The sequence below is a fragment of the Coregonus lavaretus genome (genome assembly GCF_964263955.1).
Source record: "Coregonus lavaretus genome assembly, chromosome: 2".
NCBI lineage: Eukaryota > Metazoa > Chordata > Actinopteri > Salmoniformes > Salmonidae > Coregonus > Coregonus lavaretus.
Genome location: NC_139989.1, coordinates 47,532,182 through 47,593,129, shown reverse-complemented (window position 1 = coordinate 47,593,129; position 60,948 = coordinate 47,532,182). Strand labels below are relative to the sequence as shown.

Sequence of the window (60,948 nt, the reverse complement as noted above, 5' to 3'; positions counted from 1 at the left end):
CATACTCTTGGCATTCTCTCAACCAGCTTCACCTGGAATGCTTTACCAACAGTCTTGAAGGAGTTCCCATATATGCTGAGCACTTGTTGGCTGCTTTTCCTTCAGTCTGCTGTCCGACTCATCCCAAACCATCTCAATTGGGTTGAGGTCGGGGGATTGTGGAGGCCAAGTCATCTGATGCAGCACTCCATTTTATTTTATTTTTATTTTATTTTATTTTATTTAACCTTTATTTAACCAGGTAAGCCAGTTGAGACAAGTTCTCATTTACAACTGCGACCTGGCCAAGATAAAGCAAAGCAGTGCAGAAAAAACAACAACAATACAGAGTTACATATGGAATAAACAAAACGTACAGTCAATAACACAATAGAAAATCTATATACAGTGTGTGCAAATGTAGTAAGTTATGGAGGTAAGGCAATAAATAGGCCATAGTTTCAGCCAGAGGTTCTGGTTAAAAATGTATGAAGAAATAATAGAATCCATTCCACATTGGGTGAGGCGGGTTGCAGGAAAGTATATTTAGTTAAAGGATGGAAAGTGAGATTGAGAAATATATATGAAAAAGACAAACTAAAAACTAAAAACAGGCTATTTACATGAGGACACTACAGAAAACACGACCACACTGCTATGCCATCTTGGATTACTCTCCTTCTTGGAGGTGTGTTGGGTCATTGTCCTGTTGAAAAACAAATAATAGTCCCACTATGCCCAAACCAGATGGGATGGCATATCGCTGCAGAATGCTGTGGTAGCCATGCTGGTTAAGTGTGCCTTGAATTCTAAATAAATCACAGACAGTGTCACCAGCAAAGCACGCCCACACCATAACACCTCCTCCTCCATGCTTTACAGTGGGAACTACACATGCGGATATCACCCGTTCACTCACACTGCGTCTCACAAAGACACAGCGGTTTGAACCAAAAATCTCAAATTTGGACTCCAGACCAAAGGACAGATTTCCACCAGTCTAATGTCCATTGCTCATGTTTCTTGGCCCAAGCAGGTCTCTTCTTCTTATTGGTGTCCTTTAGTAGTGGTCTCTTTGCAGCAATTCGACCATGAAGGCCTGATTCACACAGTCCCCTCTGAACAGTTGATGTTGAGATGTGTTTGTTACTTGAACTCTGTGAAGCATTTATTTGGGCTGCAATTTCTGAGGCTGGTAACTCTAATGAACTTATCCTCTGCAGCAGAGGCAACTCTGGGTCTTCCATTCCTGTGGCAGTCCTCATGAGAGCCAGTTTCATCATAGTGCTTGATGGTTTTTGCGACTGCACTTGAAGAAACTTTAAAAGTTCTTGAAATGTTCCGTATTAACTGACCTTCATGTCTTAAAGTAATGATGGACTGTCGTTTCTCTTTGCTTATTTGAGCTGTTCTTGCCATAATATGGACTTGGTCTTTTACCAAATAGGATATCTTCTGTATACCTTGTCAAAACACAATTGATTGGCTCAAACGCATTAAGAAGGAAAGAAATTCCACAAATTAACTTTTAAGAAGGCACACCTGTTAATTGAAATGCATTCCAGGTGACTACCTCATGAAGCTGGTTGAGAGAATGCCAAGAGTGTGCAAAGCTGTCATCAAGGCAAAGGGTGGCTATTTGAAGAATCTCAAATATAAAATATATTTTGATTTGTTTAACACTTTTTTGGTTACTACATGATTCCATGTGTGTTATTTCATAGTTTTGATATTTTCACTATTGTTCTACAATGTGGAAAATAGTACAAATAAAGAAAAACCCTTGAATGAGTAGGTGTGTCCAAACTTTTGACTGATTCTGTATGTGTAAGCTATCCCTTCCCGAAACCCTCCAACGTAGTCCTCTGTATCCTGCTCTTCAACGTCTCCTAAGTGGGTAAAAATGCCCAAAATTCTGATAATTTCATTCACAAAACTCCCAATAGACTTAAATTAGGTTTCTGTTTCTTGTCCTTGTGCTTTGCTGCCTTTGGTGTGGCTTCTTCCTGTTTATCCATATCTTTACAATACTTTGCTGATGTTTGAGAATAATGGAATTAATTTCAAGGCCAATGTACCACTTTTCTGCAGAGATTTCCCATCCGGATCCTGTGCGGAGGACAGAACACAAGCGCACAGAGGTGACACCATCTTGGAGCCAAGGCACATCAACACAACAACTTGGTGCAGCCGGTAAACGTCCCTCATACATTCCAACACTTACTGAAACCCTTCATGCATATGTTGTGGAAATTACCACCAGGGACACCTGAAGTCAATATTAAATGAATCATTCTTTATTATCAGCAAGCTGGAGAGGTTCCAACAAACTTAGTACACATCGGTCGTACACATCGGTACACTTAGTACACATTGGTCGGGAGCTCCGCTGGGGCAGTCACGTTAGTTCTCTTATATACAGCTTACACAGACAAGTTATATTTGCATGATTTACATTATTCATTATTTATCATTAATTCATAATTAACGTTTGGTTCATGCATGTGACTGACCAATACCTCACGAGGATTCCTCTCTCCAAGCTGAGACCTTGAATCTGAGATAACCCCTTTCGGTCTCAAAGCAATGTTCTGGGCATACTGCTGTCATGTCTACTCCCACTCCCCATCTCCGGCGCTCGAGGTCGCCAGTTGACTGTTCATTACGCACACCTGCCACCATCGTTACGCGCACCTGTGCGGTACTATGAGACTCACCTGGACTCAATCACCTTCCTGATTACCTCCCCTATATATGTCACTCTCTTTGGTTCCTTCCCGAGGCGTTATTGATTCTGTTCCTGTGTTTCATGTCTGTACGCTACTCGTGTTTCTTGTTTTGTTCCATGTTTCATTTATTATTAAATTCACTCCCTGTACTTGCTTCCCGACTCCCAGCGTACACGTTACAGAATAACACCTCACCAAAGGTTTGTTTTTGTTGGTGACGTCGGGTCCGGGTGCCGCTGCCGAAGCAACCGGAGATACCTCAGCTGGCCTCAGCTAGCTCGTCAGGCTCCCATGACTCAGCTGGCTCCAGAGGTTTCACAAGCCTCGGTTGGCTCGGCGGGCTCCCATGCCTCAGCCGGCTCGTCGGGCTCCCATGCCTCAGCCGGCTCGTCAGGCTCCCATGCCTCAGCCACTTCGTCAGACTCCCATGCCTCAGCCGGCTCGTCAGGGGGATCCAGCTGATCTCAGCTCCGGTCCCAGAGCCCTCTCCTTTCGCTGACGTGGTGGTCCGGCAGTCTATTGTCCTGAGATCTCCGCCCGTCGCTGCTGTGGAGTTCCAGCCGACCCCAACTCCTGTCCCTGGGGCCTCTCCTGTCGCCGATGGGGCGGCCTCGTCATCTGCAGTCCGGAGACCCTCATCGAGCTCTGCTGCTGTGGACCTGTGGTCTCTAGTCCCGAGAGCATCGTCGAGACCTGCGGCCGAACCTCCGCCACCTGCCGTGCTGAGACCATCATCGAGCTCTGCTGCTGCGGCCCAACATCCTGATCCGGGGCCCTCAGCTGGTCGCTCTGCCTGGGTCCACCTGTCCAGTGGCCACCACCCGCTGCTGCTTCATGGCTCCAGCTGCCTACGTATCCAGTCCCAGGGTCCTCATCGAGCTCTGCTGCTGCAGCCCTGCGGTCTCCAGTCCTGAGACCCTCATCGAGCTCTGCCGCTGTGGACATGTGGTCTTCCGTCCTGATGTCCTTAGCTGACACCATGCCTGGGGTCAATATTACTCCAGCTCCTCCCCTTGGGGTCTTAAAAGCCCTCACCGTTGAGCTACTCCTTTTGCCTGTACCTGGGCAGAGGAGGCAGCCGTCACCGGATCCACCACCGCATCTTGTTGGCTCCCCTCTTCCAGAACTGCTTCACAGCCTGCACTGGCCCCTACAGTCAGAGGACCCCCACTTTTGATAGTGTTTTATTGGTCAAGGTCACGCCAAATACTTATCACCACATCTCCTTCAGCCTATCAGTGGCCTTGAGTCCCGGGACTTCAGTTTCACTTAGTCTATGACACCAGCACGCTGTGCGGTCAGAAACGTGCTTTCCCCATCCTGATGAGCACTTCCACAGTTTTCCCTCCTGCTGAACTTGTCCTCCTGTGGACTGAATCCCTGTATGTCTGATGTTTAATTGTGTGTGTATCGAAACAACCACATAGTTAATGTCAGTTCTCACTGGACATGATTCTCAGTTAACTGAACCATGAGTGGTCAGATGTGTGTGTGAATGTGGACATCTTCTTCCATTAAACTCTCCTTAACCTGGACATCCTCCTCATCCTTGTTTTTACGGACATTATGTAGTGGTTGCTACCGGCCTTAATCCAGCACCTAAGGTTTCTTACTACATTAATGCCCCTTCGATTCTCTACAACCCTACCCCTATTTTTCACTGTCCCTTTCTCTGTGATTGTCATTCTAATGGAATCCAGAAAGAACAAAACCCTGTCCTCAAACATTTACATCAAAAGGTGCAACGTTATGGGCAAAGACGTAAAACATCCACATCAAATTAAATATTTTTCCTGATCAAATAACATGGAAAAAATACACTTTTTGTGTAGTATTAATTTACCATTCTTACAAATCACTTAATGTAAATGTACATTACTGTATTGTACATAGGCTGGTCATCTAGGTGTGGTACCTGTAGACTGTCCATCACCATGAAGAAAAACAACGCACAATACAGTAATTGAGTACATTGAGACATCAAGTGGTTTGTAATGATGTGGTGTAAAGTACTTAAGTAAAAATACTTTAAAGTACTACGTTTTTTGGGGTACTTTACTATTTATATTTTTGGCAACTTTTACTTCACTACATTCCTAAAGAAAATAATGTCATTTTTACTCCATACATTTTTCCCTGACACCCAAAAGTCCTCGTTACATTTTGACAGGGAAATGGTCCAATTCACACACTTATCAAGAGAACATCCCTGGTCATCCCTACTGCCTCTGATCTGGCGGACTCACTAAACACAAATGCTTCCTTTGTAAATTATGTCTGAGTGTTGGAGTGTGCCCTTGGCTATCCGTCAATAAAAAATAAAAAATGTAATTGTGCCATCTGGTTTGCTTAATATAAGGAAGTTGAAATGATTTATACGTTTACTTTTGATACTTAAGTACATTTTGAGCAATTCCATTTACTTTTGATACTGAAGTTTATTTCAAACCAAATACTTTTAGACTTTTACTCAAGTAGTATTTTACTGGTTGACTTTTACTTTAGTCATTTTCTATTAAGGTATCTTTACTTTTACTCAAGTATCACAATTGAGTACTTTTTCCACCACTAGTGATGTGATGATGGGGCTCAGTTGGTAGAGAATGGTGCTTGCAATGCTAGGATTGTGGGTTTGATTCCCATGGGGGACCAGTACGAAAAAGTATGAAAATGTATGCACTCACTACTGTAAGTTTCTCTGGATAAGAGGGTCTAGAGCAGGGTTCTTCAATTCCGGTCCTGGAGGGCCGAAACACTTCTGTTTTTTATTTCTACCTGGTAGTTAATTGCACTCACCTGGTGTCCCAGGTCTGAATTAGCCCCTGATTAGAAGGAGAGGATGAAAAACAGAGGTGTTTCGGCCCTCCAGGACCGGAATTGAAGAACCCTGGTCTAGAGGGTCATTTTTCACATATAAATAAGTTGCATTTGCAAAGTATTTAAAGAAACTGGAAAACATATATCAAGCATTTTTATATTCCACAAGTATTATCAGATTAACTGTTTTGTACAGATAACGCTCAGACTCAAGTTACAAACACTCCCAATACAAGTATTACACTTGGCCTTTACTAGTCCTGTATTAGCTGACAATATATATGTCTTCAGTGCTGACAAAAAAAATATTCTGCCGGTTAGGATAATTAACGTAGCAGGTTAGGATAATTAGGTTTAGGTTAGGAAAAGGGTTAGGGTTAACTAAAATGTAAATTTTACTAAAGCTTGATTCCTTCTAGCCATAATCGCGAAACAGACCAAGATCGGGTCATGGCTAGAAGAGAGACAGCTTTTGTCAAGTTAACGTCAAAAGCCGAACTTTTTAGCATTTTAGCTAACCCCAACCCTTTTCCTAACCTTAACCTAATTCTCCTAACCTGCGTCGTACATTTTCCTAACCTGCTGCGTAAATTCTCCTAAACTAATACGAAAAGTCAAATCGGACGTTAATTTGACAAAAGCTGGATACCCTTTAGCCATGACCCCAAGATTGGTTGAAGGCGAGTTGACGTAAGACAATGACCGTGTTCGAGAGGATCAAAACCGCAATGTACCATTGTGATTGACAGACCTACAAACTATAATGAGTCCTTATTTATGATGCAAGGTGATTTGTAGATCCGGGAGTCGCCTGCTGTCGTTTTGATGCTCTTGAATACGGCCAATGATACTTTGCCATATTTGGCGGGGAGTGGAAAGGTCATGGCTAGAACAGAAGAGATATAGCGAAGACAGTATCCTGTGGCAATTTTTTTATAATTAACGTCAAAAGTGCATATTAGCTTACCCCTAACCTTAACCTAAGTATCCTAACCTGCTATGTTAATTCTCCTAACCTACGAAAAGTCAACTATGACAAAAGCTGTATCCATCTAGTCCAGGGGTGTCAAACTCATTTTAGCTCAGGGGCCACATGGAGGAAAATCTATTCCCAAGTGGGCCGGACCGGAAAAATCATGGTATATATAACTTAAAAACAACAACTTCAGATTGTTTTCTTTGTTTTAATACGATCAACATACAACATAAAGCTGGAGCCTGAGGACAGTGTGTCCAAAATAGTACAAGCACAACATCACTATTAATCATAAAACACATCAAGTTTATTTGAAAATTCTAAAGAAAAAGAACACAAACACACAATGCCTCAGTGATTAACAGAACTGTTTCACAGATCACAGAACTATATCAGGGGGTCATTTCTCAGGCAGAAATGTAGATAAAAAGAATGAAATCCTGTGCCCCAAACAAGTGCAAGAACCACAGAGTCAAGAATAGGTTAAATATACAAATAAAATAAAATAAATTAAAAACAATAGCACATCAACATAAAAACATATAAACATAAAACTGGAGCCTGAGGACAGTGTGTCCAAAAGCACAACATCACTATTAATCATAAAACACCTCAAGTTATTTGAAAGTTCTGAGGACAAAGAACACACAAACACACAATGCCTCAGTGATTCACAGAAGTATATCACAGATCACAGAACTATATCAGGGTGTCTCATGTAGCACTTTAAGTGGGGTTGCATAGTTTATTTGACTCCTGATACCTGGCATCTTTTAGCTTTCACCAGCGCATCAATATCAGGCGTCACATCCTGAGTGGCAGCCAACTTCAGGATGTGATTCAAGTGCTTGTGCGTGAGCCTTGAGCGCAGCTTTGTTTTATTCATGCTCATTACAGAGAAAACTTGCTCACAAAGATATGTGGTTCCAAACATGCACAACAGTTTTGCAGCGAGGGCTGTCAAGTTGGGGTAACCTGGCAAGAGATTCTGATTAAATGTGTCCAAGCCAGCTGCAGCAAATTTGCCCTTCAAATCCGAGTCACACTGCAAGTCTATTATTTCAAGTTGGATGCTGACGGGCAGATCAGAGGGATTCACGGTGATTGGCGAGCAAAAAACGTTGAAGTCTTTCTCCAGTTCACCAAAAATCTGAAAGCGTTGCTCAAACTCCCATAACAGTCCCGTTATTTTATCTTTGAACCGCTTCATGTCTGCCACATGTTGGGTCGCACACACATTTTTCAGACAGGGGAAGTGAGCTGCATCACCACCGGCAAGTTGCGTCTCCCACAATGACAGCTTCAACTTGAAAGAACGTATGCTGTCATAATACTGCGTGACAACTTTGTTGCGCCCTTGCAGCTGTTTGTTCAAGTTATTCAGGTAATCTGTAACATCCACCATAAATGCAAGGTTCTGCGGAATGCATCCATTCTGCGGAATGGAATTCTAACACTGGTTTGCCCTTTTCTTCCATGAACTGTTCAATTTCTTCTCGTAAATCAAAGAAACGCCTCAGCACCTCGGCTTAACCATCTTACCTCAGTGTGGTATGGCAGGCCATAGATGTGGTCTTTCTCTCTGAGAAGGCTGTCAAACTGACGGTGATTCAGGCTTCTGGATCGGATGAAATGAACAGTTTGGATGACCACCTTCATGACGTTATCCATCTTTAATGACTTGCAACACAAAGCCTCCTGGTGCAAAATACAGTGAAAAGTCAAAACATCACGTCCTCCATTTGCAGATTGCACTTTCTCTCTGAACTTTGTCACAACGCCTGCTTTTTTCCCGATCATTGAGGGCGCACCATCTGTAGCCAGGCTGACAGCGCGGGACCAGTCCACTCCGACCCTGTCCAGCGCGCCGACGAGTGCGGTAAAAATATCAGCTGCTGTCGTTGTATCTGTCATCGGCACCAACTCCACGAACTCCTCGGTGACGGTCAATGTGTCATCAACTCCGCGGATGAAAATGGCCAGTTGTGCAACATCTGTAATGTCCGTGCTTTCATCAATTGCAACCGAAAACGCAATAAATGACTTTCCTTTTTGCTTCAACTGGCTGTCCAAATCCACTGAAAGATCGGAAATCCTGTCTGCAACTGTGTTTCTTGTCAGGCTGATATTTACAAAAGCCTGACGCTTTTCAGGGCACACAATCTCCGCTGCCTTCATCATGCATGTTTTTACAAATTCACCCTCACTAAATGGTTTTGAAGCCACTGCGATTTCATTAGCAATGAGGTAGCTAGCTTTCACTGCAGCGTCACTGATGTCTCGGCTGTGAGTAAACACAGACTTGACCTACTTGCTCTGCCCCGGTATAAACAGTTTGCTTGCTTAACACAATTGCTATTGCGCCATCCAGTGGACGCAATTGGAACAGCAGTTTATTTTATTGAAAAATTGCAGCGCATTTTTATACTTTACAAAATCATCTCGCGGGCCGGATTAAACCCGTTTGCGGGCCTGAACCGGCCCGCGGGCCGGACGTTTGACACCCCTGATCTAGTCAAAACCGAGTGGAAATTTCAACCGGATGCTTCCGATTTATACATCCGGTGAAACATATGCCTCCTTGTTCTATCTGGGGTCATGTTGCACCAACGGGGTTACCGGGAAGTGCTCTCAAAAACATGGTTTATACGGTTTCAAACAACACTGAGGTCGAATTCGCAGCAGGTTTGCGTCCGGCTTCTCCCCAGCCCTCGCTGTTTCTTCGACGAACCGGTGCACGTGAAGGTAGATGGACTTTCTCCGCACCAGAAAGTAGAGTTGAGGTCTAAACTCAGGGATGATAAAGGAGTCATCTTCAGCGCTTCCGCTCTGGTCGCTGCAGATCCTAGTGGACAGGTGGACCTGTGCCGCTCTCCCTCTCTGGGCGGCAGCTACACGGGAGTTGAATCCATGGGCTTGTTTTGGGCCATGGCGGCCGAGACTCCACACAGCAAACTGTTTTTAAAAAATGTGTTGGGTTCAATGATGGTTGACATAGAAGTGTTGCATGGGGACACAGGTGAGCTCTTGGCCACAGAGACCAACGAGAGGCGGTTCATGACGGAAGGGGTAAGGAGAAAACTGTTGGGATTGAAAGAAGGGAGAATTCGGGGAGTCCTCTTTCTACCATCGGTTAGAAGGTGATTCAAAATGCTCTGAAGTGGGAAATTATATTTTTGGGTCCACAGGACCAGGATTAAGAAACACTGTTCTAAGGAAATGGACATCCATTGATTGTATGTACTGTAGGCCTACACATACCTTTTTAATCAAAGGGCCTATATTGATGATTGAAAAGTGTCTGAATATGTTGTTGTGAACTCTCCTAAGAAAAACACAAATTACAGTGTAGAAGGCCTATAGGCTTATGCCTTGATCACACGGACAGCATCATTGTGCAAAATGGTAAGCAGCATCATCTGGATATGTGAGCAACAAAAGTTCAACATTCACTTTCTGCTACCATTTCTGTCAAGCCGTCTACACATACAGTTTGACGCATACGTTCGATAAATACAACGTATGCACCACACAGAACGAACTGCCTCTGCAACGTAATGCTGCAAGGCAAACGCAGCGTTCCATTGGAAATGAATGAACTTCTGGTGTACCAAAATGCAATGACGCTGTCGGTGTGATCGAGGCATTAGGCCTTTGCATTAGATAACAAAGCCTACTTTGCATTGCGTGGGTTTTATATAGGTAGGCCAGAAACCATCTCCACCTGCAGTGAGTGACAAAACAGTAACAGTCCTACATTTCTCTTGTTATTCTCTCTCTCCTATTCCTCTTTCATTCCCCCATCCTCACAGGGCAGGGTCCATTCCCCGGTGTACTGGATGTGTATACTCTGGTTGGAGGTATAACAGAGGTCCGGGCCAGTCTGCTGGCTAACAAAGGCTTTGTGGTTCTGGCTCTGGCCTACTATGGCTTCCAGGACCTGCCCAGAACCATGCCTAAATACTTTGACCTGGAGTACTTTGAAGAGGCCATCACTTTCCTGAGGCGACAGCCACAGGTTAGTGGAGGAAAAAGATAAGTGCCTGTATTCATAAAACATCTCGGAGTAGGAGTGCTGATCTAGGAACAGGTTCCTCATGTCCATATAATGTCCAGCACTCTTAACTCTGAGACACATTGTGAATGTGGGCCATTTGCTCCATGAGAAGAAAATGTCACCTTGAGGTTCCTCTCACTATGCTTCAATATTTTGTTAGCTGTGTAAATGCTACCATCTAGTGGCTGCTGTTTGCTCTACACCAGGGGTTCTCAAACCTTTTTGGGGCCGGGACCCCATTTGTGTTAGCAAATTCATCAGGGACCACCTAACAGAGATGAGACCAAGTGACAATTTTGCAAGTCTTAACCTTCGAGTCTCGAGTCAAGTCCCAAGTAATAATGGACACATCTAAAGTAAAGTCCCAAGTTCCACAGCTCAGGTCAAGTCACAAGTCCCTAATTTTGGGTTTCGAGTCCTCAAGTCAATGGTTAAGTGTTTTATGCCAATTTCATTGCAATTGCAATACATCAGTGATTTTGGACTCACATGTTTTACAAACTGCATCCATTTTTTTCCCCCACTACCTCTACGATTGCAACGATTTTTGGGACCGATGATGCCCTGATGCAGATCTGGCACCACAGGTTCCAGAGTGGTGGGGCAAATTGTTTCCCTTGGGGACTGGAGCTTTTCCTAATCTGGTAACCTAACCAGGTATAAATCAGGACCCTTTAGGGCAGCGTTTTTCAAACTCGGTCCTCGGGACCCCAAAGGGTGTAAAGCTGATTCAAAAGGGCTTTATTACAGACGGATATAGTCCTCAGTTTCATCAGCTGTCCGAGTGGCTGGTCTCAGACGATCCCGCAGGTGAAGAAGCCGGATGTGGAGGTCCTGGGCTGGCGTGGTTACATGTGGTCTGCGGTTGTGAGACCGGTCGGACGTATATATATCATGAAAACAATTTCTTTATTTTTGGTGTGGTTAAGGTTAGGTTTAAAATCACATTTTAAAAAGATAAATTGTAGAAATAGGCGGAGTTTATGACTGTGGTTGTGGTAACTAGTGACAAACCCTTTGCATAGAAGGTGTAGAGCCCTTTAGGCGCAGCTGCGCAACACCGAGCTCTTAAACGGGCAATGACAAAACAAATCTAACATTTCCAGTAGTATTAATAACAATCAGGATGTTATTTCCAATGGGGTAAATGCAGATGGACAAACCCCATGCTTCAGCCCATGTACGTTTTATAGCCACTATGCTGCGTCAGTTAGGTTACAGGTGATTATTCTTATTGCTATTAGCACATCTGATAATATAGACCATGCATAGGCTATATGCATGCCATGGTCCAATATGTACAAATAATTTTAACATTGTTATTTGGCTCATTTCTGGAGGTGGAAATTAGATTTTAGATGGTGTCAGCATCATTGTATTTTCATTAATTTCTGAGTAGAATATACTTTTAAAAAGTCACCAGAACTGAGCTTCTCAGTCCTTCTACATTTAAATTCTCCCGAGGAGGATCCCAGACCCTAAGCAAGGGGACTGGAATTGGTCAAAACCGCAGTTTAATAAATTAACAAAATGATCCTCTTTCCTAAAAGCATGATGGTCATGACTTCCTACATTAAAGGGGAGGTTAACTTGGCCCCAGACAATCGATCTGAGATAGACTTAAGTTTCAGTCATGGTATTTTTTTTGCTTTAACCCCTGTTGACAATAAAAATGTTTTTATTATTAAAAAAAATAAAAAACACTCTCTTCCTCTAGGTCCAGGAATAGGAATCCTGTCTATCTCTAAGAGAGGGGACCTGGCTCTGTCCATGGCCTCTTTTCTCTCTGGCATCTCAGCCATAGCCTGGATCAACGGCAGCAATGCTAATATGGTGGCGCCAATGCACTACAAAGACCTCGTCATCCCTTCGGTCACGCCTATCGTAGAGAACGTCACCGTCCGGCCTCCTCGACATCCGAGACGCCTTACCGGACCCAGAGACTGAGGGGAACAGCGGTTCTGTGATCCCAATAGAACGTTCCAGTTCTAGGTTCCTCTTCGCCGCCTCGGAGGACGACAGGAATTGGAACAGCTGTCTCTTCGCCCAACAGGCCGCCACCCGGCTGAGGCATCATGGGAAAGAGAACTTTGAGGTAAGGAAATAAACCTGAACATGAACATTTTCTTAGCAAAAAGTAGATAAACACATGATGTTTCAGCCTCAAAACTGCCTGTACTCAATAGCAGGGGTTGGAACTGAAATTATTTCCCCAATAGTTTCGTTCTGAACAGAACCACTATTTATTTTGTTCTGTTCCATTGTTCCGACCAGCATAATAAAGTTCTGAACCGGTTCGAACCAGAAAAAATAACTGGTTTATAGAATTCCTTTCGGTTCCTTTTAATTTGTGAAATCGACATTTTTACATTTAGCTTATTAAATTACTCCACCAATCAGTGCAGAATCTGCAGATAGAGCAGCTTTCTATGGACCAAGCAAGCTAGTTGTTTACATGCTTGATGACAGACAAGTGTTGGGCGCGAGATGCGACTGAAATTTTGCAGTGTAGGGAGATGGCGAGAGAGAGCGGTGGACATGGAGGAGGCTTGGCTTGAAGTGCTGGGCATCTTGATATGACTTGCATTTTAATGTGTCTAGGATATTTGTAGTAGGCTTATAATTACTTCACTGAATTACAGTTGAAGTCGGAAGTTTGCATACACCTTAGCCAAATACATTTAAATTCAGTTTTTCACAATTCCTGACATTTAATCCTAGTAAAAATTCACTGTGTTAGGACAGTTAGGATCACCACTTTATTTTAAGAAAGTGAAATGTCAGAATAATAGTAGAGAGAATTATTTATTTCAGCTTTTATTTCTTTCATCACATTCCCAGTGGGTCAGAAGTTTACATACACTCAATTAGTATTTGGTAGCATTGCCTTTAAATTGTTTAACTTGGGTCAAACGTTTCGAGTAGCCTTCCACAAGCTTCCCACAATAAGTTGGGTGAATTTTGGCCCATTCCTCCTGACAGAGCTGGTGTAACTGAGTCAGGTTTGTAGGCCTCCTTGCTCGCATATGCTTTTTCAGTTCTGCCCACAAATGTTCTATAGGATTGAGGTCAGGGCTTTGTGATGGCCACTCCAATACCTTGACTTTGTTGTCCTTAAGCCATTTTGCCACAACTTTGGAAGTATACTTGGGGTCATTGTCCATTTGGAAGATCCATTTGCGACCAAGCTTTAACTTCCTGACTGATGTCTTGAGATGTTGCTTCAATATATCCACATAATTTTCCTTCCTCATGATGCCATCTATTTTGTGAAGTGCACCAGTCCCTCCTGCAGCAAAGCACCCCCACAGCACGATGCTGCTACCACCGTGCTTCACGGTTGGGATGGTGTTCTCCGGCTTGCAAGCTGCCCCCTTTTTCCTCCAAACATAACTATGGTCATTATGGCCTAACAGTTCTATTTTTGTTTAATCAGACCAGAGGACATTTCTCCAAAAAGTACGATCTTTGTCCCCATGTGCAGTTGCAAACCGTAGTCTGGCTTTTTTATGGCGGTTTTGGAGCAGTGGCTTCTTCCTTGCTGAGCGGCCTTTCAGGTAATGTCGATATAGGACTTGTTTTACTGTGGATATAGATACTTTTGTACCTGTTTCCTTCAGCATCTTCACAAGGTCCTTTGCTGTTGTTCTGGGATTGATTTGCACTTTTCGCACCAAAGTACGTTCATCTCTAGGAGACAGAACGCGTCTCCTTCCTGAGCGGTATGACGGCTGCGTGGTCCCATGGTGTTTATACCTGCGTACTATTGTTTGTACAGATGAGCGTGGTACCTTCAGGCGTTTGGAAATTGGATGAACCAGACTTGTGGAGGTCAAAAAAAAAAATCTGAGGTCTTGGCTGATTTCTTTTGATTTTCCCATGATGTCAAGCAAAGAGGCAGTGAGTTTGAAGGTAGGCCTTGAAATACATCCACAGGTACACCTCCAATTCACTCAAATGATGTCAATTAGCCTATCAGAAGCTTCTAAAGCCATGACATCATTTTCTGGAATTTTCCAAGCTGTTTAAAGGCACAGTCAACTTAGTGTATGTAAACTTCTGACCCACTGGAATTGTGATACAGTGAATTATAAGTGAATTAATCTGTCTGTAAACAATTGTTGGAAAAATTACTTGTGTCATGCACAAAGTAGATGTCCTGACCGACTTGCCAAAACTATAGTTTGTTAACAAGAAATTTGTGGAGTGGTTGAAAAACAAGTTTTAATGACTCCAACCTAAGTGTGTGTAAACTTCCGACTTCAACTGTATCTACTAGCTAGATGCCTACGGAGGAGCAGCTAAAATGGAGGAACTTTGAATGTCAGAGTTTGCTCAATGCCGAGGCTAGCTCAACGCCCTGGAACAGAGCTAGCTAACAAGCTTGTGTGTGCAGCCGCACCAGAATTCAAAACACGTCTTACCTTTTTGTAGTTAATAAATCCAATGTGTAACGTGATAACTATAGGATTCTTAACTAGCCTAGAAAACTAGCTGGCAGGCAGACACTGAAAGGAGAAGTTTCTGAGTGACAGAGTGCTTTGCATAGGGGTAAATCCATTTTTAATCACTTTTTGACAGTACCCATTTAGATTTGAACGAAACCTTCTATACATACAATGCCTTCAGAAAGTATTTATATCCCTTGACTTATTCTACATTTTGTTGTGTTAAAGCCTGAGAAAAAAGAAGAAATCCGCACACTGCTCTTGCTAGTATCACTGCTCTTTGTCAAGCTTTACGTATCGGCCTCAAGGCCTTTGTCCCAGCTCTTCCATGGCCTAGACACTAGACATGTTACCCATTGAGCATGTTTAGAATTCTCTGGATTGATGCTCTGGATACACACGATTTTAGAAACTTTAACAAATTTATTGAAAATGAAATACAGATATCTCATTTACATAATTATTCTCACCCCTGAGTCAATTCATGTTAGAACAGTGGTCACCAACCTTTTTTGAGCCTAGATCACTTTCTTAGTCAAAATGCAGGCTGAGATCTACCGCTCACATGACTTAAACATAAGGCTATGCAACATTAACCTATTAAAAACAGTTATTTGTGCTGTAGGCTATAGGCCCAATACATTATCACTGCATATTGGCTATGCTTAAATTTCCCTGCCAATGTTGTTCTTCTCAGAACATTTAAAAATTATATTTCAAAACGAGGGTATATGATCACACTGGTAATAGATCATCATTTGTTGTTTTACTTATAAGGCACAGCTAAGTGAGCATACGTTGAAATAATTTGCTTTCTTTATTTTACTGGACTGAAGGTGCCTCAGTGGAGGGAGAGCATCAGAGGGTCCGCATCTCACAGTCGGACCGTCCCTCAGCAGTGTGACTTGAGTTTTTCCATCAACTCAAAGACTGTGTCCCCTTTTTGGTCAGTCGTAGCAGAGGGGGGAGAGCTGAGGGACGGTCCGACCAGTGTGATCCCCCCAGAAGTGGCGCTGGAGAAGATGGCTGCTGTTTTACAGCCCTCTAACCAATTGTACTATTATGTGTTTTCGCGTTTGTAATTTATTCTGTACATAATGTTTCTGCTACCGTCTCTTATGACCAAAAAGAGACAGTCGTGAAGAGGGCATGACAAAGCCTATTCCCCCTCAGGAGACTGAAAATATTTGGCATGGTCCTCAGATCCTCAAAAAGTTCTACAGCTGCACCATCGAGAGCATCCTGACTGATTGCATCACCGCCTGGTATGGCAACTGCTCGGCCTCCGACCGCAAGGCACTACAGAGGGTAGTGCGTACGGCCCAGTACATCACTGGGGCCAAGCTTCCTGCCATCCAGGACCTCTATACCAGGCAGTGTCAGAGGAAGGTCCTAAAAATTATCAAAGACTCCAGCCACCCTAGTCATAGACTGTTCTCTCTGCTACCGCACGACAAGCGGTACCGGAGCGCCAAGTCTAGGTCCAAAAGGCTTCTTAACAGCTTCTACCCCCAAGCCATAAGACTCCTGAACAGCTAATCATGGCTACCCAGACTATTTGCATTGCCCCCCCACCCCACCCCATCCCCTTCTTTTACGCTACTGCTACTCTGTTTATTATTTATGCATAGTCACTTTAACTCTACCCACATGTACATATTACCTAAATTACCTCGACTAACCAGTGCCCCCGCACATTGACTCTGTACCGGTACCCCCTGTATATAACCTCCTTACTGTTATCTTATTTTACTGCTGCTCTTTAATTATTATTATTTGTTGCTTTTTTTGCTTTTCTTAAAAACGGCATTGTTGGTTAAGGGCTTGTAAGTAAGCATTTCACTGTAATGTCTACACCTGTTGTATTCGGCGCATGTGGCAAATAAAATTTGATTCGATTATTTCTGTCTCATTCACAAATTCATGTTACTCCTATGAATAGAGAAGGTGAAAACAACACACAGTCGCTAATAATAACGCAAGCCTATTGATACACTTTGCTAATCATTCATTTTGCTAATAAAATAAAAAAAAGAAGGTATTCACTAACTGTAAGTCGCTCTGGATAAGAGCGTCTGCTAAATGACTTAAATGTAAATGTTTTAAATACTTAAGTATCAAAAGTAAATGTAATTACTAAAATATACTTAAGTATCAAAAGTATAAGTAATTTCAAATTCCTTATATTAAGCAAACCAGACGGCACCATTTTATTTAATTTGTTTATTTACGGATAGCCAGGGGCACAATCCAACACTCAGTTTTAATTTATAAATGAAGCGTGTGTTTAGTGAGTCCGCCAGATCCGAGGCAGTAGGGATGACCAGGGATGTTCTCTTGAAAAGGGTGTGAATTTGACAATTTTCCTGTCCTGCTAAGCATTCAAAATGTAACTAATACTTTTGGGTGTATGGGAAAATGTATGGAGTAAAAAGTACATTTTCTTTAGGAATGTAGTGAAGTAAAAGTTGTAAAAAATATAAATAGTAAAGTACAGAGTTAAGTAGTACTTTAAAGTATTTTTACTTAAGTACTTTACACCACTGTGGAAACACTTCATCTACCCGGTGCGCAGGGCAGCTGAATCAAGTGCACCTACTGCCAACAGCGCAAGACAGAAAAAAGCAGGAATGCAAGGCTTTATCTTTGGGTTTATTATAGAAAATGTTTTGTGATCGACTAGGAATGCCTTGGCGATCAACTGTTTTGGTGACCACTGTGTTAGAAACACATTTGGCAGCAATTAACAGCTGTGAGTTTTCCTGGATAAGTCTCTAAGGCCCCGATGCCGACCAGAATTAAGTGCCCGTAAATGGAACATAATTCAATTTTATGCGTTTTTCTCTCTATGCATATTCTGACCTTGAATGCTATTCACCCACTATTAGTTTGAGGTGGAGCTCGAATAAATGGTGTGGAGGAGGTGTCTACTAATGCACCGTATTTTGACCTTGAATAATTCCCTCATAGTTTCACCACCTTTATGCGCGATGAAACCATGAATACGGTCGAGCAAACCTGCCGGTTCTAGGTGGAAAAAGCATCTACTTAATTTTTACTGATAGAAATAACAGCATTTGCCATGCACTATAATTTATCAATTGATAACAGCTAGATTAGTAAATTAGTAATCTGTTAGATTTTTTTGTTTGTAATTTTACCCCCTTTTTCTCCACAATTTCATGATATCCAATTGGTATTTACGATCTTGTCTCATCACTGTCCTCCGAAACATGACCCGCCAAGCCGCGCTGCTTCTTAACACCTGCTCGCTTAACCCGGATGACATGACCCGCCTTAGACCGTTGTGCCACTCGGGAGGCCCCGGGATTGTAAATACACATAGCAATTGTTTTAGATGATTTTTCCTTATGATCCCTGGAGACGAATGCGAAACCAGCCGTATGGAAGCAAACTGAAGATCATATTAACATGATATGTATTGTGGCCCCTTTTCCACAGTGAAATAGGATATACAGTGAGCTCCAAAAGTATTGGGACAGTGACAAATTTTTTGTTGTTTTGGCTCTGTACAGCACTTTGGATTTGAAATGATACAATGACTATGAGGTTAAAGTGCAGACTGGTAGCTTTAATTTGAGGGTATTTTCATCCATATCAGGTGAACCGTTTAGAAATGACAGCACTTTTTGCACATAGTCCCCCCATTCACTTGTGTGTTAAAGTAGTGAAAAGTTAAGTATTTGGTCCCACATTCATTGCACCCAATGACTACATCAAGCTTGTGACTCTACAAATTTGTTGGATATATTTGCTGTTTGTTTTGGTTGTGTTTCAGATTATTTTGTGCCCAATATAAATGAATAGTAAATTATGTATTGTGTCATTTTGGAGTCACTTCTATTATAAATAAGAATATAATATGTTTCTAAACACTTCTATACTAAACAAAAATATAAACACAACATGTAAAGTGTTGGTCCCATGTTTAATGAGCTGAAATAAAAGATCCCAGAAATGTTCCATATGCAAAAAAAGCTTATTTCTATCAAATTTTGTGCACAAATTTGTTCACATCTTAGTGAGCATTTCTCCTTTGCCAAGATAATCCTTCCACCTGACAGGTGTGGCATATCAAGAAGCTGATTAAACAGCATGATCATTACACAGGTGCACCTTGTGCTGGGGACAAAAGGCCACTCTAATGTGCAGTTTTGTCACACAACACAATGCCACATGTCTCAAGTTTTGAGGGAGCATGCAATTGGCATGCTGACTGCAGCAATGTCCACCAGAGCTGTTGCCAGAGAATGTAATGTTAATTTCTCTACTATAAGCCGCCTCCAATGTAATTTTTGAGAATTTGGCAGTATGTTCAACCGGGCTGACAACCGCAGACCACTTGTAACCACGCCAGCCCAGGACCTCCACATCCGGCTTCTTCACCTGCGGGATCATCTGAGACCAGCCACCCGGACAGCTGATGAAACTGTAGGTTTGCACAACCGGAGAATTTCTACACAAACTGTCCGAAACCGTCTCAGGGAAGTTCATCTGCGTGCTTGTTGTCCTCACCAGGGTCTTTACCTGACTGCAGTTTGGCGTCGTAACTGACTTCAGTGGGCAAATGCACACCTTCGATGGCCACTGGCACGCTGGAGACGTGTGCTCGTCACGGATGAATCCTGGTTTCAACTGTACCGGGCAGATGGCAGACAGTGTATGGCGTCATTTAGGTGAGCGGTTTGCTGATGTCAACGTTGTGAACAGAGTGCCCCATGGTGGCGGTGGGGTTATGGTATGGGCCATCACCTCATGTTTCAGCTTGATAATGCAAGGTCCATGTCGCAAGGATCTGTACACAATTTCTGAAAGCTGATAATGTCCCAGCTCTTCCATGGCCTGCATACTCACCAGACATGTCACCCATTGAGCATGTTTAGGATGCTCTTGATTGACGTGCACAACAGCGTGTTCCAGTTCCCGCCAATATCCAGGAACTTCGCACAGCCGTTGAAGAGGAGTGGGACAACATTCCACAGGCCACAATCAACAGCCTGATCAACTCTCTGCAAAGGCGATGTGTCGCACTGCATGAGGCAAATGGTGGTCACACCAGATACTGACTGGTTTTCTGTTCCACGCCCCTACCTTTTATTTTTTTAACGTATCTGTGACCAACAGATGCATATCTTTATTCCCAGTCATGTGAAATCCATAGATTAGGGCCTAATGCATTTATTTCAATTGACTGATTTCCTTATGAACTGTAACTCAGTAAAATTATTGAAATAATCATACAATAACTTCCCCTGTTATTGTAATGGTGAGAGGTTAGCATGTCTTGGGGGTATAATGTTTGTGCATCTAACTTTCTCACTCATCATTATTCAAGATTCATTCATCATTATCCGTAATCATGGTAGCATCCACATTAATGTAAAAGTGTTTTTTAAACATATACTATTCTTATTTATAATACAAGTGACTCCAAAATGATTCTACATAATTTACCATTTGTTTCTATCGGGCACAAAATCATCTGGAACACAACCAAAACAAACAGCAAATGCATGCAATGAATATTAATCATTATGGAACTCAGACCATGTAGCAGGTTAAACCTGGAGCCTGGAGCACGGTTCACGACGACTGGACCGGTGTCGTACAGTTCCATGATTAGTGAGAATTAGGGTAGGATTATTGTTCAACCCCTATTGTACACTTCTTTTTTTTTCACCTTCCAATATTTAATAGATTGAACTTGAATATGACAACTTTCAGGATGAATCAAACCACTTTTTTATTGATCAATATATTTAGTACATAAAGACTCTCCAAACCAGTTTTGATTTTTATTCATACAAACTTTCCTAACCCTAAAATGTGCCTTAATAATCTACAAGATCAGAGTATTTTTTAAATCTACCAGTTGGTGCTGAAACGGCCACAAATATACATACAGTGCATTCGGAAAATATTCGCACCCCTTGACTTTTTCCACATGTTATGTTACAGCCTTATTCTAAAATTGATTAAATTGTTTTTTTCTCATCAATCTACAGACAATACCCCATAATGACAAAGCAAAAACAGGTTTTTAGAAATTTTTGCAAATTTATTAAAAATAAAAAACGGAATTATTACATTTACATACGTTTTCAGACCCTTTACTCAGTACTTTGTTGAAGCACCTTTGGCAGCGATTACAGCCTTGAGTCTTCTTGGGTATGACGCTACAAGCTTGGCACACCTGTATTTGGGGAGTTTCTCAGATTCTTCTGTGCAGATCCTCTCAAGCTCTGTCAGGTTGGATGGGGATCGTTGCTGCACAGGTATTTTCAGGTCTCTCCAGAGATGTTCGATCGGGTTAAGTCTGGGCTCTGGCTGGGCCTCTCAAGGACATTGAGACTTGTCCCGAAGCCACTCTTGCGTTGTCTTGGCTGTGTGCTTAGGGTCGTTGTCTTCATCAAGGATCTCTCTGTACTTTGCTCCGTTCATCTTTCCCTCGACCCTGACTAGTCTCCCAGTCCCTGCCGCTGAAAAACATCCCCACAGCATGATGCTGCCACCACCATGCTTCACCGTAGGGATGGTGCCACGTTTCCTCCAGACGTGACACTTGGCATTGAGGGGAAAGCGTTCAATGTTGGTTTCATCATACCTGAGAATCTTGTTTCTCATGGTCTGAGAGTCCTTTAGGTGCCTTTTGGCAAACTCCAAGTGGGCTGTATGTGTCTCTTACTGAGGAGTGGATTGGATATGAGCCACAGGTTCTCCCATCTCCACAGAGGAACTCTGGAGCTCTGTCAGAGTAACCATCAGGTTCTTGGTGACCTCCCTGACCAAGGCCCTTCTCCCCCGATTGCTCAGTTTGGCCGTGCGGCCAGCTCTAGGAAGAGCCTTGGTGGTTCCAAACTTCTTCCATTTAAGAATGATGGAGGCCGCTGTGTTCTTGGGGACCTGTTTTGGTACCCTTCCCCGGATCTGTGCCTGACACAATCCTGTCTCGGAGCTCTACGGACAATTCCTTTGACCTCAAGGCTTGGTTTTTGCTCTGACATGCATTGTCAACTGTGGGACATTTTTACATTTTAGTCATTTAGCAGACGCTCTTATCCAGAGAGACTTAGTGCATACATTTTCACACTGGCCCCCGTGAGAATCGAACCCACAACCCTGGCGTTGCAAACGCCATGCTCTACCAACTGAGCTACACGGAACCTTATGTAGACAAGTGTGTGCCTTTCCAAATCATGTCCAATCAATTGAATTTACCACAGGTGGAAACATCTCAAGGATGATCAATGGAAACAGGATGCACCTGAGCTCAATTTCGAGTCTCATAGCAAAGGGTCTGAATACTCATGTAAATAAGGTATTTTTGTTTTGCAAATGTATAAAAAAACATGAATCTGTTTTCGCTTTGTCATTGTGAGGTATTGTGTGTAGATTGATGAAAAAACAAACATTTAATCCATTTTAGAAGTAACAAAGTGGAAAAGGGGAAGGGGTCTGAATACTTTCCGACTGCACTGTACTTCCAGCTTATAGATACTATATACATTTGACGGACACAGTATAATTTACAGTAGTTATCTTTTGTTTGTTTTTAGACCCATCCTTCAGCTACCCTCAAACCCTCCCATCGATCTCTGAAGACCTTTCAGTTTTTATTTCTATTTGCCATATATGTTTAAACTGTGTTGTCTGTCATTCTTAATGTTTCTATGTTTTCTGACTGCACCTTAACTTGGCGTTGGTTGATGTTCTGTCCTCTTTTCCTTTCACCTCCAGGTGGTGATGTACGCCAGGGCGGGGCATTTCCTGGAGGTACCCTACATGCCCCACTGCCCGTCTGGCATTTGGGGGAGAGGCTAAAGCCCACCATCAGGCTCAGCTGGACCTGTGGAGGAGGGTTCAGGAGTTCTTCAGGAAACACCCGGACGGAAACAACACTGCCCAGAAAGATACCTTATAAACTAGAGGGTAAAACCAGGGTTTTGGTCAGGAAAATTTGGCACCGGACAACATAGCCGGGAAGATTTTAATTTACCGGACATTTGAGAAATTTACCAGACATCCATATGCATTCAGATACGACTAAAAAGAAAGAGGGAAAGAAACTGCCGACCTGACGATGCCAGCGCCATCAATAAACGAGGGATAGCCTATTGGCCAAATGAGCCACATTTAATTGTCCTTAAAAACAGCCTATAACAAATGACAAAAATACTTATTTCAGTGTGTTAGATGTGTAGCGTAAGCGAAAATATATGGCCTATTGTTTTATTGGTTTTTACTTTCCTAAAACAATAATTGTCCACCTCACGTTTCAGCTGTTGGAAATTTGAGCAGTAAATGCATCAGGGCATTGCATGCATATGCCTATAGGCTTAGACGTCCGCTGTATGATATTAATATTTAAAAAATACATGTAAAGGAAGAGAAGCTCATGCCTTGCCCCAGAGACGGAGAGAGGAGATATGCCGGTGGCATGCTACGACACCGCCATGCATTTGTCAGATGGCTACAGCGTCTGCAAGATATAGGTGTACAGAAGGAGGCTTATTCATTAATTTTCAATCAGAATATTTTTTATAACGATAAGCATTATATTGTTTATAGGCGTAACTCTGGTAGGCTGTAGTATCGAGTAAATGCTGGCAATTATTGCTGATAAACAAAGGAGTCTGCTCATACTGAACCTTGATCATAAGTTTTATTCATATCACAAGCTTTCAGCATAAGTTTTACAGGTGTCATGCCCACCCGGAGAGCGACGCCCCAGATTGCAATGGTCGCTCTAACCTGTTCTTCGTTTTTCCCCCAGTATATATAATCTCCCCAAGATGTGGGTGGCTCCCTCTACTGTCCAATCCCCTGTCTACAACACACTTCCTGTCTGTTGTATGTGGCGTTACACTAAAACATTCCCTCTTGATACTAAAATAACGTCCTCTCCGGTTCCACTTAAAAACATTAACAACGTCATAATCTTCATATACGACATTCCCCCCTTCGAGACTAAACAGTCTCGAAAACAAACAGAATAGGATTATGACAAGTAACAATTTATCTTATTGAGTATCTTTAACATTAAACCAAAAAACATTATTCTCTAGAGTGTAAATACCTTTCTATGAAATATGAATAAATGTTTATGAAGTGTGAATACATTACTATGAAATATGAACAAATCTTTATGGAGTGTGAGAGCGAAAAACTGTCTGGCAACCTTCGTTCCAAATCCATCCATCAATCAAGACAGTAAAATTCTCTCACGGTCCCTCTGCCCCAGGCAACCACCTAGGTACTCCTGATGAATTCATAAATCTTTATCAATGCATTTGAAACTATGATGCAATTAAATACACATGTAAGCCCCTGCAAACAAAATACTATCCAAAAAATGTCCACTCTAAGGCTGGTCAACCCATCGGACCCTATAGTGAATCTCTATCCCTGCCTAGACTCCCTGTCCCTAAGCATTCACGAAATAAACAAAAACATCTAAGATCCCCACATGTATCCAATAACATCAAATATCATTATACAAAAATTAATACCTAAGAATATGACACATATTATGTATTACACATGCAAATATGTCTATATTTCATTGCAGACACTGGAATGTAGTCCACTACACTTAATCTCCCCCGTAGTCTCCTCTTCCAATGCATCGTTGATGATGGAATCGGAACCTTTCCACACCTTCCTTGTTCCATCTCCTCCAGTCATTGTCCTTTCATATTGTCCCTTCATATTGTCCTTGTTTGAGTATTTCAATCTCTACCTTTTCCCCCAAATGCTTCTGTAAGAAAAGAAAAGACCAAACAGTATCTCTTGCAAAACAACACTTTCAAATTAAACATCAATATCAACTAAGAATATAAAAAATTATATATAAATGATGTGTGAATCAATATAAATGATAGAATAATGAAATAGGATAATGTGATTCATTCATACACTTCCCCCCTTTGATTCATAACATCATACTAAAATCACACTAATATTGAATTTTTTTTGAAAAATGATCAAAAAATCAAAAAGGATATTTATCATCAATACTCCATCCAGTCCCACTTGTCCATTTTCATCCAGATCTGGAACAGTCAACAACGGCATCTGAGTGTTGTCTCCAGGCATCACTACTCCAACCTATCTCAATATCATAGCTTTCTCAAAGGTCAGTAACAAATTACAAACATCACACACAGTGCTATCAAACCTGCTATTAAATCTGAACCATCACTGCTCCTACTGGGCCTAACTGATCTTGCAACCAAGACTTCGCTGACCATCCAGCTCCTTCAGATCTACCAATTCTTCAACGCATAGTGATACTATCTGAACTATCTGGAATCAAAGTATAGCTAATATTATCAATATGATCTGCCAAAAATGTTACACCATACCATGGAAAAAGTCCCCCCTTCTCTCTTAGAATTATCCTCCAATGATAGGCTTCAAGACTATGAAATGTCGCCATGTCCCTTTTCACCCTATTTCCAAACCTAGATTCAGATTTATCTGTGTCCGGTGCTACCCCTCTTTTAATGGTAAAAGCCTCATATGGAAGCTTCAACGTTGACATGTAACAACATCCTGTCCATCCATAGGGTAAGAATATATATGCTTTATCACCACAAACCCACCAAATATCTCTAAAATTCCCAATAGTCACATTGCCAGGCAAAAGCTGATCTTTCACCATCAAAGTCCTGCTGTTCTTACTACCTGGAACATAAAAAGTAACATTATATTTCTCATTACTACCCTTAAGGTCATGCTTACCCAAAGTCATCAGATAATCCTCACAATCTGATATTCCCATAAACATACCCCTTACATCATATGTTTTATTAGAACAAAAACAACTTTTAGCCCTCAATGGTTTCACCTCCAATGCTTCAGGGTTCGCTGTTAACTGATTTTCCTTCCCATCTAACAAATTCCCATAGGGTAATTCATTTAACCAAGAACACTTAAACCTAGGCTTAAACAAATGTTTTGTCAACGACATTATTTTATCTGTTACTGATTGTTGCTGATACAATAGCCAAGACTGACACATACTCGATAGAGGTCGAGCGACCGTCTAAAATGGAACCCCACGTGTCTGGTGCTGGAATTCTCAACAGACATGGACCCTCAAGATTCCTCACTGATCTTACAGAATGAGCTAGCTGCTGGAACCAAAGATTCCTACCTGCCCATCCATCTTTAATTTTCACAACAGAAGAATCAAACCCATTTAGTTTCTCTCTTCCCTAACGAGCGGTACTGATCAGATACCTCTCCTTGTCTGTCATTAAAATCAAAGACCTCATCCTGTACCTCCATGATAGTATCCTTCACTATTTCAGATGAATCTATATTGTTCTCTACCACTATCTGCTCTCCTATTTTAACCCTATCCTTACTATCATTGACAGCACTCTCTATTCGTACCATAAACCCCTGAGTCCTTCTTGCTACCCCCTTTAATTTCAGAAAAGTTGTTGTCGGTGTTGGTGTCATACTTCCTACATTTGTCATTGCCGTCGCACCATTAATCCCTTCCAAAGTTACCATTAAAGTAGTTGATTTAGTTGATGTATTACACCCTTGACTACTTCTAGTGGGAAAGCTACCGATATCCTCTGTGTATTATTTACTGTTGGAGTGACTACTGTAATATACTCCTCCTGAACTCCTTCGGTGACTGTGGAAGCTTCAACAGATTTCAAATCTTCCATTATAAGCGTCACTTTACGAATGACATAGCCTTTTAACCAATAATTCTTAACCGGAACAAATTTTAATGCTTGCACTAGATAAGTACACATATATTCTCCCTGATCTTTCTCTGTAACATTACGCAAAATAAATGAACAATCACTCATAACTTTCTTCCACTTCATATCGTTGTACAAACTATACCTCCTTTGACTAGGTGCAACAGCTTCTACTTCTGGTCCTGATAACAATACTTCTTCTCCATAATTATCTCTCCATGTGGGAGGAATGTCCCCATCCTAACCCTAATAACAGTCTTTTTCCCCCTAAAATTGGTGCTGGAGCTATTGGTTCCCTTATAATCAAATGTGATATATTTATGGCTTTAATAACTATCAATGTTGAAAGAGTTAAATTGCTTCTCACTGTTGTTTTAATATGCTGAAGTGTTAATGTAATTGTTACTTCATCTAGTTTCCCCTAAGACTTTTAACTCCTTACTTGTATTTCCCTCTATCACCACTAGTGTCACTTTTTTTTTTTAGCTCTCCGTCCTACCTCTAATCCCTGACTTTCAAACTTTTGATTATAAAAAATACACCTACAATTACCTTGATCTTCCTGCTGGGAACTGTAAGTATAGATACTCAATCACCCTCAATCTTCTCTTATCATTCAGCAACGCATACTAATCTTTTCTCCTAACCTTTAAAAACCATTTTCCACTGATTTATTCACAAAATCCTTTACCACCAAATTTTTAGAATATGTGATTGGGAAGTCCCCACCTGCTTCTGACTTCTTCACACACAGACTTGGCAAACGACTAAACATCCCTTAGCCTAGCCTGAAATCTCTCGGTGTAGGAATGTAACCCAGAATAACAGTCACCCCTTTTAACTTTATTTTCAGACAGATTGTCTAATAGGCAGTCTAATAGATTATCATCCTTCCTATGATATTATCTTTTTAAGCAAATATGATTCCCAAAAACCCTATTCTTTTTAAAATCTTCTACCAGACAGCCGTCTAGTGTACGTCTTATTGTACAGTTCAATTTACACAATGCATCTCTTTCCAACAATGCAATATGTATATGTTCTAATATTAGTATGTCTATTTTAATTTCTCTTAGATTTTTATAGCAGAGCTCAATTGGTTCCTTAAGAGTAATTAACTGTTTTACTACCTCAAATCCCTATCCTAATTAGTTAATTTTACATAGTGAGATGTTTAACCTCTTTAGGCTGAACACAGATAAAAGCTTTTCCACTATTCACCTCTTCTAGTCCTTTGTTTTTACTTCAATTGTTAGATATTTTCTCTTCTTCTCTAATCGGTGCTATCAGCTGACACCCCCCTTCGTATCTTCTAGGCACTTCTAGAATCCTTGACTTCTAGAAATCTTCACTTGCTCCTTTATCTTCCTCAAAAATGTCCTCTGTTGTTTCCTCCTGGCGCATTGCATTAACAGGTAAAGTGACCAACCTGTCCATAATTATAACACTCTTCTGAAAGTTGCTGGAAGTGTGGCTGAAATCTTCCTCCTCCTTCTAAGCCTTCTCGTCCTCTTCCTCTCCAATTCTGTGTCTGTCCAGAAACTGGCTGTGGATATGAAACAACTGGTACCGCCCTTGGTGGCTGGTACAATTGCGGTTGGAACTGGTCCTGTTGAAGCTGTGGCAGTGATTGTTGATTTGGTGCACTCTGATTCTTCCTAACCAAAGCTTCTCTTCTCCTTCTCCACCAGTTGTATGATTGAGTTTTTTGAGAGTTTCTTCGTCCTGTTCTTTCTGGTTGTGTTCCTTTTTCCTGTACAGATCCACTTGATGGGCTATATGATCGGTATAGACGCCTTTTGTCATGCTTCCAAGTCCAACCACCTCTGCCAGTTTGCTCCTTACTGGTGAGGGCAGTCCCATTTGCAGTTTAGCTCTCAAAATTGACTGCTCAATTTGACTCACATCTGGATCATTTCCAGTAATATTTCTCCAAACTTGATGAACTCTTGACACATAGGCTCTCGGATTTTCTTGTTGTCCTAGTGGGTCAATCAGAATATTATCAGGATGCACATTTGTTGGAAATGTATCTTTCAATGCTCTCCACAGACGATTCCTACTTGCAGCCAACAATTCAGGATCGTTCACAGCAGTTCCCACATATCTATGAAGTCCAGCTCTCTGAAAAATTTCTTCCATACCTGGAATCCCAAGGAGATTAGCCAAAAGTATCTTAATGTCTCCTATGGCAGACTGTGTTCCCACCGTAATTTCTTCCAACTTTGAAATCCAAGGATATGCTCCATCTTGAAGAGTAGGCAGCTTCTCAAGTATATCTGACATATCGGTATTCTGCAAAGGCTTATATTCTAGGTTTTGTCCTCGAAATATCATCTTCCATCATCTTCTTACTATTGGCCTTTCCTTGACCTCAATGTATTCTTCTCCTCTTTTCTCAGCAGTTTTTCTTCTCTTCTGTATCTTCATCCTCATCTTTCCGAACCTCATTCTTCTCTTAGTTTCCAGACATCTCGGTTTTTTCTTACTTCTGGAGTTTTGGATTCATTTTTATTGTCGTTTCTGCTTGTCCTCTATCTATTATTCGTTCATCTTCATCTCTGATGCAATAATCACCCTCCTGGATGATCACTGGAAGCTGAGGATAAACATCCCTAAGCTCTACTTCTTTCTCATAAGGTGGGTGTCTTTTTGCTGAATCCGTGTGTGAGAAAGGTGTACTAACTTCTGCCATTAGTTTTTCTGTCGCCTTCTCTTCCTTTAGCCTTTTCTCTATACCTTTGTTTATCTTATCGCTGGAATCTTTTATCAGTTTTTGTTTGAGAATGAAGGGCAACTTTTGTTTCATTTGCTGGATAACCTTGCAATACTTTAGTTAAAGGATTACTATTTTGTACTATATCAACAGGTGTAATCACCTTCATAGCCTTGATGTCGTTTTTCCCCTTGTACCAACTCTTTTATATTCCTTTATTGTGAAATATTTTATTTTAGACTATATAGCCTATGGCTTCCCCCCTTTAATTATTAATATAAACCAAACAAAAATATGAATATTAAAAATTAAATTAAATTTTTTATTCAAAAAATATTTTTAATTAAAATAACAAATCAATTAAAAAATCAATTAAAAATTATGAATAATTAAAACCAATTTTTTATTTCTATATCCTATCTTACCAATTTATCAATTAGTGGCTATCTTACCAATCCTAAAAACAAAGCCCTCTACCCCTATAATCACTACAATACCCATTTTTACATTTACATTTTAGTCATTTAGCAGACGCTCTTAACCAGAGCGACTTACAGGAGCAATTAGGGTTAAGTGCCTTGCTCAAGGGCACATTAACGTCATTTAGCAGACGCTCTTAGCCAGAGCGACTCACAAATTGGTGCGTTCACCCTATAGCCAGTGGGATAACCACTTTACAATTTGGGGGGGGGGGGGGGGGGTTAGAAGGAATACTTTATCCTATCCCAGGTATTCCTTAAAGAGGTGGGGTTTCAAATGTCTCCGGAAGGTGGTGAGTGACTCCGCTGTCCTGGCGTCGTGAGGGAGCTTGTTCCACCATTGGGGTGCCAGAGCAGCGAACAGTTTTGACTGGGCTGAGCGGGAGCTATGCTTCCGCAGAGGAAGGGGAGCCAGCAGGCCAGAGGTGGATGAACGCAATGTCCTCGTTTGGGTGTAGGGACTGATCAGAGCCTGAAGGTACAGAGGTGCCGTTCCCCTCACTGCTCCATAGGCAAGCACCATGGTCTTGTGGCGGATGCGAGCTTCAACTGGAAGCCAGTGGAGTGTGCGGAGGAGGGGGGTGACGTGAGAGAACTTGGGAAGGTTGAACACCAGACGGGCTGCGGCATTCTGGATGAGTTGTAGGGGTTTAATGGCACAGGCAGGGAGCCCAGCCAACAGCGAGTTGCAGTAGTCCAGACGGGAGATGACAAGTGCCTGGACCAGGACCTGCGCCGCTTCCTGTGTAAGGCAGGGTCGCACTCTCCGAATGTTGTAGAGCATGAACCTGCAGGAGCGGGTCACCGCCTTGATGTTGGCGGAGAACGACAGGGTGTTGTCCAGGGTCACGCCTAGGCTTTTCGCACTCTGGGAGGAGGACACAGCGGAGTTGTCAACCGTGATGGCGAGATCATGGAACGGGCAGTCCTTCCCCGGGAGGAAGAGCAGCTCCGTCTTGCCAGGGTTCAGCTTGAGGTGGTGATCCGTCATCCATACTGATATGTCTGCCAGACATGCAGAGATGCGATTCGCCACCTGGTTATCAGAAGGGGGAAAGGAGAAGATTAGTTGTGTATCGTCAGCGTAGCAATGATAGGAGAGACCATGTGAGGATATGACAGAGCCAAGTGACTTGGTGTATAGGGAGAAAAGGAGAGGGCCCAGAACCGATCCCTGGGGGACACCAGTGGTGAGAGCACGTGGTGCGGAGACAGCTTCCCGCCACGCCACTTGGTAGGAGCGACCGGTCAGGTAGGACGCAATCCAGGAGTGAGCCGCGCCGGAGATGCCCATCTCGGAGAGGGTGGAGAGGAGGATCTGATGGTTCACAGTATCAAAGGCAGCAGACAGGTCTAGAAGGACAAGAGCAGAGGAGAGAGAGTTAGCTTTAGCAGTGCGGAGAGTCTCCGTGACACAGAGAAGAGCAGTCTCAGTTGAATGACCAGTCCTGAAACCTGATTGGTTTGGATCAAGAAGGTCATTCTGAGAGAGATAGCAAGAGAGTTGGCTAAAGACGGCACGCTCAATAGTTTTGGAAAGAAAAGAAAGAAGGGATACTGGTCTGTAGTTGTTGACATCAGTGGGGTCGAGTGTTGGTTTTTTGAGAAGGGGAGCAACTCTCGCTCTCTTGAAGACGGAAGGGACATGGCCAGCGGTCAAGGATGAGTTGATCAGCGAGGTGAGGTAGGGGAGAAGGTCACCGGAGATGGTCTGGAGAAGGGAGGAGGGGATGGGGTCAAGCGGGCAGGTTGTTGGGCGGCCTGCAGTCACAAGTCGCAGGATTTTATCTGGAGAGAGAGGGGAGAAAGAAGTCAAAGCATAGGGTAGGGCAGTGTGAGCAGGACCAGCAGTGTTATTAGACTTAACAAACGAGGATCGGATGTCGTCAACCTTCTTTTCAAAGTGGTTGACGAAGTCATCCACAGAGAGAGAGGAGGGGGGGGGGGGGGAGGAGGATTCAGGAGGGAGGAAAATGTGGCAAAGAGCTTCCTAGGGTTAGAGGCAGATGCTTGGAATTTAGAGTGGTAGAAAGTGGCCTTAGCAGCAGAAACAGATGAAGATGAATACCCCTAAACCCCCTTGCTTTATAAGCACCCAATTATTTTAATTTTACAGAATAATGTCAGTACTCGATTTCCAACACAACTGTAATCAAACCAAGTGATGCCCAGAGACTCTAAAATGCAAATTTTATTCAAATGATCAGTCTGTTGCCAAGCCTCTGTGAAATTGTCATAACATCAAATATCCTGTAGGGGAAGATTTTGCAAACAGAACCAGCCTCAAAACCTTTTGACTCGATCCTCCCCTTGTCACGTGATGTCACGTCAGCACCTCTCTTTCTCCCTCTCTCTCCTCTCGTCTCGTCCTATCGTTCCTCTCATATGACAAAAGAACAGAGACACAGAAAAAGATTTTAGTAGTTAATGCAATCACTGAGTTACTTCCAGCATTCAATATTTCTTCGTTCACATTCGCTCTAAGAATCAACTCAGGAATAAATATAGATAGCTCAATAACATTTTTATTTTATTTATTTATTTAATTATTTTTATTTTATTTATTTTAATTAGTCAACATATATCTCTCTCATTTATCAATTCAATAGGTCACCAAACCAGTTTCATCTTTAACCAACAGCCGCTTTAACAACTAGAAGATTCCATTCATTTTCAAATCTTTTGCCTTTGTTCCCTCTCGTCTGTTTCTCTGTCTCCCCCTGCAGTGTAACAGAAGTATGACCCATTTACCCACAATCCCCCCTTGTTGTAGTTTTAGTAAACAACGTGTTGTAGTTTAGTGCCGTAAAACAAACGTGTCATAATCTCGTGCCGTAAACTCCCGTGTGTCGTAACCTAGTGTAGTAAAATCAAACGTGTTGTAGTTTAGTAAAATTCCACGCATGCGCGATACATTCAAAAATACTTTTTCACCGTGGAAGGGAGATTCTTAGCTCTCTCCCCAACCCAAACAGACAGTTTAACAGTCCTGCTGTACCTCCGTTTTCCCCTCATAGTCAACAACATTTAACAGCGCTCACAAAACCTAGAACCAAAATTCTACACACACAAACATAATTTAAGAGGCTTTATTCCATCGCAGTGGACCCCTAAGGTCACATGTTAGCATGCAGCATATTAGCATTTAGCATTTAGCATTAGCCTGTATGCACCATGTAGCATGAAAACAATGTACCCGACATTGCGCCTTAAATTACTTTTCTTTGTTCCTACTGACTTTAGGCTGCCGTGAGTTCTGGATATTTTATGAGAGGTTACTTCAGACAAATGCTTCGTCAACCACCAGCTGAGAGGTAACATCAATAGAATTTATATTCCAAACCCCGTGTTCCCAGAACACACCTGAAACCCCTAACGCGTTACCAGGATTTATGGCCCACCCTATGGTCGCCTCGTTTGTTCCGAGGGCTTATCAAATCCTGCAATGTCCTAACTTGTATACATATCTTGGCCCCCGATTGTTCTTGACTTCCTATTCAAGCAACACATCTCTATAGCCAATCTATAGGCTCTCCCCCCTTTTGCGCTGTTTACCAGTGCAAAAATAAATTTATAATGATTAGCCAGACCCCCAGTTCTCAGCAATAACGCAACACGACCCACACATTGGTCCAACGGTACATCCTTCCAGTGCACACTCAAATAGCATCCAAACTAACAAACTTCCAAAGCGGTGAGGAAAAAAACTCACCCTTATCTGGCCATGACTTCAGAAGGAGTTAGCTTGGCGCTTGAATGAAACAAAGGATAGATGCAGTCCTTCCCTTTTCGTGACGCCATCTGTAGTATCGAGTAAATGCTGGCAATTATTGCTGATAAACAAAGGAGTCTGCTCATACTGAACCTTGATCATAAGTTTTATTCATATCACAAGCTTTCAGCATAAGTTTTACAGGTGTCATGCCCACCCGGAGAGCGACGCCCCAGATTGCAATGGTCGCTCTAACCTGTTCTTCGTTTTTCCCCCAGTATATATAATCTCCCCAAGATGTGGGTGGCTCCCTCTACTGTCCAATCCCCTGTCTACAACACACTTCCTGTCTGTTGTATGTGGCGTTACACTAAAACATTCCCTCTTGATACTAAAATAACGTCCTCTCCGGTTCCACTTAAAAACATTAACAACGTCATAATCTTCATATACGACAAGGCCTAAAACATTCTTCCTCACATTAACTTCAACTGTCGGAGTCAGTTGGAGCTTCGGTGCGCACTGCCTTCATATCATAGTCCTGCAGCAGCTAAAGGTTAATAGGCCTAATAGCCACACCTTAACAAAAGTTTCTAAACTTTATTAGGGTCATATCAAAAGTAAGTCAAGTCATTGTTTATAGAACAAAATACGAGCAGGCTATTATATTGCGCCAAAACACCATTATACATTTGGAACATAATTTGGCCAAAGAAAATGTCAGAATTAAACAAAACACTTGCGAAGCAATTACCAACAAACGCTAGTGCCTACCGTACCCAACAAATGACAGCAATAGGCTAATAATATTTATTTGACAACAGGCCCACTTTTAACCTATTTTAAACTAAATACGAAGCACACACAGATCAAACATAAATTAGCCAACGAAAATGTCTCAACGGAATTATACAAAACACGTTTTACATATTTAAAGAACTGGTTTAGATTAATAAATAGGCCTACAATAATAGCCATATACAATAATAGGCTAATGATAAAACTAATTATTATAAATATGAAAATAAAATACCTAAACTCGCTACCTAAATAGCGAGTTGCACAGTAGCCTGCATTTGGACGCGCCAACTTTCTTCTAATCTTTGTCCACTACAATATTAAAACTTGTCCACACAGAGGACATTCCCCTTGTAGGCTTTTCACCATAGACATACTATATTCCCCTCTAACTTTTTTTATTTAACTTTTACTTAAATAAAAAAAGGCCTCTATATTCGCAATTAACAGTACCCTATGCCAAGGGTCCTCTCTCGCTTTCAAGCTCTCCTCAGCAGCAGGCGCACATGTGCACAAGGAGTGAGAGAATGTTGCTAATGCGTGAATACGGAGTGTTTTATTAATTTTTATTTAACCTTTATTTAACCAGGTAAGCCAGTTGAGAACAAGTTCTCATTTACAACTGCGACCTGGCCAAGATAAAGCAAAGCAGTGTGATAAAAACAACAACACAGAGTTACATATGGGGTAAAAAACATAAAGTCAAAAAATACAACAGAAAATATATATACAGTGTGTGCAAATGTAGCAAGTTATGGAGGTAAGGCAATAAATAGGCTATAGTGCAAAATAATTACAATTAGTATTAAAACTGGAATGATAGATGTGCAAGAGATGATGTGCAAATAGAGATACTGGGGTGCAAATGAGCAAAATAACAATATGGGGATGAGGTAGTTGGGTGGGCTAATTTCAGATGGGCTGTGTACAGGTGCAGTGATCAGTAAGGTGCTCTGACAACTGATGCTTAAAGTTAGTGAGGGAGAGAAGTGTCTCCAGCTTCAGAGATTTTTGGAATTCGTTCCAGTCATTGGCAGCAGAGAACTGGAAGGAATGGCGGCCAAAGGAGGTGTTGGCTTTGGGGATGACCAGTGAGATATACCTGCTAGAACGCATACTACGGGTGGGTGTTGCTATGGTGACCAATGAGCTAAGATAAGGCAGGGATTTGCCTAGCAGTGATTTATAGATGGCCTGGAGCCAGTGGGTTTGGCGACGAATATGTAGTGAGGACCAGCCAACAAGAGCGTACAGGTCACAGTGGTGGGTAGTATATGGGGCTTTGGTGACAAAACGGATGGCACTGTGATAGACTACATCCAATTTGCTCAGTAGAGTGTTGGAGGCTATTTTGTAAATGACATCGCTGAAGTCAAGGATCGGTAGGATAGTCAGTTTTACGAGGGCATGTTTGGCAGCATGAGTGTAGGAGGCTTTGTTGCGAAATAGGACGCCGATTCTAGATTTAACTTTGGATTGGAGATTCTTAATGTGAGTCTGGAAGGAGAGTTTACAGTCTAACCAGACACCTACAGTGGGGAAAAAAAGTATTTAGTCAGCCACCAATTGTGCAAGTTCTCCCACTTAAAAAGATGAGAGAGGCCTGTAATTTTCATCATAGCTACACGTCAACTATGACAGACAAAATGAGAAAAAAAAATCCAGAAAATCACATTGTAGGATTTTTTATGAATTTATTAGCAAATTATGGTGGAAAATAAGTATTTGGTCAATAACAAAAGTTTCTCAATACTTTGTTATATACCCTTTGTTGGCAATGACACAGGTCAAACGTTTTCCGTAAGTCTTCACAAGCTTTTCACACACTGTTGCTGGTATTTTGGCCCATTCCTCCATGCAGATCTCCTCTAGAGCAGTGATGTTTTGGGGCTGTCGCTGGGCAACACAGACTTTCAACTCCCTCCAAAGATTTTCTATGGGGTTGAGATCTGGAGACTGGCTAGGCCACTCCAGGACCTTGAAATGCTTTTTACGAAGCCACTCCTTCGTTGCCCGGGCGGTGTGTTTGGGATCATTGTCATGCTGAAAGACCCAGCCACGTTTCATCTTCAATGCCCTTGCTGATGGAAGGAGGTTTTCACTCAAAATCTCACGATACATGGCCCCATTCATTATTTCCTTTACACGGATTAGTTGTCATGGTCCCTTTGCAGAAAAACAGCCCCAAAGCATGATGTTTCCACCCCCATGCTTCACAGTAGGTATGGTGTTCTTTGGATGCAACTCAGCATTCTTTGTCCTCCAAACACAAGGAGTTGAGTTTTTACCAAAAAGTTATATTTTGGTTTCATCTGACCATATGACATTCTCCCAATCCTCTTCTGGATCATCCAAATGCACTCTAGCAAACTTCAGACGGGCCTGGACATGTACTGGCTTAAGCAGGGGGACACGTCTGGCACTGCAGGATTTGAGTCCCTGGCGGCGTAGTGTGTTACTGATGGTAGGCTTTGTTACTTTGGTCCCAGCTCTCTGCAGGTCATTCACTAGGTCCCCCCGTGTGGTTCTGGGATTTTTGCTCACCGTTCTTGTGATCATTTTGACCCCACGGGGTGAGATCTTGCGTGGAGCCCCAGATCGAGGGAGATTATCAGTGGTCTTGTATGTCTTCCATTTCCTAATAATTGCTCCCACAGTTGATTTCTTCAAACCAAGCTGCTTACCTATTGCAGATTCAGTCTTCCCAGCCTGGTGCAGGTCTACACTTTTGTTTCTGGTGTCTTTTGACAGCTCTTTGGTCTTGGCCATAGTGGAGTTTGGAGTGTGACTGTTTGAGGTTGTGGACAGGTGTATTTTATACTGATAACAAGTTCAAACAGGTGCCATTAATACAGGTAACGAGTGGAGGACAGAGGAGCCTCTTAAAGAAGAAGTTACAGGTCTGTGAGAGCCAGAAATCTTGTTTGTTTGTAGGTGACCAAATACTTATTTTCCACCATCATTTGCAAATAAATTCATTAAAAATCCTACAATGTGATTTTCTGGAATTTTTTTCCTCAATTTGTCTGTCATAGTTGACGTGTACCTATGATGAAAATTACAGGCCTCTCTCATCTTTTTAAGTGGGAGAACTTGCACAATTGGTGGCTGACTAAATACTTTTTTCCCCCACTGTAGGTATTTGTAGTTGTCCACATAGTCTAGGTCAGACCCGTCGAGAGTAGTGATTCTAGTCGGGTGGGCGGGTGCCAGCAGCGTTCGATTGAAGAGCATGCATTTAGTTTTACTAGTGTTTAAGAGCAGTTGGAGGCTACTGAAGGACTGTTGTATGGCATTGAAGCTCGTTTGGAGGTTTGTTAAAACAGTGTCCAATGAAGGGCCAGATGTATACAAAATGGTGTCGTCTGCGTAGAGGTGGATCTGAGAGTCACCAGCAGCAAGAGCGACATCATTGATATACATAGAGAAAAGAGTCGGCCCAAGAATTGAACCCTGTGGCACCCCCATAGAGACTGCCATAGGTCCAGTCAACACTATCATAGTGTAGCCTATGATAGACAGCCTCTCCCGGACAATTTGGCCGGGTACAATTATATTTATTGGCTTATTACCCTTATACCCAAGTGGACATTCTCTATTTTTGACCCATCTGTCTATCTCCTCATTTGAATTCCATGCTGTCACAGTCACTAGCCCATTCAAGCTTAACATCCTTGTCATTTATCGCCCTCCAGGTTCCCTTGGAGAGTTCATCAATGAGCTTGACGCCTTGATAAGTTCCTTTCCTGAGGATGGCTCACCCTTCACAGTTCTGGGTGACTTTAACCTTCCTACGTCTGCCTTTGACTCATTTCTCTCTGCCTCCTTCTTTCCACTCCTTTCCTCTTTTGAGCTCACCCTCTCACCGTCCCCCCCTACTCACAAGGCAGGCAATACGCTTGACCTCATCTTTACTAAATGCTGTTCTTCTACTAATCTCACTGCAACTCCCCTCCAAGTCTCCGACCACTACTTTGTATCCTTTTCTCTCTCGCTCTCCTCCAACACTACTCACTCTGCCCCTACTCAGATGGTAATGTGCCATCGCAACCTTCGCTCTCTCTCTCCCGCTACTCTCTCCTCTTCCATCCTATCATCTCTTCCCTCTGCTAAATCCTTCTCCCTCCGATCTCCTGATTCTGCCTCCTCAACCATCCTCTCCTTCCTTTCTGCATCTTTTGACTCTCTATGTCCCCTATCCTCCCGGCCGGCTCGGTCCTCCCCTCCTGCTCCGTGGCTTGACGACTCATTTTGAATAGAAGGTTGACGACATCCGATCCTCATTTATTAAGTCAAATGACACTGCTGGTCCTGCTCACACTGCCCTACCCTATGCTTTGACTTCTTTCTCCCCGCTCTCTCCAGATGAAATCTTGCGACTTGTGACGGCCGGCCGCCCAACAACCTGCCCACTTGACCCTATCCCCTCCTCTCTTCTCCAGACCATTTCCGGAGACCTTCTCCCTTACCTCACCTTGCTCATCAACTCATCCTTGACCGCTGGCCATGTCCCTTCCGTCTTCAAGAGAGCGAGAGTTGCACTCCTCCTCAAAAAACCTACACTCGATCCCTCCGATGTCAACAACTACAGACCAGTATCCCTTCTTTCTTTTCTCTCCAAAACTCTTGAGCGTGCCGTCTCTAGCCAACTCTCCTGCTATCTCTCTCAGAATGACCTTCTTGATCCAAACCAGTCAGGTTTCAAGACTGGTCATTCAACTGAGACTGCTCTTCTCTGTGTCACGGAGGCTCTCCGCACTGCTAAAGCTAACTCTCTCTCCTCTGCTCTTATCCTTCTAGACCTATCCGCTGCCTTTGATACTGTGAACCATCAGATCCTCCTCTCCACCCTCTCCGAGTTTGGCATCTCCGGCGCTGCTCACTCTTGGATTGCGTCCTACCTGACAGGTCGCTCCTACCAGGTGGCGTGGCGAGAATCTGTCTCCGCACCACGTGCTCTCACCACTGGTGTCCCCCAGGGCTCAGTTCTAGGCCCTCTCCTATTCTCTCTATACACCAAGTCACTTGGCTCTGTCATATCCTCACATGGTCTCTCCTATCATTGCTACGCAGACGACACACAATTAATTTTCTCCTTTCCCCTTCTGATAACCAGGTGGCGAATCGCATCTCTGCATGTCTGGCAGACATATCAGTGTGGATGTCGGATCACCACCTCATGCTGAACCTCGGCAAGACGGAGCTGCTCTTCCTCCCGGGGAAGGACTGCCCGCTCCATGATCTCGCCATCACGGTTGACAACTCCATTGTGTCCTCCTCCCAGAGTGCAAAGAGCCTTGGCGTGACCCTGGACAACACCCTGTCGTTCTCCGCTAACATCAAAGCTGTGACCCGATCCTGCAGGTTCATGCTCTACAACATTCGCAGAATACGACCCTACATTACACAGAAAGCGGCACATGTCCTAATCCAGGCACTTGTCATCTCCCGTCTTTATTACTGCATCTCACTGTTGGCTGGGCTCCCTGCCTGTGCCATTAAACCCCTACAACTTATCCAGAATGCCGCAGCCCGTCTGGTGTTCGACCTTCCCAAGTTCTCTCATGTCACCCCGCTCCTCCGCACACTCCACTGGCTTCCAGTTGAGGCTCGCATCTACTACAAGACCATGGTGCTTGCCTACGGAGCTGTGAGGGGAACGGCACCTCCGTACCTTCAGGCTCTGATCAGACCCTACACCCAAACGAGGGCACTACGTTCATCCACCTCTGGCCTGCTAGCTCCCCTACCTCTACAGAAGCACAGTTCCCGCTCAGCCCAGTCAAAGCTATTTGCTGCTCTGGCACCCCAATGGTGGAACAAGCTCCCCCACGACGCCAGGACAGTGGAGTCACTTACCACCTTCCGGAGACACTTGAAACCCTACCTCTTTAAGGAATACCTGGAATAGTATAAAGTAATCCTTCTACCCCCCCCCCCCCATAAAAAAATGAAGAAAAAAAAGTGATTGTCCCACTTGCTATCATAAGTTGAATGCACCAATTTGTAAGTCGCTCTGGATAAGAGCGTCTGCTAAATGATGTAAATGTAATTATTTAAAAAATATATAATATCGCCCAAAAGCCAGCTAACAGAAACCCTGAGTAAGACACACAGGAATGGACTTGGACCAGAAATCGTTCCGGGCGATTTATGTGTCGGACCCCAGTAAGACTAGTTGTCACCATTGGTGTCGGCTTATGGGGATCCTAATAAATCAACAACAACAAAATACCCCAGGCCATTGTTTCCTCTGAGGCCCCCATACCGGCCATTTTTTTTCTTAAAGATGGAATCCGTATTAGGCGGATACAGCGCCACGGCTGCCTCACTACGGTTGTTTTTGTTGCAGAGATGAGGAAACATCGCGTATCATGGTAAAAACAAAAAAATGCACTACATATTGTGCTCTTCTATTGTGCGTGCAATGATGTCCGAGGGGAAAAAACTGTTTGTTTGGAGTAACTTGTTATTGGACAGTCTGCCCCTGAAGACACACCCACATGTGCGTTGTATTTTAATGCCAGGATGGAACTCTGAGTGCATATACAGTAGAAGTCCCCTGTAGCTCAGTTGGTAGAGCATGGCGCTAGCAACGCCAGGGTTGTGGGTTCGTTTCCCCGGGGGCCAGTATGAAAATGTATGCACTCACTAACTGTAAGTCGCTCTGGATAAGAGCGTCTGCAAAATGACTAAAATGGAAATGTAAAATGTAAGATGTGTGAATATGCCTATTTACTGTGCTTTATTAGAAAGCTGTATTGGAAAGTAATATTCTGATTCAATGAAATCCCCTCTCCTGAAAATCAAGTACAGAGTGTACAAAACATTAAGAACACCTTCCTAATATTGAGTTGCATCCCCCCTTGCCTCGGATCTGAAACCAGTAGCAACCACCAACTTCAGTGACAGTTAACTTTAAATTAAAAGACAAATCAATCTAACATTCCCGCGTCCCAATAACATTGTCGCCGAGTATGGCTTGCTAGCTAGCTACAGTGTTTGTCCGTTTTCTTGTAAACAGCTCAGCTAATGAGCGGAATGATAATTTGCGACTAGACTTGGGAGCTCATTGGGGCTTCAGGTGCCAGGGGGTTGGATGATTCCACCATGGGCAACAACAACTGGCTACTAGAACTGAACCGATAGACATGTGGCAATGAAATTAGGTTGTGAACCTTATATGTCCTTAGAAGCTGTGAATATAAAGTCACTGCAACCTTAGATGGCTGTACCAGACCAGTTGGTGGCACTATACACTGAGTATATAAACCATTAAGAACACCTGCTCTTTCCATGACATAGACTGACCAGGTGAATCCAGGTGAAAGCTATGATCCCTTATTGATGTCACTTGTTAAATCCACTTCAATCAGTGTAGATGAAGAGGAGTAGACAGGTTAAAGAAGGATTTTTAAGCCGTGAGACATTTGAGACATGGAATTGTGTATGTGTGCCATTGAGGGTAAATGGGCAAGACAAAAGATTGAAGTGCCTTTGAACGGGGTATGATAGTAGGTGCCAGCCGCACCTGTTTGTGTCAAGGACTGCAACACTGCTGGATTTTGCACGCTCAACCATTTTCCTTGTGTATCAAGAATGGTCCACCACCCAAAGGACATCCAGCCAACTTGACACAACTGTGGGAAGCATTGGAGACAGCATGGGAATGCTTTCGACACCTTGTAGAGTCCATGCCCCGACGAATTGAGGCTGTTCTGAGGGCAAAAGGGGTGGGTGCAACTCAATAATAGGAAGGTGTTCCTAATGTTTGTTATACTCAGTGTATATGTCGTTGGCACCAGTGGCACCATAGGATACTAGAGCAATAACTATTGATCAAGTGGACTTTGTCTCATGCAAATTAATGTTAGATTTAAATTATGCAGACAAACAATGTTGACAAAGGTCAACTGCACTTCCTGATTTGGCCTCGTTTTCATGCTAGTAGATACCCATAGACTTCCAGTCATTGCGCTAACGCTAGTTAGCATTGGCTCACGAAACTACCTCTAACTTCCTTCATACTGGACACAGAGACATAAAAATGGTTTCCACAAGTTCATCTGACTCTGGGGAAGTAGATAAAGGGCCTCATTGCCAAAATCCAGAAGTATCCCTTTAAGAAATGCTAGTGGGCCATGACAAGGCAAACAAGAGTTGTCTTGGGGGTGTGGTTTAATGTGGGTGTTTCTTGGGTGTGCCTTTGCCATTCACTCACAACAAACAAGTGCAGTAGTTAGTACAGCAAGGTAAGCTAGCTTTGCTATGGAGAACAACGTTTTGAAGTTGAGGACTTCTCCCCTCCTGACTGACTCGCAATCAAATCAAATCAAATGTTATTTGTCACATGCGCCGAATACAACAGGTGTAGACCTTACCGTGAAATGCTTACTTACAGTTCAAGAAATAGTTATTTACTAAATAAAAAATTCAAACATTCTAAGTAACACAACAAAATTACATAACAATAACGAGGCTATATACAGGGGGTACCGGTACCGAGTCAATGTGGGGGGGTGCAGGTTAGTCGAGGAAATTTGTACATGTAGTTAGGTGTAAAGTGATAATAGATAATAAACAGCGAGTAGCAGCAGTGTAAAATCAAAGGGGGGTGGATATAATGTAAATAGTCCGGGTGGCCATTTGATTACATGTTCAGCAGTTTTATGGCTTGGGGGTAGAAGCTGTTAAGGAGCCTTTTGGACCTAGACTTGGCGCTCCGGTACCGCTTGCCTTGCGGTAACAGAGAGAACAGTCTATGACTTGGGTGACTGAAGTCTTTGACTATTTTTATACTGACACCGCCTAGTATATGTCCTGGATGGCAGGAAGCTTGGCCCCAGTTATGTACTGGGCCGTACGCACTACCCTCTGTAGTGCGTTACGGTCGGATGCTGAGCAGTTGCCATACCAGGTGGTGATGCAACCGGTGGTACAGCTGTATAACTTTTTGAGGATCTGGGGACCCATGCCATATCTTTTCAGTCTCCTGAGGGGGAAAAGGTGTTGTCGTGCCCTCTTCACGACTGTCTTGGTGTGTTTGTACCATTATAGTTTGTTGGTGATGTGGACCCCAAGGAACTTGAAACTCTCAACCCGCCCCACTACAGCCCCGTTGATGTTAATGGGGGCCTGTTTGGCCCTCCTTTTCCTGTAGTCCATGAACAGCTCCTTTGTCTTGCTCACATTGAGGGAGAGGTTGTTGTCCTGGCACCACACTGCCAGGTCTCTGACCTCCTCCCTATAGGCTGTCTCATCGTTGTCGGTGATCAGGCCTACCATTGTTGTGTCATCAGCTAAATTAATGATGGTGTTCGAGTCGTGCTTGGCCACGCAGTCGTGGGTGAACGGGGAGTACAGGAGGAGACTAAGCATGCACCCCTGAGGGGCCCCGGTGTTGAGGATCAGCGTGGCAGATGTGTTGTTGCCTACCCTTACCACCTGGGGGCGGCGCGTCAAAGTCCAGGATCCAGTTGCAGAGGGAGGTATTTACTCCCAGGGTCCTTAGCTTAGTGATGAGCTTTGTGGGCACAATGGTGTTGAACGCTGAGCTGTAGTCAATGAACAGCATTCTCACATAAGTGTTCCTTTTGTCCAGGTGGGAAAGGGCAGTGTGGAGTTTATTGAGATTACGTAATCTGTGGATCTGTGCGGTATGCGAATTGGAGTGGGTCTAGGGTCTCTGAGATGATGGTGTTGATGTGAGCCATGACCAGCCTTTCAATGCTCTTCATGGCTACCGACGTGAGTGCTATGGGGCAGTAGTCATTTAGGCAGGTTACCTTCGCATTCTTGGGCACAGGGACTATGGTGGTCTGCTTGAAACATGTAGGTATTACAGACTCGGTTCAGGGAGAGGTTGAAAATGTCAGTGAAGACACTTGCCAGTTGGTCCGCGCATGCTCTGAGTACATGTCCTGGTAATCCGTCTGGCCCCACAGCCTTGTGAATGTTGACCTGTTTAAAGGTCTTGCTCACATCGGCTACGGAGAGTATGATCACACAGTCGTCCGGAACAGCTGGTGCTCTCATGCATGCATCAGTGTTGCTTGCCTCGAAGCAAGCATAAAAGGCATTTAGCTCATCTGGTAGGCTCGCGTCACTGAGCAGTTCGCGGCTGGGTTTCCCTTTTGTAGTCCATAATTGTTTTCAAGCCCTGCCACATCCGACGAGCGTTAGAACCGGTGTAGTAGGATTCAATCTTTGTCCTGTATTGATGCTTTGCCTGTTTGATGGTTTATCTGAGGGCATAGCAAGATTTCTTATAAGCGTCCAGATTAGTATCCCGCTCCTTGAAAGCAGCAGCTCTAGCCTTTAGCTCGGTGCGGATGTTGCCTGTAATCCATGGCTTCTGGTTGGGATCAATCTCAAGATGGTCAGCTAATTCAGTTCTGTAGGCTAAAGCCTGCGCTTACCTTGTGTTTAACCAAGCTGACAGCAGCTAGCTAGCATAGGTGATAGCTGAAGCTGGCTATCCAATGTAGGTGATATTTCTCTGTCAAATCAGTGATGGCAAGAGACAGTGTTTGGAATGTGTTTCATAAGTATAGAATAGATCCAGCAAGTAGTCTCTTCACCTGCTGTTCCAGAAGCTGGTCACAAGTCTCTGCCTGTACTTCCATCTGCGTATCATTTCCTCCTTGTTGAGTGTTGGGTGCTAAGTGTCAGCTGGAAATGGCTTGGGCGGCAAAGTGGTTAGTCTTTTACCCACTAGGGTAAAAAAAAAAAAGTGTGCTGGTATCAGGAGTTGTGGTTCATCCACTTCATTGTGCACGAAGGTCAGAGGCCTATAATTTAGGATAGCTTCAACCTCTGTCAGCTTCAATCTCTTCAAAGTTGAGCAAAGTTCTCCCAATAACCTTTCTCAATAATGTTTTCACTGACCTGACAAGTCTTTTCCAGAATCCACACCACCAGGCTGCTCGCTCGGCGATGAACCTGCAGGTGGTACCCCTTTCTGAGAAGAACGCAAAGAGTTGGAGCTCTTTGATTGCCTTCCACAGCTCTTTCAAGTCCTGATCAGCTCTCTTGACGTTTTTGCATTGTCCGACTAGATTACCTTGCATATTCCTCTCCTTGAGATTAATCTTTTCAGAGCTAACAGGAATTTCTCTGTTGACTGATCTGAGACCAGTTCCAAATGCACTCCTCAGGTTACAGCACCGGTGAACAGCGCAACAAATTACTTCTTCACAGAACCATTTTCTTTGACGTAGAGCGGCCCTGCAAAATCTACACCTGTGACTTCGAATGGTGGGGATTCAGTTATTCTGTCTTTTGGTAAAGGCGCAGTGACCTGCTGTCCGGCCCTTGCCTTGAATCTCTTGCAGACTATACATCTTGCCACTGTGCTCTTCACTAGCGGCCTAGCACGCAAGATCCAGTATCGTTCTCTGATTTGTACTAGTGTCTCTTACTCCAGAATGCATAATCTTCTCACGATGGTACTGTATCAGCATTTCTGAGTATCTGTGCTTGTTGAGCAGAACCCATGGGTGCCGCTCTCTGAATGTGAAGTTGGACTATTGCTGTCTTCCTACTACACTGAATAGTTTCAATTCTCTGATTTTACAGTCATTGTTTAGGCTTTTTCCTGCCTTCAGTAGTTTGATCTCCTGACTGAAACTGTTGTTTTGTTACCTTGATCCAGTAATTTTCTGCCTCAAACAGTTTGCCAGCAGTCAGTTCACCTTGGATCTTTATTTGTACAAGCATTGGCTATGAATCTCTTTAACCAGGCGGTCACTCTGAACACTATTTTCAGTTTGCTCTACCTTTCAAGCTTCAACACGGGTTCAGTGATGTCTGTGCTGTTTGCTGTGAGCTGTACAGTGACCTGGCGACTGGACTTGAGTTCTGTATTCACCTCTTCTGGTACCTTGTTGTCATCAGTCTCCTCCTACTGATTGGGTGATGTCAGAATGCTGGGTCCGTTCCACCATAGCTGGCTATGTGTCAAGTTTCGAACAGTTTGTCCTCTTGTAGGGAGGTTTTCCCTTCAATATGTGACCATGACTCTGGATTGGTCAAGGATTGGATCTCTGTCACTCTGTTTGCGACAAACTGTTTCCAACTGTGGCCACCAGATGCATGAAGTACTGCAGTGCATCTCCTCCTCATGGACTGCACCAGATTTGCCAGTTCTTGCTGTGAGATGTTACCTCACTCTTCCACCAAGTTCCCAGACATTTCTGGGGGGAATGGCCCTAGCCCTCACCCTCCGATTCAACAGGTCCCAGACGTGCTCAATGGAATTGAGATCTGGGCTCTTCGCTGGCCATGGCAGAACAATGACATTCCTGTCTTGCAGGAAATCATGCACAGAACGAGCAGTATGGCTGGTGGCATTGTCATGCTGGAGGGTCATGCCAGGGTACCACATGAGGGAGGAGGATGTCTTCCCTGTAACGCACAGCATTGAGATTGCCTGCAATGACAACAAGCTCAGTCCGATGATGCTGTGACACACCACCCCAGACCATGATGGACCCTCCACCTCCAAATCGATCCCGCTCCAGAGTACAGGCCTCAGTGTAACGCTCATTCCTTCGATGATAAACGCGAATCCGACCATCACCCCTGGTGGGACAAAACCGCGACTCGTCAGTAAAGAGCACTTTTTGTCAGTCTAAAACAAAAATCCAGAAAATCACATTGTATGATTTTTAAGTAATACATTTGCATTTTATTGCATGACATAAGTATTTGATCACCTACCAACCAGTAAGAATTCCGTCTCTCACAGACCTGTTAGTTTTTCTTTAAGAAGCCCTCCTGTTCTCCACTCATTACCTGTATTAACTGCACCTGTTTGAACTCATTACCTGTATAAAAGACACCTGTTCACACACTCAATCAAACAGACTCCAACCTCTCCACAATGGCCAAGAGCAGAGAGCTGTGTAAGGACATCAGGGATAAAATTGTAGACCTGCACAAGGCTGGGATGGGCTACAGGACAATAGGCAAGCAGCTTGGTGAGAAGGCAACAACTGTTGGCACAATTATTAGAAAATGGAAGAAGTTCAAGATGACAGTCAATCACCCTCGGTCTGGGGCTCCATGCAAGATCTCACCTCGTGGGGCATCAATGATCATGAGGAAGGTGAGGGATCAGCCCAGAACTACACGGCAGGACCTGGTCAATGACCTGAAGAGAGCTGGGACCACAGTCTCAAAGAAAACCATTAGTAACACACTACGCCGTCATGGAGTAAAATCCTGCAGCGCACGCAAGGTCCCCCTGCTCAAGCCAGCGCATGTCCAGGCCCATCTGAAGCTTGCCAATGACCATCTGGATGATCCAGCGGAGGAATGGGAGAAGGTCATGTGGTCTGATGAGACAAAAATAGAGCTTTTTGGTCTAAACTCCACTCGCCGTGTTTGGAGGAAGAAGAAGGATGAGTACAACCCCAAGAACACCATCCCAACCGTGAAGCATGGAGGTGGAAACATCATTCTTTGGGGATGCTTTTCTGCAAATGGGACAGGACGACTGCACCGTATTGAGGGGAGGATGGATGGGGCCATGTATCACGAGATCTTGGCCAACAACCTCCTTCCCTCAGTAAGAGCATTGAAGATGGGTTGTGGCTGGGTCTTCCAGCATGACAACGACCCGAAACACACAGCCAGGGCAACTAAGGAGTGTCTACGTAAGAAGCATCTCAAGGTCCTGGAGTGGCCTAGCCAGTCTCCAGACCTGAACCCAATAGAAAATCTTTGGAGGGAGCTGAAAGTCCGTATTGCCCAGCGACAGCCCCGAAACCTGAAGGATCTGGAGAAGGTCTTTATGGAGGAGTGGGCCAAAATCCCTGCTGCAGTGTGTGCAAACCTGATCAAGACCTACAGGAAACGTATTATCTCTGTAATTGCAAACAAAGGTTTCTGTACCAAATATTAAGTTCTGCTTTTCTGATGTATCAAATACTTATGTCATGCAATAAAATGCAAATTAATTACTTAAAAATCATACAATGTGATTTTCTGGATTTTTGTTTTAGATTCAGTCTCTCACAGTTGAAGTGTACTTATGATAAAAATTACAGACCTCTACATGCTTTGTAAGTAGGACAACCTGCAAAATCAGCAGTGTATCAAATACTTGTTTTCCCCACTGTATATAAATAATAATATGACATTTAGCAGACGCTTTTATCCAAAGCGACTTAGTCATGCGTGCATACATTTTTGTGTATGGGTGGTCCCGGGGATTGAACCCACTACCTTGGCGTTACAAGCGCCGTGCTCTACCAGATGAGCTACAGAGATATATATATATATATATATATATATATATATATATATATATATATATATATATATATATATATATATATATATATATATATATATATATATATATATATATATATATATATATATATATATATATATATATACACACACACACACGAGGGATTGGAAGTGATGCAGACAATTACATTGATGGAAGTTACAATCTATCTGCAATATTAAAGCTGAAAAATATATAAAAAAGAACTGTTCTGAAATGTGCATCTTGTACTTTTTGTTGTTGGATTAAATTATAGTTCAAATGAACCCAAAAAATAAATGAAGAAAAAAGTGTCACTCGTGTTGGAGTATTACAGAGTAAGGCAGTGCCCACCACTGTGGGCTGAGGCTTTCACAAATGTCTTCTCTGTTTTCTATATTCCACACCATTGTATGGAAAATACAGATACACACAGTTATTCAGTTAAAGTGTATGAATATGCCTATTTGTAACTACTATATTATAACAGAGGATCTGAGTCAGTATTTCAGAAAGTTTGACAAACTATTGCTATGGCTAGTACCTGCCATCATCCTGGCCCCCAAGGGTCACCATGTACTTGACATTGGGGGGAGAATGCCAATCCTTCCAACCTGGCTTTTTGGAGCTGCAGGTGAGCATAGATTCCTCTCTTGGCAAAGTCCCATATTATAACATCAGTCTGTTCAAAGATGATGAAGACCAACTAATTATCTTTTATCACAGTTTTCTGCAAATCCATTTTTCTTTCTCTTTATGATCAAGTTATTGTGTATATACCTTACTGGCTACTGCACTGTTGGCTACACTTACATCTTAGCATTAGTCCTTTACCTTGAAGCCTATGAAGGTGACCTGACCATGAGGCAACATACTGTCCACTTTTGGACACAGGAGACATTGTTGGTGTGGCCGTGTAGAAACTCCAGTTTCTTGTTTGTCAGGCTTTTGAGGATGATATTGTAGCCCAGTGGATAGATAAGGTGCTCTCTGTTAGGGTTGACTTTTAGACCAAAGATTACGACCTTATACACAATAGACACACAAAGCGTATTTCGGGTATTGTGTTTGACTGAGAAAATCATTGCATCAACTAAAAATTGTGTTGATGTCTAGCTGCTGGGTCGTTTTTTGAATTATGGTAGCATTTGGGCATGTCATTTTGGGAAAACTTATTTTTTTTGTTGATTAGATCTTCCCATTCTAAATCAACTAATATGGTAGCTTTATGACTTTAAATATATATTTTTGACCATTATGATAACTTTGTGCAACCAGTTGGAGTAGTAACACCAATGATGATAAAACCAATGGAGACATTTTAGGTAAATTAGGATTTTCTGAAATGGAGGCCACAAATGCTGAAATCTAAGGTCATCATCCCTTTAAAAATAATTTATCATTTTGAGGTCAGGGCTCTCTGCAGGCCAGTCAAGTTCTTCCACACCGATCTCGATAAATCATTTCTGTATGGACCTCGCTTTGTGCACGGGGGCATTGTCATGCTGAAACAGGAAAGGCCCTTCCCCCAAACTGTTGCCACAGTTGGAAGCACAGAATCGTCTAGAATGTCATTGTATGCTGTAGCGTTAAGATTTCCCTTCACTGGAATTAAGGGCCCCAGCCCAAACCATGAAAAACCTATTTCGAGCAAATAGTACCATAGACTGTCCTGATCATCTAGTTGAGCATTCCAGATAAATCATCAATCACAGCAGGAATGTCCCATCCACATAGTGCTAAATACTGATATGATTTTTCAGCTCAGCATTCTTAGGGAAACATTTGCCACAAGTGGTGTTCTCTGTGTTGTAAGAAAATGGATTGATTTAACTCGTTGTCCAGTGAGTGAGGCTTGCCTCCATAGTGTTTAGTTAGTAGCCTAGTTGTGGTTCACTTCCACTAGTAGGTCCTTATTATTCCCACCAGGTGTTCTTCAGGCTGTTGGGGCTCAACATTTTCCCCAACACGAACCATTGTTCCAATGACCGCACCTGTTGAGCATGACTAATCAAATGACTGACTGACTTGACTGAAGCCCATGGCTCCTGTAAGTAGCATAGGCCAGTTGAGGCCATTCTCAGTCATTTCTGCCTGTACATCTCTCCTCCATGTGTTTCTAGGTCGGTGTTTCCCAACCCTGGTCCTCGAGAACCCCCAACAGTACACATTTTCGTTGTGGCCTTGGACAAACACACCTCATTCAACTCATTGAGGGCTTGATGATTAGTTGACAAGTGGAATCGGGTGTGCTTGTCCAGGGTTACAATAAAAATTTGTCAACTTATCAATGACAACATTCTAGAACTGAGCTATCACTCATCCATGTCTGGTATCCAGGGTAATCTGGTTAATGATTATATAATGTTGATTATGTGTCTCTTTCCTTGTAGAATGTTGACAGCTGTATAGAACACATTGTATTGCTAAGATGCTCAAACTTAACTTAATAGCTACACTCACCGACACAGGATAAACTTTATTCCTCATGCTGGTCCTGACCAAACCGGTAAATTGCCCCTCATTATAGCTACACTTCTCCACATGGCCAGACTTATAGTGGTCTTCTCCCCTTTGTAGGAATTTGTAGTCTTCTCTGTTGCTAATTAGCATTTCAAATTTTTTAGAGTAAATTGAGGCAAATATATTCATAAAACTCACCTTGACCGAGATGGAATTATATGGTTATCGAAACGTCACGCCAAGGTAAGCCTACACCAAACACATACTTAATTTGAAGTGTTTCTAAAATCTCCTATGTGGAAAAATTAATGGTGGAAAAATTATTGGAACCATTTTCGTGTTTGACCACTAGGTTTTATAGGTATTATGACGCGTCCACTGTGGGGCTCAATGTGGCCGACCGGTGGCTTCAAAGCCTCTCGATGGGCAATACATAGTATCAGAAATCCAGGGTTTATACAAGTCATTGGGTCTAACCGTATTCTCGCGCCGAACTGTACATGTGCATCCATCAAATAAAAGGCACTCCTTTGATATAAAGTTGTTTTTGACTAAATGAAAACGTGTCAGTTTGTCACTTTCAAGAGGTTGGAGTAATAACATGTTCAGCTACTTAAAGGAAAACTCCACCCAAAAACGGTCTTTTGGTGTTTGTTTCATTAGACTGTTGTTGATTTAGGCCCAAATTGTTCTGCTTGTCAGCAATCAAGGTTTCAAAATATGTAGCTTTCAAAATACAGAAATCTGGCCCATATGATGCATTTTGCATCATATGAGGCTGCGTTTTGCAAGCATACATTTTGGGACTATATCAACAATGGACTAATGAAACAAATACCAAAAGTACGTTTTGGGGTGGAATTTTCCTTTTAAGACATTGGCCTCTAATCTAGGTTGTGCCTTTAGACTAGGAATACTTTTTCACTTCTCTCATTGACTTCTCAAACCCCGGTCTGGTCTGCCGAGTCTGCTTCGCAAGTGTTCCCGTTGCGATGTTGGGCCTCTGGGTTTAGAAAATGTACTTAAAGCAATAGAGGGCAATAATGGCATCTTGTTGTAGGCACTAACTCCGCCATGGTTCGTTGAACAAAGCCTATTGAATGGAGCTTTTGTATGGTCCACTAGCTATGTGATATTATTCAGGATTTTTTCTGATCGATTGATGAACACAGTAATCAGATCAGAAGAGACGAATAAAGTCTAGCTAGCTAGCAAGGACGTACCAATATAACCAATAACTGCATCAAGCTCAAGAAGTGAAACATATTGTGTATCTTTTTCATAGCCATCGAGGTAGACAAAATATTTAACCCATATTTGACCCCGTTGAGGGAGAGATTACAATGTTTCAAACCATTCAATGGACTCAATTTTCTCTCAAGATTTTGTCCATTAACTCATGCTGCAATTTGAATTGTGTGAATAGTTTGACAGAACCTCTAATAATATTATATTTAATTTATATAGCGCTTTTCATTACGCTCCACCATCCAGGCAAGCATACTCTCCTCCGCTTCTCCTTCCATGGCTCCTCCAAGAACAAGAATGACGCAGGTAGGTACATTGGCTGAATTCATAGCTGTCCTTTTTTGCATAATGTGTTGTGACTCAGTGCCCCTTGAAGACTCAACAAAAGTGAGGGTCATTCAAGGGCAGGCACCGTTCAGTGTAAGGGTCTTTATTGGGGTCACATCCGGCTCAGACCACCCAGCTGTGTGGAAGACACCCATTCATGACCATGTGAGCTGGAGCGCAGGCTTGTCTTTGCCATGATGACAGATTAGGGAAAAAAGTCATAATCCTATGACCTTTGGCACCCTAATGAAAGAGCGTATCTAGTGAAAAGCTGCAGTTGACCTCTAGACTCGCATCGTCAGGAGAAATATGAAGAACATTGAAGATACAAGACTCACTCCCTCTTTAGAATGGCTAACACCAAAGATTAAGTATTTGGTATAGCCTAATACAGACCTCTTTATGCATATCATAGCCTGAAATACCTTTTCTGCCAAATGCCGTTGATTTCTGTTTACTCCTCATTTCCTGCAGAGGGCAGTGTTTTGAAGGAAACGATGGGTTCAGTGAATTGTTTTTCATTCTCCAGATTTTGTGACCACAGTGTCAGCATCAGGGCAAATCCTGATGAATGAGCTCCCTGCTTGTTATGACTGACATGGGACTGTGGCCAAAGACAGACCCCAGTGGAAGAAGATTGTTGTGGCTTTATGTCCCACCCAGGACGAAGAGGCCTAGGTAAAGACATATGATTGGTAGTAATGTGTCAGGGACCTTCTCACAATGGTCTCACTGTGATTTTGTGAGTGTCAATTTTAGTGCCCATTGACTCATATCCTCTTATCTTTATCCTGTCTTTATTTTTATAGTTCAAGTAAAGGGAACGCAATGTTGAGTCATATTGTTGGATGCAACAATGACATTTCAGTCCAGAAGATAAAACCTGAGGAGAGTCAGAACACAGCAATTCCCGCAGATGGTTGTGTAAAAAGACAGAAGAGGTGTAGGACAATAGGACACCATTTTATCACTGAAATATCTAGATCAACAAAACATAGCCGGATCTTAAATTGATCCACAAATAATTGAAATATACATAGAACCCCTCAAACAATGTTGAAGCACAGGACTTTTCAATTTTAAGTCAGCCTAAAAACAGTGGTCTAAAAAGCACCGTGTGGGGTCTCTGTGTGCAGTGGTGACGTAACTCAAGCTCTAGTAATCCACGCTTTCCCCCCTCTGATATCGTTGTTCAATAACTATTTGAGGGACAGCATGTTCATTGAAGATTAGCCAGGAAAGAGAGGAGACAGGGCTCCCCCATTCTAAGACATTGTAGTTCCTCCTGCATGGGCAGCCCTGAGACCTTCTCCTCTGTTTGACCCTGCTGATCTGGGCCTGCCCGGCAGCACTCCAGTGTGACCATGGGCTTTAGGTGCGCCTGATTGGCTCAGGAAGTCTCAGCGGGTGGCTAATTGGATAAGCTTTTAATCTTCACACTATTGCCGCCCTGCTGGATCAGAGGCACAGGGAGGCAGAGATCAGTCCTTTGGTACAATAGTTAGCAAACATTTCAGGGGTGTAATGTTCACAATATCCTTATGGACAACAGAAACATGACTCACTAAAGATAGCTAACAGGTTGCATTCAGAAGATAACAATGATTTAATCTGATTTGGGGACTGTGAGGTATGTGGGGGGGTTGAAAAGCAACATACTATACTGGCATTTTGACCTCCATGTAAGCAGATTTTTTAATCAATGTTTTGATTGGAATCAGACGTAATTCAAGTAACATTAAATTTAGAGATTTAAACTTTCTTTTTTTCTAAAAGGACTTAATGCAGACAAGTGTTGAAGTCTCTTTTATGCTACTTGGATTGCCTCAATTTACATAAAGTCCACATTCTGTGGCATACAGTTTTTTTTTTTACCAAACCACAAATAAGCTCTCTCTCATCTGGCCTCAATGGCCCGGCACTGCCTGTAGACTGTCATTCCAGCAGGCTTCTCTGACACAGAACAGAAGTGTTTATAAAGTATACCCACACAGGCCAAAATAGTGTAATTGATCACTCCTCCACTCATCCAGGAGCGAGTGGTAATCTTTTTATTCTTACGTCCTGTAAATGCATTTCCAAACAGCCCTCTCCAGTTACTATAGCCATAAGTTGGTCAAATGTTTCCCTATGAATCTGGAGTCCATTCACACATAGCCTATCACACATAGCATACAACCATGCATTACTGATAAATGTTCAAATATCAACATATTACACAGTGGTGGCTGAACGTGTTGGCTAAGGCATGGCATATACCAGGGAAGAGGACACACAGGGGGTATATGGGTTCCATTTGGGGTGGTGGTTTGTTGCCAGCTGTTTGAACCACATGTTCAACTTCTCCAGATGGTGGAGATGTCCTTGTGAATGTGTTTGCATGTGAATGAGTTTGTGTGTGTTTGGAGGACCTCTATTTTAGGACCATCAACTTGTCAATGGTGAGCATCACCTGAGATGATCATTTAGGACACGACAGCAGCCTGGTGTGGTAGAGCATCATTTAGGACACGACAGCAGCCTGGAGTAGTAGAGCATCATTTAGGACACGCAGCCTGGTGTGGTAGAGCATCATTTAGGACACGACAGCAGCCTGGAGTAGTAGAGCATCATAGGGGACACGACAGCAGCCTGGTGTAGTAGAGCATCATTTAGGACACGACAGCAGCCTGGTGTTGTAGAGCATCATTTAGGACACGACAGCAGCCTGGAGTAGTAGAGCATCATAGGGGACACGACAGCAGCCTGGTGTAGTAGAGCATCATTTAGGACACGACAGCAGCCTGGTGTAGTAGAGCATCATTTAGGACACGACAGCAGCCTGGTGTAGTAGAGCATCATTTAGGACACGACAGCAGCCTGGTGTAGTAGAGCATCATTTAGGACACGACAGCAGCCTGGTGTAGTAGAGCATCATTTAGGACACAACAGCAGCCTGGAGTAGTAGAGCATCATAGGGGACACGACAGCAGCCTGGTGTAGTAGAGCATCATTTAGGACACGACAGCAGCCTGGTGTAGTAGAGCATCATTTAGGACACGACAGCAGCCTGGTGTAGTAGAGCATCATTTAGGACACGACAGCAGCCTGGAGTAGTAGAGCATCATTTAGGACACGACAGCAGCCTGGAGTAGTAGAGCATCATAGGGGACACGACAGCAGCCTGGTGTAGTAGAGCATCATTTAGGACACGACAGCAGCCTGGTGTAGTAGAGCATCATTTAGGACACGACAGCAGCCTGGAGTAGTAGAGCATCATTTAGGACACGACAGCAGCCTGGAGTAGTAGAGCATCATAGGGGACACGACAGCAGCCTGGAGTAGTAGAGCATCATTTAGGTCACGACAGCAGCCTGGTGTAGTAGAGCATCATTTAGGTCACGACAGCAGCCTGGTGTAGTAGAGCATCATTTAGGACACAACAGCAGCCTGGAGTAGTAGAGCATCATTTAGGACACGACAGCAGCCTGGAGTAGTAGAGCATGCTGAAAGAATGCAAGATGTAAGTCCCAGGTTCATCAGCTCCTTGCTGACAGAGTAATTACAATGCTGCTGTGACACTAAATAGGGCCTTTCTTCCCTATGTGTTACAGCAAGGACATGAGTAGTGTTTTTCTGCTCATCTAGATTTGCCAATGAGGGTGATGACATCTGTATACGGTAGGGGAACAGGGCTTTTCTGTACGTTTTTTAACATAACAGGTACACACCACCTACCACGGTGTGCTATTTGAGTGATGAGTAGAACAACAGCGCTCTGTATTTCTTTAGTCTTGTAGGCCTATTCTTTCATATTACATTCAAGATTTACAAAGCCTCAGGATACCAACAATAAAATGTGTAATCCTGGTATGACTAGGCTGTGATAACAGCATCTGGCACTGTTCACTTTACTGTTGTTTTCACTTATCTTACCTTTCGTAGAAAGAAGATCAATTCAACATTGCTTCATGTTTTTCTTCTTTTTTCTTTACATAACGAAAGAAAACAGGCTGTTCTAGGAATACTAGGAACTTAAAATAGACGATGAACAGGCTGTTACTGAGAATAGAGAATGTCGTTATAAAAAAAGAAACTGCAGGGTGAACATAATCCAAACACATCTGTGTGTTGCACTAGTAGGGACTTAAGACTAGTTTCCAAAACCATACGTCATCCCACAAGTGGACCGTTATACTCTGGAACACTTAGGTTGGTCATGATGAAATCATTTTATTGATATACAACATTTGATTGTCTCTACCTAGTCTATGAATACCAGACAACTTTGACTACAGTAGCTTTTACAGAAGCATTTAGAAGCTCTGTTGATGAAATAAGACCTCTGGGCTCAGGCTGTAGGTATAGCTGCATTTGGCCTGGAGAAATATGGAGGGGAGGCTGGGCCCCTGAAGAACAGGATACAGGGAAGAACAGGATATGTCATTTAGAATAAATGCTGGTGCAGGAGGTCTTCACACAGCCGGACCCTGACCCTGGGACCTGCCATAACATGAGTTACACTCAGTCCCCATGTCCTGCAGGTCCTGCCTTCAGGGTGGGAAGGTGGTCTTGGTAGGAATGAGTGATGTTGGACTGGAGGTACTTTAGATCTAAACTGAAACACTGAAGTATGTAAGGAAATTGGTTTGGCTGAACTGGTGAGCAACAGAGCTGTTAACTGTAAGGTCCAATTATTCTGTTATCTGGCTTTTATTAACTGCCTCTGTGTCTAGCTGAGTCCAAGAGTAAGTCGACTGTGCTATTCTGATTCCACACCACCATTTCATTTAAAACATCACTGTCTGTCACCCATAACTCACCTCTACAGTGGATAAACTCTCCAAAGTGGTTATATCAGTTCAGAAGTGCTTCATTCTCATTCTCTATTTTTAAACTCCAGAGGTTATATCGATCAATAAATCACCTGACTCACAGTGCCTAAACGTTCCGGCTTCAGCCTGCCTGTCTGACAATGGATTTATGATCTGCGGGTGGAGTGGCGAATGGCGGCCCAATCTCCTCCGGGCCCGCTCCCCTCTCCACGGCACTCGTGTACATATTTAGAAAAGTGTGGGGTGGCGGAACAGTGCCGGGTTATGGGTCAGACTCAGTGGTGGGATGCTGCAGTCCCTCAGCACCTCTACTGGCAGCATGATGAGATACTACTGTACTGTAACAGCACAACTCTCTGTGGTCTCTTAGGAGGGAAATACTGTATCTACATGATAAACTCTGGGTCCCTGCCAGCAAGACAGAGACATTTTTCAGGATTAAACTGAGAGAGGGCTGAGTAATTGTAGAGGCAAGAGTACTGTACTGGGAGTCTTGTTTCGGTTTCACATTCATCCATCTTCTCCAACTATGTGCTTTCAACAAGGTTTGGCAGAGGGGTAAATAGTAATGAAAAAGGCTTGTGTGTACATATCCCTCTTGCCAAGCTTTGGCAGAAATCTCTCCTATACTGATTGTCTGGCAACAGAGCCTGGATCAGTGATGTCATCCACAGGTCCACAGTCTCTGTTTTTCTCACCTCCATTGTGTGAAGTTTCAACAGAACAGATTTGGGCTCGTCCTTTGGCTCTTTTTCTCTTGCTCCTTGTCCAACTGTTCCTCTGTCACTGAGAACAATCTCTTTAGTTCTTCTCAACCTATTCGCAATGATCGGATAGGATGATGATGTTTTACTAGTTGGAGATTGAATCGTACCTCTATCCTGATCAGTCATAGACAGGTCTGATGGATGAGGATTTTGAAACTTCCCCCCAGTTGAATGGCAGCCACTGAGGATAGCAGATGTGTGCACCACCAGGATCGCACCTCCTTTCTCCTCTTCTTGGCTGCATCCATTATTGGCAGGTTAGGCTCAGTGGAGGGGCCTTCAATAGTAGTCAGTGGCTCTGGGAGGGCTGTGGCCCAGATAGTGATGGAATGGACCAGGGTCTCCATCACAGCGGCTGAGGTCAGAGGTTACGGAGAAGGCAAAATAGTTGTTGGAAAAGAGATGTACAGGGAAAAGGGAACATCGGTCCAACTATCATTCTGGGAGACAGAGCATGTCCAGTGTGTCTGTTGGAGGTTTCAATGCCCTCTCCCTACCACTGCGAGAACATCTGCTGGGTGTCATAGGGTGCAAGGTTTGGACCATTGTAAGGCAGAGGCATTTCAATAATCAAGTGTCAACAATACATTCATTTTCAACGCTTATTTAATGCCCATTCATTTATACACTGCTCAAAAAAATAAAGGGAACACTAAAATAACACATCCTAGATCTGAATGAATGAAATAATCTTATTAAATACTTTTTTCTTTACATAGTTGAATGTGCTGACAACAAAATCACACAAAAATTATCAATGGAAATCAAATTTATCAACCCATGGAGGTCTGGATTTGGAGTCACCCTCAAAATTAAAGTGGAAAACCACACTACAGGCTGATCCAACTTTGATGTAATGTCCTTAAAACAAGTCAAAATGAGGCTCAGTAGTGTGTGTGGCCTCCACGTGCCTGTATGACCTCCCTACAACGCCTGGGCATGCTCCTGATGAGGTGGCGGATGGTCTCCTGAGGGATCTCCTCCCAGACCTGGACTAAAGCATCCGCCAACTCCTGGACAGTCTGTGGTGCAACGTGGCGTTGGTGGATGGAGCGAGACATGATGTCCCAGATGTGTTCAATTGGATTCAGGACTGGGGAACGGGCGGGCCAGTCCATAGCATCAATGCCTTCCTCTTGCAGGAACTGCTGACACACTCCAGCCACATGAGGTCTAGCATTGTCTTGCATTAGGAGGAACCCAGGGCCAACCGCACCAGCATATGGTCTCACAAGGGGTCTGAGGATCTCATCTCGGTACCTAATGGCAGTCAGGCTACCTCTGGCGAGCACATGGAGGGCTGTGCAGCCCCCCAAAGAAATGCCACCCCACACCATGACTGACCCACCGCCAAATCGGTCATGCTGGAGGATGTTACAGGCAGCAGAACGTTCTCCACGGCGTCTCCAGACTCTGTCACGTCTGTCACATGTGCTCAGTGTGAACCTGCTTTCATCTGTGAAGAGCACAGGGCGCCAGTGGCGAATTTGCCAATCTTGGTGTTCTCTGGCAAATGCCAAACGTCCTGCACGGTGTTGGGCTGTAAGCACAACCCCCACCTGTGGACGTCGGGCCCTCATACCACCCTCATGGAGTCTGTTTCTGACCGTTTGAGCAGACACATGCACATTTGTGACCTGCTGGAGGTCATTTTTGCAGGGCTCTGGCAGTGCTCCTCCTGCTCCTCCTTGCACAAAGGCGGAGGTAGCAGTCCTGCTGCTGGGATGAGCTGCACTACCTGAGCCACTTGTGTGGGTTGTAGACTCCGTCTCATGCTACCACTAGAGTGAAAGCACCGCCAGCATTCAAATGTGACCAAAACATCAACCAGGAAGCATAGGAACTGAGAAGTGGTCTGTGGTCACCACCTGCAAAACCAGTCCTTTATTGGGGGTGTCTTGCTAATTGCCTATAATTTCCACCTGTTGTCTATTCCATTTGCACAACAGCATGTGAAATGTATTGTCAATCAGTGTTGCTTCCTAAGTGGACAGTTTGATTTCACAGAAGTGTGATTGACTTGGAGTTACATTGTGTTGTTTAAGTGTTCCCTTTATTTTTTTGAGCAGTGTAGTAAACAAATTCTAAAAGTCATGAATTGTGTGACTGGTTTAGCCATTGAGTCATTTTCACAGCTTTCAGGGATAGATTAAAAAGTTTAAAATATGAATAGTAAAATAGACACTATATGTACAGTACCAGTCAAAAGTTTGGACACACCTACTCATTCAAGGGTTTTTCTTTATTTTGACTATTTCCTACATTGTAGAATAATAGTGAAGACATCAAAACTATGAAATAACACATATGGAATCATGTAGTAACCAAATAAGTGTTAAACAAATAAAAATATATTTTATATTTGAGATTCTTTAAAGTAGCCATCCTTTGCCTTGATGACAGCTTTGCACACATGATGACAGCTTTGACAGCTTTGAACACCAGCTTCATGAGGAATGGTTTTCCAACACTCTTGAAGGAGTTCCCACATATGCTGAGCACTTGTTGGCTGCTTTTCCTTCACTCTGCGGTCCAACTCATCCCAAACCATCTCAACTGGGTTGAGGTCGGGTGGTTGTGGAGGCCAGGTCAT

The 60,948-nt window shown here is 43.2% G+C and overlaps 1 pseudogene across 1 annotated transcript; it reads left to right on the top strand.

Annotated features, from left to right (window-relative positions):
- Nucleotides 1–9,099: 9,099 nt before the first annotated feature.
- Nucleotides 9,100–22,948, top strand: LOC311150655 (acyl-coenzyme A thioesterase 1-like; annotated as a pseudogene). Its single transcript has 4 exons — nt 9,100–9,633; nt 10,319–10,523; nt 12,276–12,653; nt 22,765–22,948. The product of its transcript is annotated as an acyl-coenzyme A thioesterase 1-like (transcript).
- Nucleotides 22,949–60,948: the final 38,000 nt, after the last annotated feature.